We start from the raw sequence: 68,447 nt of genomic DNA, 5'->3' as shown, positions 1-68,447 counted from the left end.
CCAAACTGACTCCTGCCGACAAGGTAACTCAAAAATGCTCACATATTCTCTTACATTCTCCCGCTTACTCATCTCTTTTCTGTTACTATTTTATTTTGAAGCACAGTTAGGGTTTAAGAGACACAGATTTAAACTTGGGAGTAACAGAGAGGGAGGCACTTAGCAAAGCACAGCATAGGCCCTAGTGTGGGCGTCTTTAGAATCCATAGTCTTGCAAGTACTAATGAGAGGGGGAAGCTTGCAACAGTGCTTCTAGTTTTGATAGAATGCTCAATTTCAAAGCAAGACACAAAATGCCAAGATATAAACCCAGATATTATATTCAACGTTAAACGAAACCAGCTGTATCATAGCACAAAAATTTGAGATGAAATAAAATTCATTTTAAAAAATGTTTTTAATATGTACAAATGTTTTGCAGACCTGTGTGTCTGTGCAGAGAGGCCAGAAGAGGGCATCAGATCCCCTGGCACTGAGTTACAGGCATTTGTTAGCCACCTTGTGGGTGAAGCCAGGTCCTCTAGAAGAGCAACCTGTGCTCTCAGCTGCTAAGCCATCTCTCCGGACCCAGTAAGACATTTTTAAGTTGGGCAGTGGTGGTGCATGCCTTTAATCCCAGCAGAGGCAGGCGGATCTCTGTGAGTTCAAGGCCAGCCTGATCTACAAAGGGAGACCAGGACAGATAGTCAAGGCTACACAGAGAAACCCTGTCTCAAAACAAAAAAACATTTCTAGCAGCAGCAATTGGAGGAAATTTGGTGCTATGTTTGAGTTAGGCTTATTTCACTTCTATGCCCATGTTTAATGTGCTGTGAAAACTACAAAGACTGTACAGTGTATTTTTAAAATCATTATTTTATGTGCATTGTTGTAAGAGTATCAGGTCTTTTGGAACTAGAGTTACAGACAGTTGTGAGCTGCCATGTGCGTGCTGGGAACTGAACCCAGGTCCTTTGGAAGAGCAGACAGTGCTCTTAACCACCGAGTCATCTCTCCAGCCCTATACAGAGTATATTTTTAACATTTATTTATTTATGTATATGAGTGCTCTATTTGCACATATGTTTGCATGACAGAAGAGGATATCAGATTCCATTATAGATAGTTGTAAGCTACCATGTGGTTGCTGGGGGGAATTGAACTCAGGACCTCTGGAAGAGCAAGCAGCCAATGCTTTTAACCTCTGAGCCATCTCTCCAGCTTCAGTGAATTTTTTTTTTTTTTTTAGGTGAATTTTTTTAATACTTTGCTTTAACTTCAAATTTTGGTGTTTGCATGAAGCATAGTGTGTGTGTCAGGGAGGGTGACACATGTCTGGGACCTGGCGTTTTCTTCCCTCTGAGCTGTGCCCAGGATCCTCTTGGAGCTAAGTCCGATAGAGACTTGGGGTAAGTCCCACAGCTGCTCCTCAGGAGAAAATAAGATCATTAAATCTTCCTTCTCTCCTACAGGCTGCCATAAGAAAAGAACTGAATGAATTTAAAAGCTCAGAGATGGAGGTCCATGAAGACAGCAAACATTTCACACGGTGAGACCCAAAAGATACAGCTATTTGTAGCTAAGTAAAATTTCCCCAACAGCCAAACATCATTCCTGAGAGGTGTTCAGAAATCTGCTAATCTAGAAAGCTAGGCTTGGTGGCATACATCCATAATCCCAGCGTGTGGACTTCATAAGACTTTATATTAAGATACAAGTTAAATGGAGCCAGGTGATGGCTCTGCTGGGAAAGTATAGAGATGAGTTTGGTCCCCAGAGCACACATTGCACTGCAGCAGTGTCTGTCTGTCATCCCTGTGCACCACGCTGCGATGGAGGGAGAGATGGGCCAGCTAGCCTGCTGTACACAGCAGTGACTCAAACAGGATGGATGACAAAGACTGAAACTCTAGGCTGTCATCTGTCTTCCGCATGTCCATTGTTGTCTACGTGGGCCTGCACTCACACAGCGCACACACACACACCACAGCACACACACAGACACACACATACTCACACACACCACAGCACACACACAGCCACACATGCACACACACACACACAGACACACACACCACAGCACACACACATACCACAGCACACACACAGCACACACACATACCACAGCACACACATACTCACACAGCACACACACACACACCACAGCACACACACATACCACAGCACACACATACTCACACAGCACACACACACACACCACAGCACACACACATACCACAGCACACACATACTCACACAGCACACACACACACACCACAGCACACACACACACCACAGCACACACATACTCACACAGCACACACACACACCACAGCACACACACAGGCACACATGCGCACACACACACTCACACAGCACACACTTTAAAAATAGAATAGTAAATAAGTACCAAGGGCTGAGGATGTAGCTCAGTTGGTAGAGTGCTTGTCTAGCACGCCCGAAGCACTGGGTTCCATCCCCAGAGCTCCATAAAGTGGGTATGGTGTTGTATGTCAGTTATCCCAGCACTCAGGAGATAGAGGCAGGAGGATCAGGAGTTCAAGGTCATCCTCAGCTACACAGTAAGTTCCAGAGCATCCTAGGCTAAGTCAGACCCTGCCTCAAAGCAGCAGCAGCAACAGAAGAGAAAGAGAGGCAGTTGTAAATGCCGCTCTGAGTTTTGTCATAGCCGAGGCCTAGAATTTATGTATGACCAGTGCTGGCCTGAAACTCAGAGCTGTCGAACCTCCATCTTCTAAGTGCTGGGATGAATCACTGGAGTTACTAAGCCCCAGCTACTTTTTCTGTTGTTGCTTTTGAGGCAGGGTCTCACTGTGCAGTTGTGGCTGGCCTGGCATGTACTGACTGCCTCCCGAGTGCTGGGATTGCAGGCCTGTGCCATCATGCCCAGCTGCCTGGAGCTCCTGATATCGTCTCAGCCTCCAAAGAGCTGAGACTACAGATAGAAGCCAGCAGGCCTGAGTGCGCATACTTCCGCCTTGTTTACTGATCTCTGTGAGACAATTTGCTGTGTAACAGCTTAGTACATTTTACAAGTAGTCACCGAGCTCCTATACACAGTACATACAGTTCTGGATCAGAACCTTGGCTTTCTACAAACTCTGATGTGCCCATAGCGTACTGAGATGGAGCTGCCTGGCATCTAGAGAGCCTCCCTCCTCAGCCTAGAGTGTGAATGTGACACCCGTGTCAGCACCAAACCGTAGATCCTTAAGGGGAAACATCCTCCTGCCCCCAACTCCCAAGTGCTGGAAGCACCACACCGCTCCACCCGTGGCATCCAGTACTAATCCAGCCATACCCACGCTGCAGAGCTAACTTAGTGCTGGGCCAGGCCTCAGCACCACTTGAAGTGTGTGTTGTTGGTTGGTTGGTTGGTTTTGGCTTTTCAAGACAGGGTTTCTCTGTGTAGCCTTTGCTTTCCTAGACTCGCTTTGTAGACCAGGCTGACCTCAAATTCACAGCGATCCACCTCTCTATGCCTCCCGAGTGCTGGGATTAAAGGCGTGTGCCACCACGCCCAGCTTATGTGTATATTTTTGTAATCAACAAAAATCCTTTTACTTTTCCCAGACAAAATTAAAAACTAAGAAGGCAGTCTCCATTGTCTGATAGCTTCTCTCTTTTTGACCCCTTCCAGCTACCATCGCCCATGAGCCTGAAGTATGAGAAAGGAACTAAAGGACCATCGATCGGAAAAGCAGAGCTGTTTTGTTGCTTGTCTCCAGGGTCAGCATAGCACTTCCTGCCCGGCCAGAGCTGCTCTGGGATCTGGTTCAGGATGAACAGCACTTCTATGAATGTAGCTTTCACTGGAACAGATTCCTGTGCTCCCGTACAGAAGAATGAGGCGCCCGGGCTTCGAGCCTCTTCACAGCGCTGCAGCAGACTTGGGGGCTTTTGGCTCAGCAGCCACAGCAAGCAGCTCAGGGCCCCTTGCAGCTTCCGCGCTTCCCTGGCTACAGCACACCTGCCTGTGCTGAGGCAGTTTGCACCAGGAGCCTTTCCTGCCTGCCCTGGCTGCGAGACCTGCTCCTGGAGGCTTTAGTTCCACCCATCAAATCATCTTGACAGGAAAAAAAAAACAACCTTCTGGAGACACCAACCCTTCTAGCAAAGGGGCCTCCACTTCCAGGAGTGTTGGCCCTCTCTGTGCCATTTGAAAGACTGCACTATACCTCGTAGCTCACGGCAGTGAGGCTGACTGGAAAGCTCAGGGTCTGCCCTGCTGCTCGCTTTGGCACTTGTCCTCCCAGCTCCTTTCCTTTTGTTTTGAGACAAGATCTTGTACTGTGGCTAAGGCTGACCTGCAACTCCCTGTAGCTCAGGCTAGCCTCAAACTCGTGTCTCAGCCTCCCAAATGCTGGGATTACAAGTATAAGCCATCATGCTTGGCTTTCATACTGGTCCTTATTTTAAAGTGATCTTAAAGAAATGATGGAAATTTAGTCATTACACAGTCTATGCAGTAATCAGAATCCAAGTATTCAAATGACAAAGCCATGTGCATTTTCTTTATACAAACCAAGAAAAAGGCCTTAATATTAATGCCAGTTTGAGCCAGACTTCATAGGCTATTATGTGATCCTTGTACCAAATGATACTGTAAATCACCGCAGCCAGTGGAGCACTGTCTGCTGCTGGTGCCCACGCCTGTGGCCAGAGCCCCCTCCTCGGTGCCGTTGGCCCTCCGTACTGCAGAGCCCCTCTTTACCACAGCAGCCTTCCTGCGCACCCTCTGGCCTTTAGATTCCAGGCTGCAGCCAGTGCCTGGTGCCTATGTTTTTGCATCAGGTTCTCCCCGTTTGTGTTTGTGATACACATTTGCTTTTGTACCTCAGAGACTTTTTCTCTTGAAGCGCATACAGCCTCACTGTTCTCCTAATTGCTATCTACACTGTAAGAGGAAGAAAACTGCGTCTGCACCTCAGTGGGTGGGACAAGCTAGCCTTCGGCTGAGGTCTTCCTGCTCGCCCTTCCCAGCCTGGGATCATAGGTGTCAACCCAGCTTTTACTTACCTTAATGTTTAGTTTTTGCTTTATTCTGTTTCCTGTCTGTATTCTTTCAGCGATTTTCTCTTTGGTAACATCACACTTACTAAAGAGAATATAGGGCAAACAAAAAAGCTAAAGTGACCTTAAAAGCAGTACTTTTTTCTCTATGGGGGAAGAGGTGGTTTTGTTTGTCGTCGTTGGTACCACCCCCACCCCCACCCCCACCCCACCCCCTCACCCCGGTTACTGCAGATACTTTCTAGCTATGGAGAAAAGGCTGCATCCCCACCTCCTCAGAGCTTCTTAACACTGGCTTAAGGAGGGAGAAGCCTACCACGGCTCCACTAAGTCTGTTAGAAGTCTAGATACAAGGTTGCCAGCACTGCTCACCTGCTGGAACTGCTAACATCCACCACTGTCTTTGTGAGGAAAGCCGAGCTCTCACAAGGGAGGCCAGGGCTCTGCCCCTGCTCCATCCCAGCTGATTCCAAACCACCCTTTCATGGTGGTTTGGTGACCACTGTGCATATGCCTGTGCTGTCTATGACTCGGGCAACATTTTCTGTTTTGTTTTATTAGACAGGGTCTCATGTAGCTCAGGCTGGCCTTGAACTCACTGTGTAGCCAAGGATCCCCCTGTCTCCATGTCCCAAGTACAGGGCGCACAGCTGTGCCCACCATGCCTGACTGCTAAGCAACTTTTCAGTCTCCTCACTGTTGCTTTCCTCAGTGCCAAGCCTGAGCTTCCTGTCCGCTCCCATGTGCCGTCAAGGGCTCTGACTCTTTCATCTCACTTGTCTTCTGGACCGGGATATGTTAGTGTGGCATCTAGTCAGTGGTTTTGTTTCTATGTATATAAAAGCCGATTTTGTGTTTTCTTCCTGTAATTTGAAGCTCACCGTCATAATGTAAAGGAGTAAAAGCCTAGCATATTGTACGTTAAGAGGCTTCCCTAATGTACAGAATCCTGTAAAATAAGTAATTACGTTGTATATCAGCCTTCCCACCGATATTAATTATTAAAGTATTTTAGAATATCAAAAAGAACTGGATTTGTTCATTTTTTATTTTTCAGTACTGGCGATTGAGCCTCATGCACTCGTGTGCCTCAGTCACTGTACTGCTAAGCTGCATCCCTGACCTATGGTTTTGTTTTACTTTATTCTAGAAGATTCAAGCAACTTAATAATAATACCTGAAACACTGCTAACGACTCCCATGAAAAGATGTTACATGTAGCCAGAAGTGAGAATCTATCATGGTTGCCTATTTCTCTACACAAACCAAACTCAACGGGGCCAGAGTTGTAGCTCTGTAAAGTGCTTGCCTAGTTTGCACCAAGCCCTGCGTCACAGTCTCGCATCACACAAAACAAGGCAAAGTGTCTCCCAACACTTCTGACGCTGAGGCAGAAGGATAGAAATTCAAGGTCTGAGGGAGGGAGGGGACTTGAGAAATGGCTCAGCGGCTAAGAGTACTGACTGCTCTTCCAGAGAACCCAGGTTCAGTTCCCAGCACCCACATGGCAGCTGTCTTTAACTCCAAGATCAGACAGCCTCACACATACATGCAAGCAGAACACCAGCGCACATTAAAAAGACAAGTTCAAGGTCATCAAAGCCAACCTGGGATAAATTCTCATATTTGTCTATTTACAAAAGTGTTAAAGGTGCATGTCACCATGCCCATCTGGCACTGGATGTTTTATAAAAACCGAGAATGACCCTGGTGGCAGTGGCGGCACATTCCTTTCATCCCAGCACTCTGGGACCAGGGTTCAAGCCCGAGCACCCACATGGCAATTAACAACTGTTTGGGGTTTGTTTGTTTTTGTTTTTTATTTTGGTTTTAGTTCTGGTTTTTTTCGAGACAAGGTTTTTCTGCTCTGGAAGAGCAGCTAGTGCTCTTAATCACGGAGCCATCTCTCCAGCCCTTTTGTGTTCTTAATATCTGCACAGACAGTAAGGGTCAAGAGTGAATGGACCATCATCAGACTACTTATGGCTAAGATTCATTTCAATTCCATCCCTGGTCAGCATAAAGGAAAAGCAGCCTAGCTCAATTGGCAACCTGGATACTTTGTGCCACTTGTCACTGTCCCCCACCATCACACATTGGCACACAATGTTTAAACAAAGAGGCCGTTTCAGTTCAATCAATTGGCTTGAGTACATGAAGGAAATCCAGTTTTATATCTATCTATCTATCTATCTATCTATCTATCTATCTATCTATCTATCTATCTTCAGGACAACCAGGGCTATACACAGAGAAGCTCTGGGGAGGCGGGAGGGGGAGCCGGGCGGTGGTGGCGCACACCTTTAATCCCAGCATTTGGGAGGCAGAGGCAGGCGGATCGCTGTGAGTTCGAGGCCAGCCTGGTCTACAGAGCGATTCCAGGACCACCAAAGCTGTTACTCAAAGAAACTGTGGCTCAAAAACAAAACAACAAAACCCCAAAACCAACAAACAAAAACCCAAACAATTTTTATAATAATTATTATTGTTATCCTTTATTAGGCAGGCTGTGGTGGAGTTGTTATTTGCCAGGGTGTGGTGGTGCACACCTTTAATCTCAGGGAGGCCCTGGCAGGCAGATCCCTCGGTGAGTTCAAGGCCAGTCTGGTCTATGAAGAGAAACCTGGGATTAAAGGCATTTTTAGTTTTATGTGTTTGTGTGTAAAGTGACCATAACATTAAACAGCTCCTTCTAGGGCAGCCAAGGCTACACAGAGAAACCCTGTCTCGAAAAACTAAACCAAACCAAACCAAAAAAACAAAACCCCAAAAACATTAAACAGCTCGTTTTGTGTTTTAATATGCTTGCTTTTTATTTGCATGGAATACAAATTGTGTTATGTGGACCGTGTGTGTTGTATCTGCCGATGCACTGGAACTAGAGTGACAGCTCAGTTGTGAGCTGAGCGCTGCGAAATGCCATACAGGTGTTGGGAACTGAACCCAGGTACTGTGGGAGAGCAACCAGTGCTCTTAAACCACTAAGGCATCTCTCCAGCGCCTCCCTCTCCCGGAAAGTTTTTAATTGTAGCCAACGCTTCTAGATGCACCTGTGTTCTGTATCAACTGTTTCTTCCAAAAACGTTTCTCTAGACGGTTTTTTTTTTTTCTTCTTCTTCTTCTTCTTCTTCTTCTCATTTTACATCTGCAAGTGTATCCAGATAGGGAGGACAGACCACACAAAACGGGCAAAGAACCTATTAAGATAAGTAGCTCGAGAGATCTCCAATACCGATAGAGGGAAAGCTCAACGTTAAGTAGATCCCATCATCCTTAGCGAATTTCCGATGGTCCTAAGTGCGCAGGCGCACTGTACATCGCATGACTTCCGGTCCCTTCCTAAGGAAGGTATAAATACGGCTGTGTCGGCACGTCTCGGTCTCTTAAGACTCTGCATCTCTGGTGTGGTTCTTTGTTGGTGAGTTTTCTTACGTTGCCTCGTCTGCTGCTCTGGGTTTACTCGCGCGCTTCGGCACCGAGGCTTTGAGTGGAAGGGTTGTGGCTGGGCGGGATCCGCGTGTGAAGCCGGGATTCACTCCCTTAGTATGGTTTGTCCTAGTGGACACGTGCCTCCCAACCCAGTAAGGCGTTTGCTTTAGGGAGTCCCAAAACTAGTGGTATCTTGCCGGGAAAACTCAAGAGAATGCTTATATGCGCTTTTCTTTCTGCTTACGAGGAAACGCCCCTCTTCTGATAAAATCTGCCATGTGGTTGGGCTGTTACTGTACTTGGCGATGGACTTAAATCATTGATCCTAGTGCCCCAGCAGCAAGTTTTTGTCCCTAGTCTATTAAATTATTAAGTGACCTACTCTTGAAGGCGGCCTTGGTGGCTCAGGCCGGTAGCTCCAGCACGGAGACAAACCACAGTGCTGGAGGTTTGGCAAGGAAAGTGCAATACTTTTTTTTTTTTTTAACTCAAATGTAATTATTGTCACCATCCAACGTGGATACCCCGGGAGGTCACTCTCCCCGGGCTCTGTCCTAGTGGCGGACGGGAGCATAGGGCTTTGCCCCGTGATGTACAGTCCCCTTCCACAACGTTGAAGATAAAGCTGGGCTTCCAGTCCGCACCTGCATATTCCTACGACTTCTCAGAGTCCTGTGGACGGTGACTGAGGAGACAAACCATGCAGGAAACAGTCTGAAATCAAACCATCTCGGGGTGAGGCTGCTTCTAAGAATTTCCTTTACTGATAGGATGCCTTCTATTGCAGAGTTCACACCGGTGATCGCAAGTAGCTCGTGGAGGTGAGTGTACTTCGGCTCTGAAGGTGGCTTAATAGTGCCTGCCACGTGATCTTTGTTCCATTTGAAAACTCGGGTATTACACGTTTGTGTGTAAGTTATTAGTGGCTAGAGACTAGTGGGGTTTGGTCTTGAGTATTGGGTGAAGTTGACAGATTACGTTCCAACGTGGATACCCCGGGGGTCACTCTCCCCGGGCTCTGTCCTAGTGGCGGACGGGAGCATAGGGCTTTGCCCCGTGACGTACAGTCCCCTTCCACAACGTTGAAGATAAAGCTGGGCTTCCAGTCCGCGCCTGCATATTCCTACGACTTCTCAGAGTCCTGTGGACTGTGACTGAGGGGACAAACCATGCAGGAAACAACAGTCTTAAGTGCTGATGCTTTCAGTGTGTCATTTTTTCAGGAATCTAATCATTGTGTTATTTTTGTTCAGGAAAGAAGAGGACCTGTCACAGCCACCTGCCTAAGGTTAACTTGATGTGTAACATTAAGGCCTTTTATTTGTATGGAGTTTGATAAACTGCCTTTGGAGTTTTTTTTAAACCTAGAACCTCCTGGATGCTTTTTTTTCCCCCAAGTGCTTTTTAAAAATCTGTTTGAAGGACTTTGCCCCATAGTTGTGCCCCAATTGTCCATCTACTCCGTGTAGAAGTATTTGTAATATGTGAGGCCTTTTTTTTTTTTTTTTTGAGGCCCTCTTTAGTCTTTCCCAGAACCATATAAACTACATGTAAAACTTGCTTGTGTCCATATTTCCTATAAGGTCACACTATAGGTTACAGAATGTATTTGTATTGTGAATATTTGTGATATGCCTGATAATTCTGATGTTAACGTTCTGTGAATTAAAGTAGAGTTGAATTTGTTTTCTGCTGGTTTGTGTCTGGTGTGCGCGTGCAGGAGACTGCAGAAGGTCTCGTTCTAGCAACGGAAACCATGAGTGAAGGTTTGATGCAGCTAAAGACAGGTTGAGTTCTGTTCTCCATGATGGTGATGTGACTGGAGAGGGTCCCGGGTGTTGGGAGGTGCTGGTCCAGCGGGGTGTGGACTGCACGGGCCTGAAACTGGTGGTGGCCTTATGATGTGAGGGATGGGTCCCCAAGTCATAATGGGAAGTGTTGGCTGCCTTCAGCATGGTAGGAAAGGCAAAGCTCTGAAGGATGAATGGGAGGAGAGGCAGTCATCTTAAAGGTAAGCCTAAATACGCTGCTACATTCCCCTGTCCTTGGGAGTGGACACTTGGCGCTTCTTTCTCTTAACTGCAGTGGCTAGGATGTTGGCTTTTTAGTGGTATGTGACTGTGGTGTGGCCAGCCTTGTCAAAAAAAGTTCATGCCCAAGTGCTATAAATGCCAAGGAGTGGTTCTGACAATTTGAAGCCAGTTTGGGCAGGATTTTCAAGAGTTGAGACAGACCATCACTCAACCCCTTAGTTTTCCTGTAGTGGGGCCTAGATAGGGAGTAAGTACGTTGGCTTCCAGATGAAACAGGAATGGCTACAATGTCCCCTCTGCATGCTGCCAGTCTTAAAATGAATTGCCTGGCTTAAAACGCTGGTGGTACCGCTCACACTTAGCCTGCTACTTCCAAGAAGGCTAGTCTCCAGGCCAGCTTCTGTGCCGGAGCTTTAATGAACCCTTGCCTAAGGCAAGTACCCTTAATTCTGATCTCAATTGCCAGCCTCCCACAGAAAGAAGACGTCACTGGTTGTTTGGTAACCTCCAGACATTTCTTCTATGAGCTTGTATTAGCCAGCAGTCTACTATGTAGGCTGGGAATAAAGCTAGTGCTGAGTTCTTGCTCAGCATGTGTGAGCCCCTAAATTCAATTCCTAACGCAGGTGGCACACTTTATATAAATTGGCTTTGCCCGCATGTATGTGAGTGTCAGATCCCCTGGAACTGGAGTTAACAATTATGAGCTGCCATGTGTGGGTGGTGCAGGGAATTGAATCTGGGTCCTCACGAAGAACAGCCAGTACTGAGCCATCTCTTTAGTTACCCCCCACCTCCAGCTGGTATACTCTACTCTGAAGCCAGAGGTAGACATATTCAAGCCTATCCAGGGCTGCACAGTGAGACCCCATCTCAAACTACCTATCTTCTACAGGACTAGTAGTATGCCTGGAACAAGGTATATAGCAAGACTGTCCTGAACAAAGATGCTAGGTCTGAGGTGTAGGTGTCTTCTTTGAATTGGCTGCAGAATCAGCCTGTTCACGTGTATTCCAGGCCAGCCTGGTCCACATAAACATCTTTTTGTTGGTGTTGAAAGGTTTCCCTAGGCGTGGTAGCACAGGCCTTTAATCCCAACACTCAGGAGGAAGAGGCAAGTGGAGCCCTGCGAGTTCAAGGTTAGCCTGATCTACAGAGTTACTCCAAGGCTACACAGAAACTCAAAAAAAGAAGCTATTAAAAGTGCTAATGGTGCCAGGTGGGTGGTGCACGCCTTTAATCCCAGCATTCCCGAGTCAGAGTCCCTTCTGGTCTACAAAGTGAGTCCAGGGCAGCCAAGGCTACACAGAGAAACCCTGTCTTGAAATTCCAAAGGAAAAAGTGCTAGTGGCTGGAGAGGAGGGATGGTTTAAAAGCACTGTTGTTCCATAGGATCTGATGCCCTCTCTTTTCTGAGCTCCAGGCAGCAGGAGGCAGAGGCAGGTGGATCACTGAGTTCCAGGCCCGTCTGGTCTACAAAGCAAGTCCATACTAGCCAGGGCTACACAGAGAAATCCTGTCTCAAAAAACAGGGTTTCTCTGTGAAGTCCTGCTGTCCTTGAACTTTGTAGACAGGCCTCAAATTTCCCTGCCTCTGGGATAAAAGTAAACTGCCCAGCCATAGACTAGGGCTTTTAAATTATTTAATCCCAGCACTCCGAAGGCAGGCTTATCTCTGAGAACAAGGCTACATAGAAATGCCCTGTCTCTTGAAATGCCAGAAAAAGGAAAATGGTAGCCAGGGCCTAGGGATTCACTCAAAAGTAGAGTACTTGCCTGGCCTGTGAGAGGTCCTGGGTTCAAGTTTGAACATTGAAATAAATGATAGCTCCCAATTTCTACTGTGTTGTCTAATAATTTTTATAACCCTGATGCAGCCTCCCTAGTGTTGTGATTCAAGGTGTGTGCCACCAACACCAAGCTGAAGCCCTCCTTTTGGGGGGGCATGGTTTTCCAGACAGTGTTTCTCTGTGTAGCCTTGGCCGTCCTGGACTCGCTTTGTAGACCAGGCTGGTCTCAAACTCACAGTGATCCGCCTGTCTCTGCCTCCTGAGTGCTGGGATTAAAGGCGTGTGCCACCACCGCCCAGCCTAAAACCTTTTCTTTTAATTTATGTTTTAATGTGCAGTTGGTGTTTAGCCTGCATATATGTCTGTGAGTTTCAGGTCTTCTGGAACTAGAGTTAGAGACAGTTGTGAGCTGCCATGTGGGTGTGCTGGGAATTGAACCCAGGTCCTCTGGAAGAGCAGCCACAGCCCTCAAAGGCTAAGGCCTGTCTCCAGCACCTTATATCCATTTTATGTGTGAATGCTGCCTGCGTGTATTTTTAAGAGGGCATGGGTTCATCTGGAATTGGAGTTACAGAGTCACCATATGGGTACTGAGAATCCAACCAGCTTCTCTGCAAAAAAACATCAATTTCTTTCATTTTTGCCTGTTTACTTAACTGGTTTTGTTTTTTCTGAGACAGGGTTTCTCTGTGTAGCCTTGGCTGACCTGGAACTCACAGAGATCCACCTGCCTCTGCCTCTTTTTTGTTTTGTTTTGTTTTGTTTTGTTTTTCGAGACAGGGTTTCTCTGTGTAGCCTTGGCCATCCTGGACTCACTTTGTAGACCAGGCTGGCCTTGAACTCACAGCGATCCGCCTGCCTCTGCCTCCTGAGTGCTGGGATCAAAGGCGTGCGCCACCACGCCCGGCTTGCCTCTGCCTCTTGAATGCTAGGACTAAAGGCATGCACCACCATGCTCAGTTTAAGAGCAACAATTTAAATCTTTTCTAACCTCAAGTCTTCTGCAGGCTGCAGGCACTATACTTCATGAACAAACCTACACACAGACATATAGTTAAAAATAAGTGGGTTTGGGACTGGAGAGATGGCTCAGCCTTTAAGAGTGCTGTCATAAGTCAGACGTGGTGGCACACGCCTTTAATCTCAGCACTCGAGAGGCAGAGGCAGATGGATCGCTGTGAGATCGAGGCCAGCCTAGTCTATAAAGCCAGTCCAGGACAGCCAAGGCTACACAGAGAAACCTTGTCTTGAAAAAAGAGTACTGGGGGCTGGAGAGGTGGCTCAGTGGTTAAGAGCACTGCCTGCTCTTCCGAAGGACCCGGGTTCAATTCCCAGCACCCACATGGCAGCTCACAACTGTCTGTAACTCCAAGATCTGACACCCTCACACCAATGTGCATAGATTAAAGTCAAATAAAATATTTAAAAAAAAAAAAAAAGAAAAAAGAGTACTGGCTACTTTTCCAAAAGTCCCAAGTTCAATACCTAGCAACCACATGATAGCTCACAACCATCTAGAATGGGAAAAATGTTTTTATAAGGTAAGATAAGTGATGGATCATTTTTCTGTAATTACATTAAGCCATGTGAATGAGTAAGATCTTGGAGAAAGACAGCAGAGAGATCAGAGTTCCCAGGGTGAAGCTTGGAGAAACTTCACGGTTTACCATCCAAGAGAGGAGGTCACAATGGAGGCAGGAGTAAACCTAAAAAGGTAAGACAAAATTAGGGGGTTGCTTTGTGGCTGGCACAACATGACAGGGCACATACAACTGGGAAATAGTCATCCAAAGGAGAGATGGCTCAGTTGCTGCCAAGCCTGAGGACTTCCCACACAGTGGAAAGACAGAACAAAGCCCCGGACGTTGTCCTCTGACGTCCACAAGCATGTTAGCATGCACATGCACAGCCACAAGTAAAAATGTGACATGTGAGGCTGTGTATGCTGATGGTCCCCTCCCCCAGCTGTAGCCAAGGTGCCAGCCCTTTCCATGTGCTGATCTTGCCGGTCATGGTGGCACACACCTTTATTCCCAGCACTCGGGAGGCAGAGGCAGGTGGATCACTGTGAGTTCTGGGCCAGCCTGGTCTACAAAGCGAGTCCAGGACAGCCAAGGCTACACAGAGAAACCCTGTCTCCAAAAACCAAAATAAATAAATACATATTTAACAGGGAGGCATAGGCAGCCTTGTCTCATAGTGAGACCCTGTCTTGAAAAACACTAACAATGTCTCTTTAGGATGACGTTCAGAATTAATGTGAAACACTAAATACCTTTTGTAGAGATTACAGCCCTCAGATAGGAAGACCATACAGTCAGGTGTTCTGAACATTACTTGGGGACACTTTAAACCTACAGGGCTGGGCCTAAAGAGATGGCGCAGAGGTTAAGAACACTGGTTGTTCTTCCAAAGGTCCTGAGTTCGATTCCCAGAAACCACATGGTGACTCACAACCATCTAGAATGAGATCTGGTGCCCTCTTGTGGCCTGCAGGTGTACATGCTGGCAGAGCACTGTATACATAATAAATAAATAATTTCAAAAAACAAAACCTACAGGGCTGCTTGCATGTTAGTGGGAAAGGAACCTTTTTCACAGTGCTCCGTTTCCAGTGTGAGCTCCCAGCAGTTCCTAGCCCAGCCCTGAGTCATCTTTTTCTTTCTTTCATGGTCTTTTAGTTGAACCTTGAACTTTACACTCAGCCACTGAGCTACATCCATAATCCCTCTCTCCTCTCCGCATTTCTATTTCCTTTTCTTTTCTGAAGTACAATCTCTCATTGTGTATCCCACCTGGCCTTGAGCTTGTGTATCCTCCTGCCTCAGCCTCCGAAATCATGGGATTATAAGCAGTGCCTCCAACCATGCCCTCTTTCTCTCTCTTTCTTCCTGCTTGGTCAATGCTCTTCCATTCTTTCCTCCCCCCCACTCCCCCCCACAGGGTCTCTCTGTGTAGCCTTGGCTATACTGGACTGGCTTTGTAGACCAGGCTGGCCTCGAACTCACAGAGATCTGCCTGCCTCTGCCTCCTGAGTGCTGGGATTAAAGATGTGTGCCACCATGCCCAGCTGCTCTTCCATTCTTAAAGTTCTGATTTTATATCATGTGACCAGAGCCCTCCCATGGTAACTAAGTGCCTCTGTAGACACACTAGACCCTCACCCTCTACCCTCTGTCATTGCAAATGTTACCCCTCAGGGGCTAGAGAGATGCTTGGTGTTGGGAGAGCTTGTTGGCTCTTACAGGAGAAATTCCACTCCAGCACACATGGCAGGTCGCACACATGGCAGTTCTAGAGCAACCAACTCCTCATTTCTTGCTGTCGCGGGCATTGGACCCACAAGGTACACAGACATACCTGCTTGAAAAACAGCCATACATGTAGTAAATAAGCAAGTTTTCCCCATCCTGAATGCCTTTCCCACTTAGATTGGCCGTTCTTTTTTTTTTTTTTTTTTTAATTATTTGCATTGGTGTTTTGCTTGCATGTATGTCTGTGAGAACATATCGGGTCCTCTGGAACTGGAGTTACAGACAGTTGTGAACTGCCATGTGGTTGCTGGGAATTGAACTCAGGACCTCTGGAACAGTAGACAGTGCTCTTAGCCTCTGAGCCATCTCTCCAGCCCCAGATTAGCCGTTCTTGATCCCTACCGAGGCTGAGTCAGATGGCCCTATTGGGATGGCAATAGGTGGGTTTTTCAGCCCTGTTTTGCTCCGTACAGATCTCAGGCACCAGATTTTCCTAAACAAACTAGGATTCTAGTAGTTTCTCCCGCCTGGTTGTAGGCCTGCTGTAAGGTCTCTCAAATACAAGCACTGTTAGTGGGTACAAGCCAGGAGCAGCCGCTCGCACTTCCCACAGTGGCCGCCAGGGGCCGCTCGGCCCTGTGTTTTCCCTTTTGGTCAGGGTCGCGGCCGGAGGCCCGCAGAGCGCATGCTCAGGGCAGTTCGCCGCCGGCCGCGGAGCTTCAGAGTTGCTGGTGGCCGCCCTGCACCAGGTATGTCGCGCTCCGATTCGCGGGGAACCCCAGGGACGGAGATCTGGGTGGTATGCGGGGCCGTGTCGGTCCGAGACCGCTGCCCGCGTGGTGTAGCGCCGGGCGGGGGCTGCACGTGAAGCAAGTGACCCTGCGGGCGCGCGAGCTCCGGCCCGCGTGGGCCCCGCCTCGCCCGCGCACGGGCCGTGCAGCCCCTTCGTCGCCGCGCTCCGGGCGCGCGCCCCCGCCACGCGGCGGGAGATTCAAACGGCCGGTGCGCGGCGGCCGGGGGCGCGTGGCCGCGGTGAGCTCCGGTGGCCTCCGCTGGGAGGGGACGGCCACGTCCACACAGCCGCCTGCTCTTAACCCCCATCTACCCCGTGTCACCCGGTCGTTGGCTGCCTGACGGTTCCGTGCTACTCCTGAACCCGCTAGGGAACAATGGTGACAAAGGCGGGCCTCGGTGACCTCTGCGGAGCCCCGGGACCCCCTGGCGAGACTTCCATGGGCCCACAGTTAGGGTCTCCTGAGGCCAGCAAAGTATGCCCGTGGAGCTCACGCGTTGCTGCTGCTTTGGTCCATCAGAAATTAAGTCCTCCGACCACGTGTGCCTTGGCAGAAGCTGAGGGTATGAAACGGACTGCAGCTCCAAAACGGAAGCAGTAACCGGGCTGTGGAGGGTTGGGGATAGCTTTCTTGGTGAGGTTGTAAGATGTTTTGGATAAGAGGGTAAAATCCAGCCATGGGGCACAGGGCATGCAGCCGATAGAAGTGTTTGGGGGAATCACAGACATCGGTGGTGTGTGGGAATTGTGGGAAGTGTGGTTGCAGTGGGTGTGGAAGACTTCACCCAAGAAGACCACCGTAATGGCGCTTGGGAAAGATGAGTTAAAAGTGACTCACCACGTTCTGGTTGCAGGGACAATTAAAAACAGGAGTCTGGGTCCCCGTCCCACTAGATCCTATTGAACCTTAGTCGTTTTACCTATAAAATGAAGGTACCGGGTCCTATAATCTGCACAAAGTCAGTGGCTCTAATCTGCTAGAAGCAGACCCTGAGCGAGGGACTTCCTGGTGTGAGGTGTGCTAGCTCAGTTCCTGACAGCACACAGCAGCTACGTCCACAGGCCTTCCCTTCTCTCCTGGTAGCCTTCCTCACAAAGATATTCTTCAGCCCCTGTGCCTAGCGAGGGCGTTCCCTCTGAGTGTGGGGGAGTAAGGAGGCCGCTGCTGGGGTTGCCAGATGCTCCAGAAGGCAGCCTGTGGCGAGCCCCCAGGGTCACAGGCAAACACCTGGCTCCTGATTGTCTGATCCAGTATCCCTACCCTTTGACTTAGCAGGTGAGGAAACAGGCTGGGAGGAGCTCCAGCTGGGGTGGGGGCGGGGTGGGGTGCCCTCCGCGCTGTCACGTCATCCAGGAGTGGTCTGCACACCTGTCCCTGACATGGGGGACAGGCCTGAGCTCTTAGGGGGGGGGTCGCACACTGTAGGTGCTTATTGATGCAAGTTGGCTCCTTTCTGGGTTTTGTTTCTGAGTCTTGTTCGCTCTTCTCCCAGATTTTTTGTTGTTCATTTGTTTGGTTGGTTTTGGTTTTTTGGAGACAGGGTTTCTCTGTGTAGCCTTGGCCGTCCTAGACTCACTTTGTAGACCAGGCTGGCCTTGAACTCACAGCGATCCGCCTGCCTCTGCCTCCCGAGTGCTGGGATTAAAGGCGTGTGCCACCATGCCCAGCCTTTTCCCAGTTTTTAAAGTCCTTGAAGATGGATCCTGGAGAGTGGAAGGGGGAATGCAAATATGGTGACAGATGTTTTTACGTTTATGAGTATTTTTGCCTGTATGTGTGTCTGTGTACCACATGCATGCTGTGGCCCAGGAGGCCAGAAGAGGGCATTGGATTCCCTGGGACTCGAGTTACAGGTGATTGTGAGCAGCCCCTGGATGCTGGGAACCAAACGTGGGTCCCCGAGAAGAGTTGGTCCATCTCTTCAGCTCTGGCTTATATATTTGTTGAAACAGGGTAGGTCTCACTGTGTAGACCAGTCTGGCCTAGAATTGTGGCGATCACAAATCCTGTCTCTGCCCACCACACCCAACTAGGTCCACCTTTTAAAAAGTGCTGCCCTTCCCTTGCCTTGTGTCTGTGTTTGCCTACTGCCAAGTGCAGCACCAAGAGTTGCCCCAGTCAGAAGACCGTGTGGCTCAAAGACGACTAGGGTACCTCAGGATCTCTCCCCTCAGCAGGGGACCCATTGGATCTGGCAACTGAGCTTCATGAAATAGGAGTGACGATGTCTTTCTGAGTTGGGTTGTTTGTTGTGTGGTGTACACACGTGTTTGTGTGAATGTGGAGGGCAGAAGTTTGGCCACAGTGTCTTTATTGATGGCTCTCTACCTTCCTCATTGGGCCAGTGAATCTGGAGCTGACCTGTTAGGGTACCCTGCCAAGCCAGGGAGCTTCTGCGGGGGGGCTGTGTGTCTCCCCGCCTTCCCTGTACTAGGATTGTAGGTATGTTGTGCTTTGCACAACTGTCACTTTACTGACTTAAGGATCATCTCTAAAAACCCTTTGTTTTGGTTTTTAAGACAGGGTCTCGTGTAGCCTGGGCTATCCTCAGTGTGGCTATGTGGCTGGGAATGACCTTTTTCTCAAAAGCTAGGATTCCAGGCATTTGCCACCATGCCTAACTTCAGCTTGTTTTGAAAAGTAAATTTTGTGTTTTTTCCAGACAGGTTTTCTTTGTGTAGCCTTGGCTGTCCTGGACTCGCTCTGTAGACCAGGCTGGCCTCAAACTCAGAGATCCACCTGCCTCTGCCTCCTGAGTGCTGGGATTACAGGCGTGTAAAATTTGTTTTGTTGTTGTTGTTGTGCATTGAAAATTCATGAAAAACATTTTCCTAGTTTCTGTGGGCGGGAATGACGACTTTAGGAGGAGAGGAACAAGGGATGACTTTTAGAATAATCTTATTTTCTTCCTACAATGTAAGTTCCATGAGCACACGAAGCAGGTTGCCACCTCCTCTGTCTCTGCCACACATGGCATCTGAGCCTGAGTCTGTGAGATGGGCACGCACGTCACTGAGTGTCTGCTCTGTGCTAATGGCATGTGTGCAGCCCAGACTTCTGCCTGCCTTCAGAGGTCCTTGTCATCTTTTGTTTGCTTTGCTTTGTTTTGTTTTGAGACAGGGTTGTCTCTGTGTAACACAGCCCTGGCTGTCTTCAAACTCACAGAAATCTACTTGCCTCTGCCTTCCAAGTGCTGGGATTAAAGATTTGTGCCACCATGCCCAGCCTTGACATCTCCTTTTTAACATATGACAGTGGATTGAGTTCCCATTAATCCCAAAGAGCAACCATTTTCCTCGTAGGGAGAGGGGTCTCAGAGGCGGGTCCCATCACAGGGAGGATGGAAGCCACCTCATGGCAGAACTGGGCCAGCCACAACCCACACAGGCTCGGCAGGATCCTGGGCCTGTTTTAAATGCTTCAGTTTCCTCCCTCTGAGTCAGAACTCTCTAGCCTTGTGTCCAGAGCTTCAGAGTTGACAACTGGGAAGCCTGAGGCTATTGGACCTCACAGGAGGCATGGGGTAGTTCAGATCAGGTCCCAGCAGACACTGGGCGGGGCCTTTGCTGTTCTCTTTCTTGTCGCCTTGAGCAGAATGGTTTGTTGGTTGGTTTGGTTTTTTGAGACAGGGTTTCTCTGTGTAGCCTTGACTGTCCTGGACTCCCTTTGTAGACCAGGCTCACCTTGAACTCACAGTGACCTGCCTGCCTAGGCCTCCTAAGTGCTGGGATTAAAGGTGTGCACCACCACGCCCGGCCCTTGAGCAGGATTTTCATCCCTGTCTGTCAGGAGAAGGACTGGTGAGCTTGCTTAGATCCCAATAGCTATGTGTTTCAGTATTGCCTGGGAGAAGACCCTAAAGACCGCTCTACCACCAACATTATTATTGAGTGAGCACTTACTATAGGAACATTTTAAATTATTTATTGAGTTTGTCTTTGAGACAGGGTCTCTATATAGACCTGCCTGTCCTTAAACTCTCTATGTGGATAGGCTGGCTAGTCTGCTTGGATTAAGGCTTGTGCCACAACTCCCAGCTTTATTTTATTTCCTTTAAACAATTTTTTAAAATTTTTTGGTTTTTCAAGACAGGATTATTCTGTGTAGCATTAGCTGCTATGGAGTCGCTTTGTAGACCAAGCTGGCCTTGAACTCAGAGCTTCTGCTTCTGCCTCCTTGAGTGCTAGAATTAAAGGTGTGTACCACTATGCTTGGCTCTCAGTTTTATTTTATTTGTTTATTTATTTATTCTTGGTTTTTCAAGACAGGGTTTCTCTGTGTAGCCTTTGCTATTCTGGACTCACTTTGTAGACTAGGCTGGCTTTGAGCCCACAGTGATCTGCCTGCCTCTGCCTGGGATTAAAGGCATGCACCACCATGCCAGGCTTCCAGTTTTATTTTATATTTTTTAAAAGATTTATTTATTTATTTAGTGCACAGTGTGCATTAGGTCACATTATAGATGGTTGTGAGCCACCATGTGGTTGCTGGGAGTTGAACTCAGGACCTCTGGAAGAACAATCAGTGCTCTTACCTACTGAGCCATCTATCTCTCCACCCACCCCCCACCCCCCCAGTTTTATTTATTTAAAACTTTTTTCCTGTTATGGGATGGAATCTAGGGCCTCAAACACACTGCCAGTGAGCCACACCCCAACCTGGCGTGCTGCCACAGTATTAGCTCATTTAACCCAGTACACCAGCCACTTCTCAAATTCACCTCAGGAGGTACTGGAAGGAAGGTGAGGAGTTCAAGGCCATCCTAAGCTGCGTTGGACTCTGTTTCAAAATAATAGTTAGACTGCCTGGTTTGGGCTTGGGGTTTTGATTTTGTCCTGTGTGGTTTGTTGTTTTGCCTTGTTTTGAGACAGAGTCTCCCTGTGTGGCTGTGGCTGGCCTGGGATTTACTAAGTAGGCCAGAGATCCGCCTGTCTCTGTCTCTTGAGTAAATGCTGGGATTAAAGGCATGTACCACTTGTTTTTGTTAGATGTGTTTGAAACTGGCTGGCCTGGAACTCTGGGTGCAGCAGTGCTGGAGTCGTGAGTAGACACTACCCTCGGCTTCCGTCTGCTTTTCTTAGTCACAGAGAACCATCTTTCTGTTCAGTAGAGTTTGTCTCTAAAACTGTCATTTTTGATGGCTTCCTACTGTTGTACCGTGGATAGTCTCCAAGTGTGGCCAGTATGCTAGTGCTGAACTCCTCCCGACTCCACCCACTTAGAGCTGAGATAACATCGTGTGCCACCAGACCCAGTTCTGGGATTTGAACCAGGACTGGACTTGCGGCTTAGGCAGGTTCTCGCCAGGATGAGCAGCCCTCAGCCCAGTAGTATTAAGCATGTGATTTGCTCATTTTTCCCCATGTTAGCAACAGTAGAGAGTGTTTGTGAACTTCCCCTTACTCACGAATCACGGCTCTGGGATAGACGCTCAGAGGCGTGACTGCTGTGGGATCCCTCTTACTTCTCAGGCTTTTGATAAATATCGCACGGGAAGATGTTATTCTGACAAGTAGTATTTGGCCGGGTTTTTCAGGACCGGAAGATGCCACCCAAGCGCATAGCTAAGAGAAGGTCACCCCCAGAAGATGCCATCCCCAAAAGCAAGAAGGTGAAAGGTAAGCTGGCCGCCGTCCCTTCTTGGCTCTGAGACTCCGGGCCTGTGCTCCTTCCTCCCTGGCTTGAAGCGCTGAGGGGCTTAGATGTCCAGGGACTCTGCCCAGCTGGAGGTTCTCCTGCGTCTCACCCAGTTCAATCCTTTAGCAGTCAAAAAAGAGGCCTAAGCCAAGACTTACCAGAGCACTCAACGCAAATGCTGATAAAACCCTCTCCCCCCACCCCAAAAAACCAAAAACAACAACAAAACGAAAATCCTAGAATTTGGCCCCAGGCAAATGCATGACTTAGTCTATCTAAAGTACTTTGGGCTCCTCTCCCTGAAAAGTCCTTGGCCTTAGGTCCATTTGCTCTGAACTAACAGCTTTTTGAAAGCCCAAGGCTCTTGGACCTACTGGGTTTTCAGAGATGGGTTCAGGTCCGAGCTCCGCCTCTTTTTCCATGTGTGACCACAGCCACGTCACTTCATCTAGCTGAGGTTGAGCTTTCCTTGATAGAGTAGAGATGAAATCTCCCGTCAACCTGTCTGAGTCGTTGGGGATTAGACGAGACCTGTCCTGTAACTTTTCTCTCTCTCACAACCCCAGAGTGTGCGAGGACAAGAGAAATTGACGGCTAGCATGGGAGGGAGGAGCGTAGGCGCACACTCAGACAGTGTCTGTTTTTTGCAGGCCCTCATAACCGCGGTCCTGCCACCCGCTCCTGCCAAGGTGCCTGTGGGCCAAGCCCAACTGACCAGAAAACCCAACCAGCTGGCTTCCTGCCCAGTGCAGCCTCTGTGCAGCGGCAGTGGCCCAGGCAGCTGAGGCCACACCCTTGGGGAGGGCACTGGATGCCATTGACCGGAGGGCTGTGGCAGGCTTTCATTGGCCACCAAAAGACCTTGCACTCCCCACTGTATGGCCCACACTGCTCTGCAAATGCACCTGTGGGTTCTTACTGGGCCCTCTGTTCCTCTGAAGCAGCCAGTGTGCTGCCCATGCTGGCAGGAGGGGCTGTTTCTCTCCTGTGTACAGGGCTGGAGGGGCATTCAGATGGGAGCTAATAAGTGCTCTAACCCAGGTGGTTGCCCTGAGTTCCAGTGTAAACTCCGCTAATTAGCTTTATTACCTGGGAAGGTTAGCGACACTGGGAGGCTCTGTTCCATGTGCTGTAAAGCAGTGTCTTCTATTTTTGAGGTTGTTTTAGGTAGAATAGTCCTGGCTATCCTGGAACTCAGAATATAGACCAGGCTGGCCTTGAACTTACAAAGATTCACCTCCCTCTGTCTCCAAGGACTAGGATTAAAGGTGTATGCCACCAGGCCTGGCAACATGGACTTCTAAATATGGGAGATCTGCAGAACCAGCTAGTGTTGGTAGAATGAGCAGTTAGTAAAAGGTTGGCACTATGGGTCCATACCTTCTACCTGGGCTCACGTGGAAATTGCCTTTTGTCCTCACTGCCCTTGTGCTCTGCGCACCAAGATCCATTTTACTGTGTGGGTGTCTCCTTGTTCCTCAGTCCTCCTCGTGTCAATAACGTGCTTGTGTTTTAATCCTTACAAAAACCCTGCGAGACAGATATTCTTATCATCCTCCATTCACAGATGAGGAAACTTAGGTCCACAAAGGTCTTATTTATGGCCTGTTGGCAGAGCAAGGGCTTGAACCCAGGCCGTCAGAATCCCAGAGCCCGTGATGTGACCTCTGTCTCTGCCCTCATCCTGCACACTCAGGGGCTGTCTTCTCCGCCCTTCAGTCTCACACAGGTCCCACAACACAGAACCAGGCTTGGTGCTGACACTGGGCCAGGGCGACGTGGGCCAGCTGGGGCTGGGTGAGAGTGTGCTGGAGAGGAAGAAGCCGGCCTTGGTGCCCCTTCTGCAAGACGTTGTGCAGGCTGAGGCTGGGGGCATGCATACTGTGTGCCTGAGCCAAAGTGGCCAGGTAGGTCAGAGGGTTGCAGGGTTGGGCTGGATATGGCCTGGGGGCAAGGTTGTGGGTCAGGCTCTGTGCTAATGGGACACCCTGGGCACAGGTCTACTCCTTCGGCTGCAATGATGAGGGTGCCCTGGGAAGGGACACATCAGTCGAGGGCTCAGAGATGGTCCCTGGGGAAGTGGAGCTGCAAGAGAAGGTGGTGCAAGTGTCCGCAGGAGACAGTCACACAGCAGCCCTCACCGAAGATGGTCGTGTCTTCCTGTGGGGCTCTTTCCGGGTAAGACTGGGCCTACAAAATTATGTGCAGGCTGGCAGGCAGAGTGAACTCAGGATCCCCAAATGACCTGCTTTCCTGTGCCTGTTCTGCTTGCCTACTGGTGGGAAGGAGCAGTCACATGCAGAAGCAGGGCCCAGAGCCAACCCCTGCCATCTTCGTCTGGGCTGTCCACTTGACTGGCTGCTTGAGTGAGATATGTGTCTTTGGGAAGGGATGGGTCAAGGTTGCCTCTGGGCTGTGGCTGTCCCTGGAGGCTGCTGTGTCTGCTCATCCCCTGCCTCGTTCTCCGTTTCCCCTTCTCATTCATGACCCTCTTCTGGAGGCTTTGAAGGAAAGATTTGTGGGGGTGGTGAGTGTCACTTCTTGGTCTTTCTAAGTCTAGGGAGTATAGTGTCCATCCATCCGTCCCTGTCTCCCGCTCCCCCCAAGACAAGGTCTCATGTATTTCAGGTTAGCCCCATACTGGCTGTGTAGCTGAGAATGACTTTGAACTTCTGATCCTCCTGCCTCCGTCTTCTGGGTGCTGGAATTATGGGCTCCCATTCTTGTCCGATGGCAGAGATCAAACCCTGGGCTTTGTGAACGTCAGGCAAGAACAGCCTCAAGAGAGCTACCATCCCAGCGTAGTGAAATAATGGTTTCAGTCTTGTGGCTGGAGTGATGCCTCCATGGTTAAGAGCATGTATATCTTTTCAGAGGACTCAGGCTCAGTTTTCCACACCTACATAGCAGTCATGGCTGTTTATAACTCAGGTTCCAGGCCCACACATGGTGCATAGACACAGGTACATGCAAAACACGCACATGCCTTAAAAGTAAATTAAAAAACAAATTGGAATCTCATGAGTATGTCCTTATTAAGGCTATTGCAAAGGCAATTATCTATTCATTCATTCATTCACTTAGTTTTTGTACATAAACTACTACTTCATGTAGTTCTGTCTGTCCTAGGGCTTGCTTTGTAGAACAGGCTGGGCTCTGACCTCACAGAGGTTCTCCTGCCTCTAGGATTAAAAGTGTGTGTGTGTGTGTCACTGTGCTGTGCTAGGCCCTCATTTATTTTTTTGAGATGGGGTCTTGATGTGTATCCCCGTGTAGATGAGGCTGACCTCCAACTCAAAGAGATCATAACTCAGGCTGGTAAGTTCTAGGATTAACGGAGCTTGCCAGCATGCCTGTAGAGGCTGTTGTTAACGTTTCTATGGGGAAGTTTTTAACAGAAATGCTTGGAATAATGCATTGCACCTCCATCTTCTTGCCGTGCTGCTCCAATTATTAACTGACTCTTAGCCAGATTTGTTGACCTACAGCACATCTGCCCCTCGCTTGCTTTAACACAGTTCCCGTACTGTGGGTGTTTTCATTCCTCAGGCCCCTGCTGCTGTCTCACTGTCCATATTTGCTGTCACTTGCTGCCTTTCCCCAGGCAGCTGTCTTGCCCCTACAGAGCAACAGGACTGGCTGCTTAAGTCTCTGTCGCTTCCCTTAGGACAATAACGGTGTGATCGGGTTGTTGGAGCCCATGAAGAAGAGCATGGTGCCTGTTCAAGTGCAGCTAGATATGCCTGTGGTGAAGGTAGCCTCAGGTGAGTGTTGGGCACACTGCGGCCAGGAGCTGAGGCAACTCAGCCTCAGACCTCGCAGACAAGCCCTTCCTCTGCTGCTTTCCTCTTGTCCTCAGGGAATGACCACTTGGTGATGCTGACTACTGATGGAGACCTCTACACCTTGGGTTGTGGAGAGCAGGGTCAGCTGGGCCGTGTGCCTGAATTATTTGCCAATCGAGGTGGTCGCCAGGGCCTTGGTAAGTGGCTTTGATGCCTCCAGGGGGACAATTTGGTAAAAGGCAGTAGGGATTCTGTGTGAGGGGCTTACATTCAGTGCACTTGCAGGCTGTAATGTGGGCAGGTGGCAGAAGTGTAAGTTCTAGACCAGCCAATAAATAATCTCAAAAAAAAAAAAAAAGAAAAGAAAAATGGGACAGAGTCGAGATCCTCAGACTTTGGGGACTGACTCCTTACCTCTAAACCCCCTTCTCTCGCCCTACCCCTATGGGTTACTATAAAGAGAGAAATGACTTAATCAAAAAATGTCTGGTGGCCGGGTGTGGTGACGCTTACCTTTTTTTCTTTTTTCTTTTTGGTTTTTCGAGACAGGGTTTCTCTGTGTAGCCTTGGCTGTCCTGGACTCACTTTTTAGACCAGGCTGGCCTCAAACTCACAGTGATCCGCCTCCCTCTGCCTCCCGAGTGCTGGGATTAAAGGTAAGCACCACCAAGCTGGGCCAAGTTGGGCGTGGTGGCGCACGCCTTTAATCCCAGCACTCGGGAGGCAGAGGGAGGCGGATCACTGTGAGTTTGAGGCCAGCCTGGTCTACAAAGTGAGTCCAGGACAGCCAAGGCTACACAGAGAAACCCTGTCTCGAAAAACCAAAAAGAAAAAAGAAAAAAATGTTTGGCACAGAGTCAATTCCACTTCGTGACTTTTAAAATTCGGAGTAGGGCATTTGAACTCCATTGGCTTAAGTTACTCCCCTTCTAACAAGGATGACCCGGCTTATCCTCCTTCGGGGATTTTGTGGAAGAGAAAACACCCTGTATCTGTCACTGATCCTGGCTTCCTTTATACTACAGAGCGACTCCTGGTCCCCAAATGTGTGCTGCTGAAATCCAGGGGAAGCCGTGGCCGTGTCCGGTTCCAGGATGCCTTCTGTGGCGCCTATTTCACTTTTGCCATCTCTCGAGAGGGCCACGTGTATGGCTTTGGCCTCTCCAACTATCACCAGCTCGGTGAGTCCTGATCCCAGCATCAGGCACGACTCTAGACCCCTCAAAGCATTTCTGGAGGGGGTGGTGGGAGGGCTTGCAGTGAGAAGGGAAGCTTCTGGAACACCTTCACCCTTGACAACAGGAACTCCAGGCACTGGATCTTGCTTCATTCCTCAGAACTTGACATCCTTCAAGAATTCCACCAAGTCCTGGGTGGGCTTCTCTGGGGGCCAGCATCATACAATCTGCATGGATTCCGAAGGTAGGAGTCCCATGTCCTTCTATGTCCCTAGCTCCCGCTCCCTGCAGACCGTATCACCACCTGAGAATAGCAGCAAGCCCTCAGGAGCGTGGGGCCCCCGCTAATGCTCTGCTCTCTCCCTCACCCCACAGGAAAAGCATACAGCCTGGGCCGGGCTGAGTATGGGCGCCTGGGCCTTGGGGAGGGTGCTGAGGAGAAGAGCATCCCCACCCACATTTCCAGGCTGCCCATCATCTCCTCAGTGGCCTGTGGGGCTTCTGTGGGGTATGCCGTGTCCAAGGATGGTAAGTGGGGCTCCTCAGACCTGGTATGGTTGGAGCCTGGGGCTCATGATGACCAGCAAATTCTTGTCTCCTGTCAGGTGGAATTGAGATGCAGTGCTGGAGATAACAACACTGCTTTACCATTGACTCTCAGAAACTCTGAAGTGTTTTTACTGTTGTTTTTTGATAAAGGGTCTCACTATGTAGACCAGGCTGGCCTGGAACTCATAGAGATCTGTTTGCCTCTGCCTTTGCCTTCTGAGTTCTGGAATCAAAGGTGTGCACCATCATACTGGGTTCAAGAATGTTTTTTTTATTTTTTACTTATTTTTTATCTTTTAAAATATCTATGTTGTCTTGCCTGCATGTATATACTGATGCCTACAGAGACCAGAAGAGGGCATCATATCCCCGGGGACTGGAGTTACTGATTATTGTGAGCCGCGTATCTCACGAGTTTGAGGCCAGTCTTATCTACATAGTGAGTTCTAGACCAGCCAGAACCGCATAGTGACATCTTATCAAAACAATTAAAAACAAAACACCAGAGGATGGCATATCAAACCCAAGGGAGAGTCCTGAACAGTGTAAAGTTGGCTGGTTCCAGCAACGGGGATTCAGGACGGGGCCCCTCAGTGCTGTGGGGAGGATGCTGTGGCAGATATAACCTCCCAGGCTCTTCCAGACTCCCTTGAACTCTTGGCCTGGGACCTTGCCAGACTGCTATTGGTCATGACAAAAGTTCAGCCTCATGTCTCGGCCATTTCCTGGTGTAGAAAGGCCAGGCTGAGGACCCCAAGGATAGCTGCCTCTATTTCTGTCCTTTGCAGGTCGTGTTTTTGCCTGGGGCATGGGCACCAACTACCAGCTGGGCACTGGGGAGGAGGAAGATGCCTGGAGCCCTGTGGAAATGACTGGCAAACAGCTGGAGAACCGTGTGGTCTTAACTGTGTCCAGTGGGGGCCAGCACACCGTCTTACTAGTTAAGGACAAGGATCAGAGCTGATGAAGTCTTCCTGGGTCTGGCTTCTGGCCCTCCACCCAGCTTCACAGAACAGGAAAACAGCCAGCTACAGATTCCAGAAGGCTCCTCCCCAGCCCTGAGCAGTTGTCGTCACCACAGCAGAACCCCTTTCTTCTGTTTCATCCTCTTTTCTCCATTCATCCTGGTACTTGCAGGATGTGGGGGGTGGGAAGGGGGTCTCAGAGGATCTTTGCTTACCCCAGACTTATGTCATTAGACCTTGCCTCCCTTTGCTATCCCGCCTCCTGTGGTCCTCGCTGGTCCTGGCTCATCCTGCCCTGGGGTTTTGGGGTTCGTGCTCTGAACAGTTGGGACTCCGTCAAGCCCTACTTCCCATGTGCCAGTCTTTCTGCTCTGAACAGTAGTTGCCAAGGAGACAGACGGCATGTGTGGTCATTAGATGCAGTTGTCGTGGATGGACCCATGCCTGGGGAGATCTGGACAAAGGCTTTGCAAGGCTCTGGGTGACCTAAGCCAAATGTTTGGCTCTAAACAGGTGTCCATGGGCAAGAACAGTGGTCCGCTTGAAAAAAGCCAACTAGCTATTCTCTGAAAAGCACAAAGCACCCCTCTGTCTCTTGGGTGTCACCTGTGCATTCCCCAGCCAGCCTTTCTGCCACAGAGGACTGAAAAGCCATGCTGGGCTTGGCTGGGCAGTCACGGCAGGGCACTGGGAAAGGGAGGAGCTGGCTTTGTAACAGTGCTGTGGGAGAGTTGGAGGGCAGAGGCTGGTCCTGAGGAAAGGAAGTCACAGTGGCTAAGAAAATAGGTTTTTGGGGGTTTTTTTTTGTTTGTTTGTTTTTTTGTTTTGTTTTTGGTATACTATTTTAGAGGGAAGAGTGAAATCTTTTAACACTTTGAATAAATTTAGAGTTTTATAAAATACGCGCTTTTTTTATTCATGTTCCCTAGAGGTGTTTGTCTTTAAAGGGACACTTGTCCTGTGCCAGGCATTGTTAAGAGAATGGGATAAACATGTCTACGAGCCTGTTTATGTTGAGGGTATGGCTGGTACGATCTCTCCAAAGTCTGGAGGAGGCAAGAGGTGTTTGGGTAATTATGCAGTAAGAACCTCTGAGGTTTCTAAATGACCATAATGCATAAGAGAGGTGGAGTCGATTATTATTATTATTATTATTATTTTTTTAATTGGGCTCCCAGTGTAGGCCAAGCTGACCTGACCTGCTCAGCCTGAGTCTAATCTTACAGGTCTGGCTTTGGGGTGGGATTTTTCTTTCTTTCTTTCTTTCTTTTTTAAGATTTATTTGATTATACAATGCTCTGCCAGCATGTACACCTGCACACCAGAAGAGGGCATTAGATCACATTGTAGATGGCTGTGAGCCACCATGTGGTTGCTGGGAATTGAACTCAAGTCCTCTGAGCTCTCTCTCTCTAGCTTGGGATGTAATTTCTTTTCTTTTCTTTTTTTTTTAAAGATTTATTTATACATTATTCTGCCCACACATGTGCCTTCCCACCACAAGAAGACACCAGATCTCATTACAGGTGGTTGTAAGCCACCATGTGGTTGCTGGGAATTGAACTCGGGACCTTCGGAAGAGCAAACCCTGAGCCATCTCTCCAACCCAGGGTTTTGTTTTTGACAGGATTTTTTTTTTCTTTTCTTTTCTTTCTTTCTTTCTTTTTTGTTTGTTTGTTTTTGTTTTTGAAGACAGGGTTTCTATGTGTAACAGCCTTGGCTGTCCTGGGCTCGCTTTGTAGACCAGGCTGGCCTTGAACAGCAATCCGCCTGCCTCTACCTCCCAAGTGCTGGGATTAAAGGCGTGTGCCACCACATCGGGGCCTGAAAGACCTTTTTTCATTTTACTTTTTTACATATACATTTATATTATTATACATATATACAATAGATTACTCTGAAAGACCTCTTTCAAACGTGTGTGTGTGTGCGCGTCAGCTTGGTGGCGTGTACCTTTGCCCCTTAGCACTATTCATACAGTAACAGAGGAGAACACAAAATTTGTAGACCCAGTTGGCCTCTGGTTCAGAGGAGTTGCTCTTGGCTTGGAGCGACATACTAAATTTGGGCTTTAAGGAGTTTAGGGCTCCTTCAGGCACTCTGGCTGGGCTTCCGTTGGCAGGCCAATCTCAATTTAGGAGCTTCCCACTTTGAACTAGGTACCACACTGATGTTGAAACCTGGGAGACACCCGCCTTAGGAGCTTTCAAAAACCAAGTTTACTGAGGGTTTTTGTTTGTTTTAGATTTATTATGTATACAGTATTCTGCCTGCATGTATGGCTGCACGCCAGAAGAGGGCACCAGATCTCATTATAGATGGTTGTGAGCCGCCATGCGGTTGCCGGGAATTGAACCTCTGGAAGAACAGTGGGTGCTCTTAACCTCCGAGCCATCCTCTCTCCAGCCCTTACTGAGGGCTTTTCTAGGGCAAGTCTGTGCCCTGTGGTAAAGCCTTGGCGTTTTGTAGTAAAATACTATAAAAGTGGAAGGAGTGATGCCTAGTACTTGTAAACCTAGCATTTAACAGACTGAAGGAGGAGGATTGCCGAGAATTTGCAGCCAGCCTAAATTATATAGTGTGTACCTGGGCACAACATAATGACGCCTTTCCCCAAAACAAAAAAAGTAAAAAAGAGCCGGGCGCAGTGGCGCATGCCTTTAATCCCAGCACTCGGGAGGCAGAGGCGGGCGGATCGCTGTGAGTTAGAGGCCAGCCTGGTCTGCAAAGCGAGTCCAGGACAGCCAGGGCTACACAGAGAGACCCTGTCTCGAAAAACCAAAAAAAAAAAAAGTAAAAAGCGTGGAGCTGGAGAAATGGGTCCACCGTTAAGGACCCGCGGAACTATATAGAGATCATGCCACTGCCGGCCCTCTCCCCCAGAATTGATGAGTCATCAGTCTTTGATTGGATTATCAAGAACTATCCCTTAGTCCTCTCTGCCACAGGGCTTAGGAAAATGAAGTCCCATTACATCTTCAAAAAGGCGCTCTCGTTTTTTCGAGGTTGGTTAACAGAAAGAGGACCGGCTGTGCCGGCCGCGGCTCCTCCATAGTCCCAGGGAAGCGGGTCGTCCACGCTCCCAGAGGGGTTCCCTCACTAATTCTCCTTCCGTGCTTATGCTTGTTATTCCCCACAGAGAGCAATTCTTACATCTCTATTTAGAGAAGCATTTACGTGCTTTTATTAAAGAGCGGAGCAGTCCAACCCACAGTTTTTCCTCAGAGCGCATGCCAGCTAGCCTTCCTGCGCCGACTCGGAGCCACGCCCCTGCCCGTGCCGAAGCCACGCCCCGGGCCTGCCACGATGCCACGCCCCCTGCTAGCCGGAAGCTGCTGACGGATCGAAGGAAAACCCGGATCCGCGCCTCCAGCCGCCTACGCCGCGTGTGCGCGGGAGGTGCCTCAGGCGCAGACTCCGGGCGGGCTCGGCTGCGCAGACTGGCGCGAGCGCGCGCCACAGGCCCGCACAGTCCCCGCCCGGGTGCGGGATGGCGGCCAGCCTGTGGATGGGAGACGTGAGTGAGGGACACCTCCGCTCCGAGGAGGACAAGAGGGTCTCGAGTTTTTGGAGGAGGAAGGGCCCGAGGGGGAGGGGTCTTCGGATCCCAGAAGGGTGGAAGTGAACAGGAAAGGTATCGGAGACGTAAAGTAAACCAGGCCGGTTGTGGTGGCGCACACCTTAATCCCTGCACTTGCGAGGCAGAGGCAGGAGGATTGCCACAAGCTCGAGGCTTTAGGCCAGCTCTGGCTTCGTAGCGAGGCCCTGTCTTACCCCGGCCCTCATAGGACAGGGAGTCTAGAACATCAAAAGAAGGATTCATCCTATGCTGAGTCTATGGGTTAGAGGTTCTGGGGTCCATCTTTCCAGTGTGGGAAAGAACGAGATTTTGGGGGCGTGGAGTGAGTGGGAGGAACCCCAAGGGTTGAGGGGTCTTGTGTCTCTAGGGCGGAAGGCATGGGGAGTTCTATAAAGAGGGGAGCTGTTTTGTTTGTTTTGCTTTGAGATGGGGGTCTCCTCTAGTCCTGACTTCCCTGGTACCCACGATGTAGACCGATCTGCCTGCCATTGGCTACCGAGCAGTGGGCTTAGAGGCGTGCGCCCTTCTGGAAAACCTGGCTAGTCTAGCTTGACAGCGCAGTGGAATGTTCTGGACGCTGTGGGAAGGGCTGGACCCCCTCATGGGCCTCTGCCCTGGTGTTTACGCAGCTGGAGCCTTACATGGATGAGAACTTCATCTCGAGAGCCTTCGCCACCATGGGGGAAACCGTGATGAGCGTCAAAATCATCCGAAACCGCCTCACTGGGTACGGCTCCCTTTTCCTCTTTCTTTTCTCGCTGAATAGAAGTGGCTGCTGCTGTCTTAAACACTGCACAGGGTCAGAGCCTCTCACCATTCCTAGTAGGAGGGATCACAGTATTAAAAAAGGAATGTAGAGCCTGGCGGGCGGTGGCACACGCCTTTAATCCCAGCACTCGGGAGGCAGAGGCAGGTGCATCGCTGTGAGTTCGAGGCCAGCCTGGTCTACAAAGCGAGTCCAGGACAGCCAAGGCTAACACAGAGAAACGCTGTCTCGAAAAACCATTGGGGGAAAAAAAAAAAGAAAAAAAAAAAGGAATGTGGAAGGTGGCTTCCTGAGCAGAAGTCCCGAGTAGTTCAGGTTTCATTACCCCAGTGTTGCCAGTCAGGATGCTGGAACCTGTGTTAAAAAAAACAAGGTCTCGCTGTAGTACCATAGACTTACAGCAGTCCTGCTTCTGCCTCCCAAGTACTGGAATCATAGGTGTGTCCCCACTCCTGGCTCTTTTCTTTCTTTCTTTCTTTTCTTTTATTTATTTATTTATTTTTATTTTTTGGTTTTTCGAGACAGGGTTTCTCTGTGTAGCCTTGGCCATCCTGGACTCACTTTGTAGACCAGGCTGGCCTCGAACTCACAGCGATCCGCCTGCCTCTGCCTCCCGAGTGCTGGGATTAAAGGCGTGTACCACCACGCCCGGCATTCTTTATTTTTTTTTAAATATTTATTTTTACTTTAGATTACAGGTGTATGTATGTAATGGGCAAGAGTGCAGGTGCCTTTGGAGGCCGGCGGTGTCAAATCCGGTGTGGCCCTTCATGGTTGCTGAATATCAGACTGAGGTCCCTTGGTTCTGTACTACTGTACGGAACTCTTTACAGCTGAACCTTTTTATAGTTTTGAGCATGTGGCATGTCACCCACAACTCTCTCCTCTTTCTTCCTTCCTTTCTTTCTTTTTTCAAGAAATTAGGAGAGTTTAGAAGTACAAGTTTCCAGGGAAGGCCGTGAGGTGGCTCAGCAGTCAGGCTGAGGTACGAGCACTTACCTCATAAGCCTGTTGACCGGAGTTGGAAACCCTGGACCCATGATACGTTGTCCAGAATTCTCAAATAATCGATGAACAGTGGTGGTATATGCCTTTAATCCCAGCAGTTGGGAAGCCAGAACGAGCCAGAGCTATATGGTGGATACTCTGTCTCAAAAAAGCAAAGGATTTTCAAATAATTAATGTAAATATTAAAGAATTTTTAAAAGAGCTGAATATGCCTTTAATCCAAGAATTCTGGAAACAAGTTGAGGTGGGTGGGTCTCTGAGTTCAAGGCTTTCATAGTCTATATATTAAGTTCAAGGGCAGCCAAGGCTCCGTAGAGAACCCGTCTCAAACAAAAAGTATAAAAGACAGGGTCTCAGGGCTGGAGAGCTGGCTCAGAGGTTAAGAGCACTGTCTGCTCTTCCAGAGGTCCTGAGTTCAATTCCCAGCAACCACATGATGGCTCACAACCATCTAGAATGAGATCTGGTGCCCTCTTCTGGCGTGCGGGAACAGGCAGTGAAAACACTGTATACATAATAAACAAATAAATCTTTTTTTTTTTTTTTTTTTTTGTTTTTCGAGACAGGGTTTCTCTATGTAGCCTTGGCCATCCTGGACTCACTTTGTAGACCAGGCTGGCCTCAAACTCATAGCGATCTGCCTGCCTCTGCCTCCCGAGTGCTGGGATTAAAGGTGTGCGCCACCATGCCCGGCTACAAATAAATCTTTAAAAAGACAGGGTCTCATTTTATAGTGCAGACTGGCCTTGAACTCACTATGCATCCAGGACCGGCACTGAACTTGAGACAGCCTGCTAGCCTCAGCTTCTAAACTTTGCCATCTCAAGTGTTCTGATCACAGGTATATACCACCATCATGAGCAACTCCACAGCCTTCCTTTTCCTATGACACTTCCCTGCCTTCGAGCTGGGTACAGAATCCCGTGGGTGTTAGGCAGGTGCTTTAGTGTGGACTTTGTAGTTTTGTTTGGCTTTTCGAGACAGGATTTCTCTGTGTAGCCTTGGCTATCCTCGAACTGAGTCTGTGACAAGGCTGGCCTCACATTTTCAGTGCTCTGCCTGCCTCTGCCTCCTGAGAGACCTGGGATTAAGGTTGTGTGTTGCTACTGCCCAGTTTAATGTACACTTTTTGTTTTGTTTTGTTTTGTTTTTCGAGACAGGGTTTCTCTGTGTAGCCTTGGCTGTCCTGGACTCACTTTGTAGACCAGGCTGGCCTCGAACTCACAGCGATCCACCTGCCTCTGCCTCCCAAGTGCTGGGATTAAAGACGTGCACCACCACTACCCAGCTCTAACGTAGATAGAAATCGTGACCTTCTGGATTGGTTTCTTCTGTATTTTCTCTGGGGCTATTCTCAAGTTCTAGTAAGCCAGATAATGGATCTGAAGGCCTGAGTGGATCACATTAAGGGTTTTTGACAGCATTTCATAGGTACATAGTAAGTGGTTTATTAAATAAGTCAGGGACTGGCCAGATTCACAGTCCTTGTCTTTAAGTTTGTAGTTGTTTCTGATCTGGACTACAGAGTAGAATAAAAATAGTGTGGCTCTATCAGAAAACCGTTATTGGAAATTATTTATTTATTTATTATGTATACAACATTCTGCCTTCATGTGAGCCTGCCCACCAGAAGAAGGTCCCAGATCTCATCGTAGATGGTTGTGAGCCACCATGCTGTTGCTGGGAATTGAACTCAATACCTTAACCTCTGAGCCATCTCTCCAGCCCCCGAAAACCATTTTTTTTTTAAGCTGGGCACATGTCTGTCTTTTATCCCAGCACTTAGAAGACAGAGGCAGGTGGATCTTTGTGAGTTCAAGGCCAGACTGGTCTACAGAGTGAGTTCCAGGGCAGACAGAGCTATGTAGTAAAACCTGTCTTAACAGAAAAGGGGGGGAGAAAAAAAAGAAAGCTGGGGCTGGAGAGTTGGCTCAGTGGTTAAGAGCACCGTCTGCTCTTCCAAAGGTCCCAGGTTCAATTCTCAGCACCCACATGGCAGCTCACAACTGTCTGTAACTCCAAGATCTGACACCCTCACACCAATGCACATAAATTTAAAAATTAAATAAAAATATTAAAAAAAAGAAAGAAAGAAAGCCATTTTTTCTCTCTTCTGGCCAAGATGTAGCTGGACATCCTTATCACTTTTTCTCTGCTTGCTTCCAGAATCCCAGCTGGCTACTGCTTTGTGGAATTTGCCGATTTGGCCACAGCCGAGAAGTGTTTGCACAAAATTAATGGGAAGCCGCTTCCAGGAGCTACACCTGTAAGGACATTGGGATGATGAAGACCTTGCCGTTTTGTTGTCGTTAATTACCAGCACATAATGAATTGCTACCAGAAACTTACAGCATTTTATTTAATCCCCAAGCCACCTGCACAATAGGTTCTGTTATCTTTGATCAACCAGGAAACTGAAGCGGAGGGAGGTGCGATGACTCGCTGAGGTAGCAAGTGGCAGAGCCAAGATTCAGACGGAAGATTAACTGCCTTCAAGCCCAGGCCCTTCCGCTTTGCAGTACTCCCTTTATTACAGAAGATCCAAAAATTGTGCTGGGGGTGTAGCTTAGTGGTAGAGTACTTGTCTAGCATGCCCAGGTCGCTGGGTTCATTCTCCATCAAAAATAATAAATGAAGATTTGAAGCTCTAGGGGCTGGAGAGATGGCTCAGCAGTTAACAGCACTGTCCTGAGTTCAGTTTCCAGCAACCACATGGTGGCTCACAACCATCTATAAGGTGATCTAATGCCCTCTTCTGTACTGCAGGTGTACGTGCAGGCAGAGCACTGCATATATAATAATAAATAAATATTTTTTTAATCTTTTTTAAAAATTAAAAAAAAAAATGAAGCTCTAGGTCTTTTCCTAGTTGAGAATCTAGAACAGGCTGGCAGCAGCAAGAACACATTTCAAGAGAGTCACATTCTGCTCTTCCTACAGTTACTTAGCTTACAGCTGTACCAGCTGCCACACCTGGGCTCATAGAACCATGGAGCTGGCAGTGCCCTTAACGGTCAACCCTGCAACCCCTTCATTTTATACAGGAGAAAAGCTGAGGCTTAGAGAGGGGGAGATGTTTTGGCCAAGGTAATTTATTTCAGTTTTTTTCAAATATTGTTTGACTTTTGAAAGACCCTTCTCCATTTTAATTGTCCATGTGTTTTTAAATTTCCAGGCAAAACGTTTTAAACTGAATTATGCAACTTATGGAAAACAACCAGACAGTAGGTAAGGAGCCGCACCAGTGTAGGCCAAGCCCTAATATATGTCTGGACAGAAGCACAGGATGTTACGGTGCAATTACTGCCAACAGGAGGGTGGGGACGTGAATCTGGCTGCAATTTGCCCCCTTCTGAAAGGCAGCACTCTCCCCCTCCCTGGCCTCCGTGTGAGGCAAGGCCCTGTCCTTCCTTTTTTGGATGGCTCCTTTTAGTGGGGGAGACAGAGTCTCATGTTCCCAGACTGGCCTCAAGCTCTGGTCAAGGATGACCTTAAACTTGTAACCGTCTGCTCCATCTGCCTCCCACGTGCTGGGTTAGGACATGTGCTTCACCCCCAGGTTTGCTAGATGGTAAAGACACATAGTGCTGCTAATTGAACCCAGATCCTTGTGCATGGAAGGTGTCTTAGTCACTCAAGATTTCTGTGGAGAGACACAGAGACCAAGACAACTCTTATAAAGAAAGCATTTAATGGGGGGAGGGCTTACTTAGAGTTTCAGAGGCTAGCCCTTTATCATCATGGCAGGGAGCATGGCAACAGACACTGTAAGCATTGTAGGGGTGGTTGACAACAATGTCCTGACCAGTAGGCGCAGAGAGACATGGGGCTTGGAGTGGGCCTTCGAAACTTCAAAGCCTAGCCCAGTGACACACTTTCACTCACTGGACACCAAACACCAAATATATGCACCTGTGGGGGCCAGTCTCACTCAAACCTCCCCAGAAGGCAAAAACTATATTTTGTCTCAGCCCTGGCTGTTTATTTTTTGTTTTTTAATCAAAGTTTCTCTATGTAGCCCTGGCTGTCCTGGAACTCACTCACTATGTGGACCCAGCTAGCCTCAAATTCAGAGATCCGCCTGCCTCTGCCTCCCAAGTGCTAGGATTAAAGGCATGCGCTACCGCCAACTAGCATTATTATTATTATTATTTTTTTTTTTTTTTTATTGAGACGGGGTCTGTAGCCTACACTAACCTAGAATTCACTATGTTGCCCAGGCTGGCCTTAACTCACAGCAGTCATCTTTATGCCTCATAGGTGCTTAAGATTTTGGGTGTATGCCACCATGCTTGGCAGTATCATATCTTTGCTCTGTGTGGTCCTCCCTCAACCTTCCACCCTGTTAGGTTTTGAGGTCTTATTCAGTAAGAATCTACTTATTGGGGGCTGGAGAAATGGCTCAGAGGTCTGCTCTTCCAAAGGTCCTGAGTGCAATTCCTAGCAATCACATGGTGGCTCACAACCATCTATAGTGACATCTAGTGTCCTTTTCTGTTGTGCAAGCATATATGCAGGCAGCACTGTGAATGATAATAATAATAATAATAATAATAATAATAATAATAATAATAATAATAATCTACTTACTATAACAGTATGCGTTGGTTATCATGTACAGTGGCTCTCAGGAAGCAGCATTTCTACAGCCTTAGGGATTTAGCAGTCCAGGCTAGAAGAAGTGGTCCAGTTTTGCATTTCGACATTGGAAGCAATGCTGCCTGCTTCACTCTGCTTCTTATTGAACAATGGTTCTTCAGCCTCTAAAGACAGCACTGTGGTCAGGCATGGTGGCACCATGCCATCCCTGCTCTCAGCATTCAGGAGGTAGAGGCAAGAGGAACATGGCAAGTTAGAGGTACTCCTGGCGTACATGGTGAGTTCTCAGCTAGCCAGGGCTGCATGGCAAGGCCCCTACTCAAACCAAACAATTGAGTTGTTCTCCTTAGTCTTCAGTAGTTTTTGACAATTTAAGACAATGTCTCAGAAGCTTTACCAAGCTTGTTTTACACTGACCGTGCAATTCCGACTTTGAGAATTTATTCATGGTTCTGTGCAAGGAGTAACCTCACAAGTGCTTATTAAAACATGTGTGCGATTGGGAACGCTGAGAGAGTCCTAGACGGCCTGATGGTAGAGAAGGGGCTCAGTTATAATGTGTTCATTTATTGGAATGCTCCCCAGCCACATTGTAGAGTCCTCATGTCATGGTGTAGGCAATATGGCTGTGTTGCCTAGGTGACCTCAGACTCCTGCCGTGGCCTCCTGAATGCCTGAGGTTTACAGGTGAGGTTCCCTGCGCGCAGTCTGGGCAATATATGAGAACTAAAAGTAGCAGAAATGAGATCTAATGGATCATATTGAAGTTTTGTAAACTCAAAAGGAATGACAGGGCTGGAGGATGTAGCTCGTTAGGCAGTGTCTGTGCAGGGAGCCCTGGGTTCAGTCCCCACCACCACATAAAATGGCATAGAGACTCATGCCTGCAATCCCACCACTTGGGAGGTGGAGGCGGGTAAATCAGAAGATTAGGTCATTTTAAGCAAAATGTGGAGTTTGAGGCTAACTTGAGCTATATGAGACTCTGTTTCAAAAACCATATGATGGGCTAGAGAGATGGCTCAGCAGTTGAGAGGGCTCATTGCTCCTGCAGAGGACTAGAGTTCATTTCCAGCATGTGTGTAGACATCAAGGCAAAGTCTCACACACCCAAGGCCGACTGTGAACTTGCTACAGAGCTAAAGCTAGCCTTGAGCTGTGCATCCTCCGCTCTACCTGGGCTACCAGGTCTGGCCACTAATTTTATTTTTCTTATGAGGTTGGGTTGTTTGTTTTTGGCTTTTCAAGACAGGGTTTCTCTGTGTAGCTCTGACTGTCCTAGAACTCACTCTGTAGGCCTGGAACTCAGCTCTGCCTGACTCTGCCTCCCCAGGGCTGAGATCAAAGGTGTGAGCCACCACCACTGCCTAGCTTCTTTGTGAGTTTTTATATTCTAATTTTACACAAAGAATGGGTATCATGCCTGAAATGCTAAAATAGACCTGACATGGTGGCACAATACAAAAACTGATTCTCAAAACTAAATACATTTGTAAACATTTCAGAAAACCTTTGTTGATCCTTTTCCAACAGAGTTTGAGCGTTTCATCTTAAATAGCTTTAGGGCTTTAGAGTGTCTTGGTTTTTTTGTTTGTTTTGTTTTATTTTTAAAGATCTATTTATTTATACAGTATTCTGCCTGCATGTGTGTCTGCATGCCAGAAGAGGGCACCAGATGTCATTGTAGATGGTTGTGAGCCACCATGTGGTTGCTGGGAATTGAACTCAGGACCTTTAGAAGAGCAGTGCTCTTAACCTCTGAGCCACCTCTCCAGCCCGAGTGTCTTATTTTATTTTATCATTACATTCAACATGCGAAAACTCCATGAAGATGTCTCTGATCTATCCCTTCATCTGATCTCTGTCTCTCTGCCTCTCACCTCTCTCTCTCTCTCTCTCTCTCTCTCTCTCTCTCTCTCTCTCTCTCTCTCTCTCTTGTTCTTTTACTTTCTTTTATTGAGACAAGTTTTTACTATATCCTTGGCTGCCCTAAAACTTATAGCAGTTGGCCATACCTCAAACTCAGAGAACTCTTGATGCTAAAAGTCAGACAACTTTCCTATATTGTTTGGAAAATTCAGGACATGGTACTGTTTCCATAACTCCTTTGCCACATGTATAATGAACTAAAATGCTAGGCTGACTAAGCTTCACACACATGAGTCTAGGGTATCTGATTAAGTAGGCAAATCAGATTTGGTGTTCTTGAGAAGGCCCTAGAGATTTATCTGAACTATGCCAGATATCACTAGATATGGCAAAATGTACTGTAGTTCAATTCCAGCACTCAGGAGGCATAGGTGGGAGGATTGCTAGGAGTTTGGGATCAGCCTGGGCTCCATAGCAAAATCTTTTGTCTTAGAAAAGAGACTCAAGAGGCAGAGGCAGGCAGATGTCTGTGAGTTCAAAGCCAACCTGGTCTACCAATCGAGTCCAGAACAGCCAGGGCTCTTGTTACACAGAGAAACCTTGATTCAAAAAAACAAAAAGAAAAGAAAAGCGGAGAAAGGAAGATTTCGGAAACTGACATCAGAGTTTTGTGTTTTTTTTGTTGTTTTGTTTTGTTTTTTGTTTTTTTTTTTTTTTTTGTCTTGTTTTGTTTGTTTACTCTTCTCTCCTCTCAGCCCTGAGTACTCCCTCTTTGTGGGGGACCTGACCCCAGACGTGGATGATGGCATGCTGTATGAGTTCTTTGTCAAAGTCTACCCCTCCTGCCGGGGAGGCAAGGTGGTTTTGGACCAGACAGGCGTGTCTAAGTAAGGCCTTCCCTGCTATTTGTGTTTCCTCCTGGTTCTGCATTCATACCCCTGTGAAGGTGTTGAGGAGACACCAGGGAGGGTGGTGGCTCCGCGTGCAGGCTTCCAAGCCAGGCAGCCTGGTTTGAACCTCACCATCACTGACAAGGAACTATGCAGTAGACAAATGACTATGTTCCAATCTATACATTAAGACAATCTAGCTGTGGCATTCATATGATTGACAGTAGAGGAAATAATATAAATAGCTAGTTGTCACTGTTTACTTCTGTTACTAAGGCTTTCTACGTAGTTAAAAATGTTATAGTTTAGCCTAATGTGGTAGTGCACACCTGTATTTCCAGCACTCAGGAGCCAGAGGCAGGTGGATCTCTGGGTTCAAGGCCAGGTTGGTCTACAAAGAGAGGCCAGGACAGCCAGGACTGTTACTGCCAGACAGAGAAAAACAAACAAAAAAAAAGTTAAAGACATTCAAAGGGCTAGTGTATAGCTCAGCGTTAGGGAGCTGGCTTAGCGTGTACAAGGTCCCGAGTTCTATTTCCCAACTCTAGGCGGGAAGGAAGGCTTTTCTTATTTTCTTTCATCTTTACTGTGCATAGGATTGAACCCAGCCATATATATCCTCCAAATCGAAGAATGGCGCATTCTTTTTATATTTCAGTACTGGGGCTGCACCTAGCTACTTAGTGTGCTAAGCCAGTGAGTAGTGAGTGCCCTACCACAGAGGCACTTCTTCAGTCCTGTCTCTCCTCTTTGTTTCCATGTGGCCATAGCTGGCCTGGAACTCACTATTCTCCATGCTTGGTTTCCTTAGTGCTAGTATTACAGGCATGTGCCACTAGCAGCAAAAGATAGACTCTTGACCAATGCAGTCCTTATCCTCCGGCTTTCGGCATGTGGCCCAGAGTTTCTGGTGTGTGTGTGACTTTGAGCAAGTTATCAGACCTCTGAACTCTGGCTGCTCTTTAGTGCAGTGTGGCACTCCATGGGAAGGGCGCTCACCAACTGCAGGCATCAGGAACCAGGTCTGTCTGTACCTGCTTCACCACATACCTCGCATAACTCCTTGTAAGGTCTGAAAAGCGTGTGGGGCGACTTCACAGTGGAAACAGTGTTGCCTTCCACACTAGGAAGGAGCCTGGATGCAGGTGTGGAGGGGAGTGGGCAACTGAACAGAAAGAAGGGATTGGCAGTGTGGGGATCACAGTGTGTCTGCCCTGACCCTCTGCACCGTGTGTGCTGGGACTCGCCGCCCCCCCCCCCAGCCCTCCTCCCCTGTGCTCCTCCTGCTTCTTCCCCACCCTCCGTTCCGTGTAGGCTTCATCACAGCTGGGATCTAAGGAGTGTGTTGGGTTTTCTCTCCCTCCAGGGGCTATGGTTTTGTGAAATTTACAGATGAATTGGAACAGAAGCGAGCCTTGACGGAGTGCCAGGGAGCAGTGGGACTGGGGTCTAAACCTGTGCGGCTCAGTGTGGCCATTCCTAAAGCGTGAGTCCTGCAGAGAGCAGCGGCCCTGGACCAGCCTGGGGCTCTCGCTGGCTGTTTGTTAATCAGGACACCCATCCATTCATGGGACACAAAGCGACAGAGAGGCAGAAGTCACAAATACTGTGTGCTTCGGTCAGGCTGGGTGTGGGGATGAACTAGTATGCTCCCAGCTAGGTAGTCAGACGTTGAGGGCAAGAGCCGAGGCCCTACCTTTGTTTCTATGTCCTTACTTCTTGCACAACAGCTGCTGTTGGGAAATTATCTATAGAATTGATCAGAGTTAAACAGAGGGGAAACTTTTTTTTTTTTATATGGAGGCTCACAAAGTTCCAGATAGTGTCTGTTGCAGTGGGAATGACTGGCTCAGAATTCTAAATAGTTGGAGCTGGAGAGATGGCTCAGCGGTTAAGAACACTGGCTGTTCTCCCAGTGGTCCCAGGTTCAATTTCCAGCACCCACATGGCATCTCACAACCATCTATAACTCTAGTTCTAGAGGTCCAACACCTTCCCACAGGTATACACTGCAGGCAAACACCAGTGCATATAAAATAAAAATAGAGGCCTGGAGAGATGGCTCAGAGGTTAAGGGCACTGGCTGCTCTTCCAGAGGTCCTGAGTTCAATTCCCAGCAGCCACATGGTGGCTCACAACCATCTATAATGTGATCTGGTGTCCTCTTCTGGCCTGCAGGTGTACATGCAGATAAAGCACTGTAAACATAATAATAAATAAATCTTAAAAAAAAAAAAAAAATAGAGCCAGGTGCAGTAGTGCATTCCTGTAATCCCAGTACTCAGTGAGGCAGAGGCAGGTGGATCTCTGTAAGTTCAAGGCCAGCCTGGTCTACAAAACAAGTCCAGGACAGCCATGGCTACACAGAAAAACCCTGTCTCAAAAAAAAAAAGCAAAAATAATAATAAAATTAATAAATTCATTTAAAAACAATTCTGGATAGCTTCTGAAATATTGTATGTCTCACTGTTAACTAGCTAGGTAGAAATAGAAAACTCTTGTAAGTTCAAGTGTGTTGTCTTACACAAGCATAAAGTGATTTTTCCATTAGTAACATCTTTTTGGGTTTGATTTGGTTTGGTTTGGTTTAGTTTGGTTTGGTTTTTCAAGATAAGATTTCTCTGTGTAGCCTTGGCTGTCCTGGACTCACTTTATAGACCAGGCTGGCCTCGAACTCACAGAGATCTGCCTGCCTCTACGTCCCTGAGTGCTGGGATTACAGGCAACTACCACCACACCTGGCTCATCTTTTTGTTTTTGGTTTTTTTTTTTTTTTTTTTTTTTTTTCAGGGACAGGGCCTCTCTGATTACACCTGGCTTCTTTGTTTTGTTCTTTGAGACAGGTCTTACTATCTATTCTTGACTACCCAGGAACTCACAGAGACCCAACTGCCTCTGCCTCCAAGTGCTGGCATTAAATGTGTATGCTATCATGAGTGACACTTCTTATCCTTCAGCCAGTGCAGTCCTTCTCAGCAGGTGGCGATGTCACTCCCTAGGAGGCATTGACAGCATCTGGAAATTTCTTAGGGTATTAGGACAGAGGATGTGCTGGTAGCATCCAGGAGGTCATAGCGAGGGGTGCTGCAGTCAGTGCACAGGGCAACCCTTGTGCCCTTCCACTAGCAGAAGTAGTACAGAGGCTGCCAGACTTCAGGGTGGACCTTCCACATGGTCATGTTGACACAACAGAGACTTGCATGTTCCACAAGGTCTCACTATGCAGCCCTGGCTGGCCCAAAACTTGCTTTGTACATCAGGCAGGCCTCAAACTCAGATCTATCTGCCTCTGCCTCCAGAGTGATGGGATTAAAGGTGTGGTCCAGCAGGCTCAGCAGAGAAAGTTACAGGTCTGGAGAGATGCTCTTCCAGAGGACCGACTTAGGAGGTTGAGATGGGAGGATCAGAGTTGCAGGCCAGCCAGGGCTACACAGAGAAACCCTGTCTTAAAAAACAAACAAAAAAGGTAGCATGCCTGGCTAATTATCATTTCTCAATTCCCTTCCAAGTTCATATATATAAGTCAATTTACATGTGGTAAGATTTATTTCTTTTGTAATTCTGGAGTTCAAACCCAGAGTCTTTCACTTACTTTTGAATTTCATAAGTAATATTTATTCCTTTTTTCTCTGTTTATTCCATTTGCACACTTCCCCGTGCAGTTGCACAATTCTCTGCGTGTGCTTCTTGGTAGGAATGGGGCTGCTTGGTATCAGACCTCACCTTCTAAGCAAAGCTCAGTCTCCACCACTCAAATAGTCTCCTGTCGATGGTTTTAGGTTTAACTACTGCAGCGTATTTTATGTGTAGGTTCTGTCCAACAATTCCTCTGTTGATCGTTTTTGCTGTTTTAGGGTGATCGATAATTAGACTCTGTCCATATGGCTGTAAACAGAAACAAAGGCTCGTCTGCAGACGTCTAACTTGTTCTATCTATGCCACACTGAACGCCATTGTTAGTAATCAGTGCCCACCCCTGGGGAGGTGTCCTCAAGCCCTCAGGAAAAGGGGTCAGGCCCTGGAGACTGCCTGAAGGAGACACAAGGAGCCTAGTCAGGGAAGATGAACCTCAGTTGCTGTCAACAGAGTGGTGGAGATGCATAGCTTCATAAAGAGGTGGACAGTCTGCCTACAGCCTGCAGCAAAGCATCCTGGTCTAGAGCTGCATGCTTCAGCAGACAGCAGCTGAGTCCCCTTCACAAAGTGAGGAGTTTACAGGTGCTCGGTCAAGTGCCGCCTTCGCAGTGCCTGGTGTTCTCCGCTCCTGCTAACAGCTTCCTCTCTGGCTTCCTGAGCAGAGCAATGGGATGTGCCAGTGGAGAGGAGAGAAGTGATTCTCCCGAGCCAGCCAGCTGCATGCTGGAGTCAGCGTGTGGCTCCTGTGTGATGTTGATGTCAGGACACTCTTAGTGGAAACCATCATCCCACGCCTGAGCTTTGCCTGTGCTCCTGAGATTTTCTCAACTAGGTTACCACTTCGATCTGAGCCTGTTTCTCCATACATGTTTTTCCTGACTTTGAAAGTGGTGGATCCTTTGTGGATTTGGCACCCTGTTGGGAGTTAAGTCTAGTCCTAGGATTAGCCTCAGCCAAATCACGGGACTTTATTCTTTTTTTATAAAGAAGGTCATATATTTAGCAGTGCCTCTGCCTCCCAAGAGCTGTCATTAAAGGTGAGAGTCATCACACCTGGCTCTAGTTTTTTTGTTTGTTTTGTTTTGTTTTGATTTTTCGAGACAGGGTTTCTCTGTGTAGCTCTGGGTGGCCTGGACTCGTTCTGTAGACCAGGCTGGCCTCGAACTCACAGAGATCCATCTGCCTCTGCTTCCCAAATGCTAGGATTAAAGGCATGTGCTACCACGCCTGGCTTTAGTTTTTAAATTTAAGACATTTTATTTGTTTTTTTGTTGTTGTTGTTGTTGTTTTTGTTTCGCTTTGTTTTGTTTTTCGAGACAGGGTTTCTCTGTGTAGCTTTGGCTGTCCTGGACTCACTTTGTAGACCAGGCTGTCCTTGAACTCAGCAATCTGCCTTCTTTCATCTTTGTGTGTGTTGTCAGGGTTATGCATTTTACCTACTGAACCATCTTGTCAATTCCAGAGTGTTTAGAGACTTAGCTTTCTTGTTGGTATGATGGCAGTGATAAATAAGGCCTTTATTGTATGTGTCCCCAGCACTGCAAGAACAAATTACAAATCCTAGGTAACTCATCAGATGAGGCAGCCTAGCATGTGAAAGACTTGAGCTCAACTCCACAGGAAAGTAACGTTCCTGCAGAGATAGTAAAGGCAGCTGCAGTGTGGGCCAGGTGGTGAGTAGTCTGTAGTTTGAAATCCATCTTGAGTCGTCATTATCATTTTATTATTTTTATCAGTTATTATATTATTATTACAGATAGGGGTTTCTCTGTGTAGCCTTGACTGTCCTGGAACTCACTCTGTAGACCAGGCTGGCCTCAAACTCAGAGACCCCCTTGCTTTTGCCTCCTGAGTACTGGGATTAAAGGTGTACTCCAGCCGGGCATGGTGGTGCCCTTAATCCCCGCACTTGAGAGGCAGAGGCAGGTGGATCGCTGTGAGTTCAAGGCCAGCCTGGCCTACAAAGGGAGCCTTGAAAAACAGAACACAAACAAATAAATGTGTACTCCACCACTGCCCAGCTAGCCCAGATTTCTTTCGTTTGTTTGGTTTTGGTTTTTGGTCTTTTTGAGATAGGGTTTCTTTGTGTAGCCTTGGCTGTCCTGACCTCACTTTGTAGACCAGGCTAGCCTGGAACTCACAGACATCCTCCTGCTTCTGCTTCCCTAAGTGCTGGGATTACAGGGATGTGCCACTGTGCCCGGAGTTATCCCAGATTTTTTTTTTTTTTAATGTATATATAGTATTCTGCCTACATGTACATCTGCACACCAGAAGAGGGCACTAGCTCTCAGTATACATAGTTGGGAGCCACCTTGTGGTTGCTGGGAATTTAACTCAGGACCTCTGGAAGAGCACTCAGTAACCTCTGACCATCTTTCCAGCCCTAGCTCAGATATTTTTCCTGCCATGTTTTCCTGAGCTTTTGCAATGTTAGAGGAAAGAGCCTCCCAAGATCTTGACAAAGGGACTGAACAGATGGCTCAGCGGTTGAGAAGAGCAGTGTCTGCTCTTCCAGAGGTCCTGAGTTCAGCTGCCAGCACCCATATGCATAGAATACATAAACAAATCTTTGCAGGGGGAGGGGGCGAGGGGATTGAGACAGGGTTTCTCTGTATAGCCTTGGCTGTCCTGGAACTCAGATCCGCCTGCCTCTGCCTCCTGAGTGCTGGGATTAAAGGTGTGCGCCACCACGCCCAGCAACATATCTTTTTTTAAAGGGAATTTTGAAGAAAGAGTCAGGCATGACAAACAGTTGAGCCAGGAAAGCTTGTGTCCTCCAGCATGGGATCTGCAGGCAGACCACCTAGCTTTGTCTGTCCCTTAGTCATGTGGCCCTGGAGCAGTCACTTGAATGTTCTGTGCCCTCATCTGTACAGCAGGGCGGGCATAGGGAATGTGGAGGGCAGTGGGAGGGAAGTGTCCTCTTACAGCTGGTTTTGTTTCCTGTAAGGAGCCGCGTAAAGCCAGTTGAGTACAGCCAAATGTACAGTTACAGCTACAACCAGTATTACCAGCAGTACCAGAACTACTATGCCCAGTGGGGCTATGACCAGAACACAGGCAGCTACAGCTACAGCTACCCCCAGTATGGCTACACACAGAGCACCATGCAGGTAACCGTGCTTGGCAACTCTTGGGTCTCATTTTGCCTCCAGGGACCATCATTGTCCCCAGTGAACTGGTCATGGGCTAGGGCTTTGAAAAGGTGGGGAAGGCTTGTAAAAAGCCATCTTGGATTTTCTCAGGGTCCTCACCCGGTCTCTCCTCTCTTGACAGACGTATGAAGAGGTCGGGGATGATGCACTGGAAGGTAAGGACCCTTGTGCCTCTGCTACCTGTTCAGGTACCAGCCAGATGCCAAAGAACACTAAAGATGCGTGAGCTTGCTCTTGTTTTGTTTTTCCAGACAGTTTCTCTGTGTAGCCCTGCCTGGCTGCCCTGGAACTTATAGACCAGGCTGGCCTTGAAGTCAGAGCTCTACCTGCCTCTGCCTCCCAAGTGCTGGTATTAAAGGCGTGCAACACCATGCCAGGCTGCAGCTTAGTTTACTTAAAGTACAGCTGAGTTTAAACTGAGACAAAATAGTTACTTTGAGTTGAAGGCGGGGTTTGGTTACATGGTGAGACTTTGTATCAAAAAAGAAGAGCAGATGTGGTGGTAGCTTTAACCACCGCACTTGTCAGGCAAGGACATGTATTTCCCAGTCAGAGGCCAGCCTGGTCCACATGGTGCCAGGAAAGATGAAGGAGAAGCAGAAGTGGAAAACGAGGCAGCTTGGTGTGGTAGTGCAAGGCTTTAGACCTAGTGTTGGTTCTAGACCAGACAGGGACACAGAGCTGTGGGGGTAGTCTAATGTATTTTGGTGCTAAGTACTGTCCCTGTGGCTCACCTTTTGATTAATAAAAAGCCATCCCACCTGGGCAGGGCAGATGAGATAGGTGTGGCTAAGGGTCCTGAGAAAGAAGAGAAGGGGGTGGGGGGGAGACCGCCATGAGAAGGAGAGGAGGCCGCCATGGGTTAGATGAAAGAAAAACACATGGCCAGCATGGATGGAGAATCCAGCCCAGATAAAAACATTAACAAGTATTTGGGATTATAGTTGGGAGGTAGCTTAATAAAAGTTATTGAAAACAAATGACATAAAAACAGGTATCACATGCCTGCCCCACTATGGGAGTAGTTAGAGGATTAATATCTGCCCTGCCCCAGGTTAACTATGGCTATTTAATATAACAAGTGTCAGTGTCTTAACTGAGCTAACTCCTGCTGAGACTCGACACTGAGGCCCTCCATGCCTAACATGGTAGAGCACCTCTGTAATCTCCAGGCTGAGGCAAGGTTGAGTTTGAGATGCACCTGGACCCAGCCCCAATAACCTATATGTCTGATATGGTTTGGTTTTTTGAGACAGGGTCTCTCTTGGCTGTCCTGGACTCCCTTTGTAGACCAGGCTGGCCTCAAACTCACAAAGATCCACCTGCCTCTGCTGGGATTAAAGGCGAGCACCACCATGCCCGGCAGGTTTTATTTTTTAGACATTTCAATATATCTGCTAAGGTTGAGTTGAAACTCATGATGCACCTGCCTCCACCTCCCAAGGAATGGAGTTACCCTTGAAAATGATTTCTGACAGACAGGATTAGGTCCCCCAGTTCATGTGACTGTGTCTTATATTAGATATTGGTTCAGTTCTTAAGGTGGCACTTTGGATTCATTAATTTTTAATTTTAAGTTTTAAATTTGAGAACAGGAAATCTAAGACTACAATTATTCAGGTGTGGCTTTGTAAGCTGAAGGAGAAACAGCAACTGTCACATGTTCCAAATCACTTCCTAAGACACCACCCTAAGCCTGGAGACAGGACCCGAACTCCTCCAAGTAAGTGGCTCTTTGGCCTGGTTGACCTTTGCTTTTCCCTCCAGACCCAGCACCACAGCTGGATGTGACTGAGGCCAACAGGGAGTTCATGGCGCAGAGCGAGGAGCTGTATGACGCACTGATGGACTGTCACTGGCAGCCCCTGGACACTGTGTGCTCAGAGATCCCTGCCATGCTATAGCCACATGGACTGTTATCAAGGCAAGAATTTTTTTCAATTGTGAAGCTTTTATCTTTTATAAGACTTTAATAAAACTGTCGTTTCCAGCATTGTTAGCAACTTCTCTTTTGCCTTTATGTGGTATTAAACTATGGTAAAAACCAACCAGCTCCCGTTTAAAATGCCCAGGCAGGAGTATGAGATACTCAGATTCATCTGACAAGTGCTCCCAGCAAGGGCCATACCTACCTGCCTCCCACAGGCATCACCTCCGCCCGCAGTTGGTCCTCAGGCAGGAACTCACAAGAGCCAGTGTTATCCATGGCCCCATGTGTCCTAGCTTTATTGGCACAGGCTGTGAAACTTGTAAGTCTTCAATAAACTAAATTTGCCTTGATTATCCTGTCTTCCACCAGTAGAAAAACTCCAGTTCCTACAAGCCCAAAGAACACAACTGACTGACCCCAGAACAAAGTTGAGCAGTGACAGGACCTGCTAATTACAGAGCCACTTTAATCCCAGCACTCGGGAGGCAGAGGCAGGTGGATCTCTATGAGTTAGAGGCCAGCCTGGTCCAGGGCAGCCAAGATTAACACAGAAAAACCCTGTCTCAAAAAACAAAATAATTAGAGCCACTAAGCCTTGCTTCTTCCTAGGTCAGGGCCCTGTGGAGGGTCAAGCAGCTTTATGGTCAGATACTCAAGAGGCAAGACACTGGTGTCCAACACTGAGAGCCTTCTCTATGTGGTCTCAGAATGCAGTTTATGACTCATGGGCATCACACCACAAAATAATCAAGGGGATGAAGAGATGGCTTAGTAGCAGTCAGAACATTTTTAAAAATCCACTTACAGAGAGACACTTTCCAAAGTCTTTATTGACAATTACATATTAAGTAATTTTACTCTGTAGACCAGGCTGGCCTGAGATGCACCTGTTTCTATCTTCAAGTGCTGTCTGCTTGCTTCCAAGGAGTCATTCCTCTTGCTGGATTTTTCTAGAAAGGAAGTGAGTGGACCAGTGTTAGTTCTGCCCTCAGGCTCAAATCCCCAATCAGGCTTTCTCTAAGAACTGGTCTCAGTCCCATATCCGCATTTCTCATCCATAGATGTCCACTAAGATTAGGTTTCATCATGGACCAGTGTCTGGGCTGCCGGCCTCCCCCCTCCTCAGGATGCATCTTCCCTGGCTGCAGGGATAATGGACAGTGCAAGATCAGGACTGTTTATGGCCTTCAATGGGTAGAGGACCAGCCAAGCCACCCCACACGGCAAGCATCCTGGTCCCTGGATGTGAGCAGCTAATACAGCACACACAGGCAAGACCATGAATTACTGAGATGCTAACCTTAGTTTTTCCAGCCAGGGTTCCTAACAGCCCTTAACTTACCCTTAACCACCAACTGTGGACCTAAGTGTAAATGATGGCCCCTTCACTGGTTACACGGCCCTAAAAAAAAAAAAAAAGCATGAAAGAAATCCAAGTCAGCAATGCAATGGTATCTTTACCCAGAGGCATCTTTAATTCTCAAATAATCCCATGTTAGAGCCTGGGCATGTCTGAATCTGGCCAATGCTCTATACCGAGTACAGTGCTGTGAGGCCAGCTTCAGGGTACTCTTCCTCCTTTACGACCACCAAGACCAGTGTCGCGATCCGATGGGAAAGGGAACCAGAGGGTCAGGCTGTCTCAGAGAGCAACTTTACCTGGTTTAATGAGGGGCAGACAGGCTAGCTTCGCAGACTTTCCAAGAGCCTTGAGTGTAACCTGCAGAAGGAAGCTTTGGCGTGAGCACTGAGGAACAGCACAGACAGCACTCTAGCCAAGCCCAGGCCTCATGTGTATAGGAAAGCTGAGTGGCAGCTACAGGCACTGTGCTGGCCTGGGCTGTCAAAGTCTCTCCAGTTACTCTGGCATGCAGTTGGAGATCCCATGGCTACAACCAGCCACAGCCCTTGGAAACATGCTGCATTTCTCAACCCCAAAACAGCCACTTACCAGGCCCCACTGCTGCCACCTCACCACCCTCATGTCTTGTGGGCTCCTTTTGTACTACTGACTTCATGGCGTCTTCACCTGGAACAGCTAAGATGAATGGCAACACAATTATCCACAGCAATTTTTTACTTCCCTTTCTTTTTAATAAAGAAAATTTATTCACTTCACATCCCAATTGTAGCCCCCCTCCCTTCTTATCTACAGTAATCTTATAGCCCTTGCACCTGGTCCTCAACTGGCCTCTTACAGATAAAAGTGACCAAGGCACTGTTACATACCAAGAGACATTTAAAGGCTCACCAAACTACCTCCAACTATCTTAGTCTGTTAACTCCACATTCAAGACATAAAGTTTTTTTGTACTGGCTTTGTGGAATACAAGCACTGATGTGTGGTTTTCTTTGTAGCCTGAAACTCACTCTAGACCAGGCTGGCCTACTGCCTGAGTGCTGAAATTAAGGTCGTGGGCCACACCCGCTTAGCACGTATCCTGATATTCATAGATTGACCCCCTAGATGCCCTGAGAAATCTGAAGGTGGAGTTGTCTTTTCCCAAAATGTTGCAGAACAGTTACTGCAAACAGAACCGCGACCGTCAAGGAAAACTGTTTCTCTGGGCCTCCGTTTTGACCACAGCAGCTACAGAGAAGCTGCTGCAGCTTCGATAAGGGCCACAGGCAGGTGGTGGTTACAAGTCTTCAAGCCCACACACGTGCTACCTGCCTCACCCTTACAGCTTTGTCTACCAGAGATGGACCCCTTCCCCCCCCGCAAAAGACAACCCTGTAAGCTTCAAAGACCCTTAGTTTAATGCATGCAACTTAAAACACTGGCACAGGTTTCTGAAAATAACCCACAGCAGTCTCGAACTCGTGACGCTCCGGGGGCTCCACACACAAATTCTGACCAACTAACTTGGTTAAGCCACTACGGTTAAGTTTTAAAAATTGCCGCTTACGCAATCAGAAAAGGACAAGTTGAGATTCTAAATGTCTTGCCGTACTCGGTAAGGGTTAAGGATGGGCTGGGGGAAGAAACTTTTGGGTGCTATAGTTGACACACGTTATCACGTAGCACGTGCCAGGACCCGAGTTCAAACCAGCACAGGACCGAGTTTGGTCGACAAAGGTCAGATAACTGTGACGGGCCTGTTCAGAGTCGTCCCTTAAGGTCACTGCATCCAAGCACGTAACCCCTTCATGAAATGCCGTTACCAGATCCCATCACACCACCACCACCAAGTCGATCGCCTGCATCACTCACCCGTGCAAGGACGCGGTGCGTAGGCCGCCGACCACCACTGCGCATGCGGCGATGGTGACTTACCGGTCAAACGCCGAGATGGAAAAGCCAGGTTTCTCCGCCGTAGGCTCTGCATCCCACAGCCGTTGGGAAAGCATCTGGAGAGTGCGGACAGGGGGCGGCAGCCTGGGGGTCGGGGGCGCGGGTAACAGTGGAGTACATGGCGCCAAGAGCCAAAACGACCAGCACGGAAACGAAGAGAGAAAGGACCAAACCGGCCCTGCAGCCTGCTTATATACACTCGTGCCCTCAGCAGCGCCTGCGCCTTCCACCTGCCGCAAGGCGCCACTGGGAAATGTAGTTCACGCGCTGCGCTTGGTCCTGCTGCTGAGCCGGCCCTGAATATTTCCACTGGGGCCACAGCACAGCGAGCTGGACTTAGACTGAGCCCTGAGACAGCTGGTGGGGCCAGACTAGGATGGAGTCCCTGCCACCCAAAGCCGCTAATGGATCGAGAATCTTCCAAAGCTTAGTGCCGCTGTTACAGTCTTGTCCCGCCTGCCTTTGCCCTTTCGCCTTCATGTTCAGTGTGTGGGCTGTGCTTTGCTTGTTGGTGCTCACCAACAATACTGTGTCGTCTTGTATTGCTGATCTCAGCCTATGGGACAATTTGTCAGCTTGACAGTGATACACAGCCCTGCGCTTCCCTCCATCTCACACCCTTTGCCAATCCTGCCCTGAAGGGATGCCTGCAAGTGGCTCTTTCTTTGGAAAGTTCAGTGCTTCTGTCAGCAATCCGAAAGCAATAGGGATCATCTCCCAGGCAAAAAGCCAGAGCCGGGGGAGGGAGAAAGGAAAAGGGAGGGGCTTGCCTCTGAGAACAATTGCCATACCTGTGGATTAATTCACCCGGGCGACTTTGAATTAACACCAAGTTTAGAAAGGGTTTTCTGAAAAGCCAGGCACCTCAGCTACATACCTTTAATCCCAGCACTCGGGAGGCAGAGGCAGGAGGATTACTGTGAGTTCGAGGCTAGCCTGGTCTACAAAGCGAGTCCAGGACAGCCAAAGCTACACAGAGAGACCCTGTCTTGAAAAACAAAACAAACAAACAAACAAAAAGGATTTTTCACCTCAACCGTTCTGGGATGACAGGGGGTTTAGGCAGCTGCTGCAAGAGCTCCTTGAAGGAGGTTATTGAATCCCAGGCAGATGCATTATTTCTTCAAAGCTTATTTCCTCTGCTAACACGTACTTTCTGAGCATGTGCTGTTTATGCTGGGCCCTGCTATTCCATCTCATTTCATAAACACCTTGTGCACTGTCTTCATGATTGTGCCCTTATCACAGGAAACTGAAGAATGGATCACAGCCAGCCAGCAAGGTGTAGATTAGACTTTGGACACAGCTCCGATGCACAAAGTGACCACCACGTGTTGTCTTTTGCTCAGGAGATGAATGACTGAGTCTCAACTAAGACCATAAATGGTAAATGGACTGGGGACATAGCTCAGTGGGTGGAGTGCATGAAGCCCCGCGTTTAATATCCACTCTCCCACAGCCCCCCACCCCCCAAGCTCTGATGGTGATCCAGGTCTGTAATCACAGCACTGGGGATGTGGAAGGATTAAAAGATTTTTGGGGGAGCCAGGTGGTGGCGCACGCCTTTAATCCCAGCACTCGGGAGGCAGAGGCAGGTGGATCTCTGAGTTCGAGGCCAGCCTGGTCTACAAAGTGAGTCCAGGACAGTCAAGGCTACACAGAGAAACCCTGTCGGAGGGGGCAAAAGAGGTTTTGGGGGTGTTTTGTTTTGTTTTGTTTTGTTTTGTTTTGTTTTGAGACAGGGTCTCTTTATTCTGTAGCTCTGCCTGTCCTGGAATTTACTACGTTGACCAGGCTGTCCTCGAACTCACAAAGATACACCTGCCTCTGCCTCTGCTTCCCAGTGCTGGAATTGGTTAAGCTACGTTTTGAGGCCAGCCAGGGCTACTTGTCTCAAAAGGGGTGGGGCGGGGAATGTAAATAGTGGTGCCCAAGGAGTAACTGCCTATTCTGTGGTATGGTTAATTTGTAAATTGAATTCCTTTATTGGCCTCCCCCACCCCCCATCCCCTACCCCACCCCCGCCCCCGCCTTTGAGGGAAAAAAATTTTTTGAGCTTATAATTCTAGGTTACAATCCATCACTGCAGGCAAGTCATAGCATCAGGGGGCAAGGCAGCTGGTCATATCACACTATGGTATATAGCAAAGAGGTGACATTTTCTTGGTTTTTACATAGCAACTCACTAGTTTACCCAGGCAGGCTTCAGCCTCCCAAGGAGCTGGGGTTACAAGTCTGCACTGTTGGTCCATCACCACCAGGCCTACCTTGCTTTTTTTCCCTCCTCAATAGTAGAGGTTATTACTAGCAGCCTTACCATAAACTGCTCCAAAGCTATACTCTTCAGCTCCTAAATACACCTGAAAAAATAGGTTTTAGCTTGGAGAGACACCTCAGAGGTTCAGAGATTTTCTGTGCAAGCATGAAGAGCACAGTTCGGATCCTAGCACCCACACAGCGAGCTGGGAGAGGTAGTTTTGGGAGATATTTTGTTGTTGACACAGGGTCTCACTCTGTAGACCAGGGTGACCTTGAATTTACAGAGATCCACCTGCTTCTACCTCCTGAGTGTTGGGATTAAAGACACCTGCAGTAACAAAAACTCTACCTTATTTTTGTTTTGTTTATTTTTATATTTTGGGGGGTTTGGTTTTGATTTTTTTGAGACACGATTTCTCTGTGTAGCCTTGGAAATCCTGTCTTAAAAAAACAAAAAACAAAGCCGGGGGGTGGTGGAGCACGCCTTTAATCCCAGCACTCGGGAGGCAGAGGCAGGCGGATCGCTGTGAGTTCGAGGCCAGCCTGGTCTACAAAGTGAGTCCAGGACAGCCAAGGCTACACAGAGAAACCCTGTCTCGAAAAACCAAAAAAAAAAAAAAAAAAAAAAAAAAAAGAAAAACCAAAAAAAAAACCCCAAAAAACAAAAAACAAAGCCGGGGGGGGGGGGTGGAGCACGTCCTTAATCCCAACACTCGGGAGGCAGAGGCAGGCGGATCGCTGTGAGTTCGAGGCCAGCCTGGTCTACAAAGGGAGTCCAGGATAGCCAAGGCTACACAGAGAAACCCTGTCTCAAAAAACAAAAAAACAAAAAACAAACAAACAAAACAAAACAAAAGGATGGGCCAGTGAGAGGGCTTAGCTGGTAAAGCAACTACAGTACAAATCTAAAACTTGAGTTCAAGGCCCAGAAGCCACTGGACCTGACTCCACAAAGTTGTCCGCTGGCCCACACGTAACAACTGCAAGATGAATGAAACTTGGCCGAGATTGCAAAACCAGTAAGTGGCCCTTGAACCACAGCCCAAAGCGCCCCTAGCCACTGTGGCTTACAGTTCTGAGCCACCTCGTGTGGATTTGTCTTGGCAGATGAGGAAGCAGGGGATAAGGACAGGAAATGGCTAGCCCCTTGGGTTCCACACTCTTTATCTGTGCGGTGGGTCAGCTGACACGTGGATTCTCATGCCAGGTGCAATCAGAGGCAGACACATGACCCCAGCCTCAGCAGGAGCCTCCGAGAGGGGAAGTTCAAAGAAGCCAATGCTGACACTGCACAGCTGACCCAAGCTCATCTTTGGGGAGGGCACCTCTCCAGCTGTGCCTCTCTGCATTTGCCCAGCTTCCCTGGCTAGGATTATTTAAGTGCTTTTCTTAACTTTTATTTATTTTTATTTTTATGTCCATTGCCTGCACGTATGTCTGTGTGAGGGTGTCATATCTTGGAGTTACAGACAGTTGTGAGCCGCCATGTGAGTGCGGGAGTTGAACCTGGGTCCTTTGGAAGAGCAGTCAGTGCTCTTAACCACTGAGCCATCTCTCCAGCGCCCTTAAGCGGTTTTTTGATTCTTTGTTTAGGATCAGTGAGAAGAGGGCCATCAAGATGGCTTATTGGGTAAAATACTTGCTGCTAAGCTTAAAGACCTGAGTTCAGTCTCCTTCAAGTTGTCCTCTGGCCTGCGCACATGTGCCCTGGTGCATGTCTACCCATCCACACATACCAATAAGTAAATATAAAAAGAGAAGTAAATTAATCATAAGTCGAACCTGGGCTGTTCAAGATCACAGACAACGCCGGCCTCAAACTCAGAGATACACCTGCCTCTGACTCCCAAGGGCTTCTGTTTCCTTTATCCTGTGAAGTAGAGGTTATCACGGCCCCACTTTACTACAGAGCTAAGGATTTCCACCCAGCCCGACCAACACCAGGGATTGGCCTCCCGGGGGCCAGGTTTCTCAGCCCTGCTGACTGTGACCCTTTTTCTGAAGCTGTCCCAAGACCAGGAGGGACGCATAGGAAGAGTAGGCCCCCGCCCCCCCGCCCCGCAACGGGGGCGGAGCCACACAGAAACTGTCAGAGCCCAGAGCCCATGGAGGCGGCGAGCTGCAGCTACCAGTTTCGGATCGCGCTGCTCGGGGATGGGGCGGTGGGCAAGACGTCACTGCTGCGGCGCTATGTGGCCGGTGCGTCGCCGCGGGTGGCGGAGCCGGAGCCGGAGCCAGAGCCGGAGCCCACTGTGGGCGTGGAGTTCTACAGCCGCGCGCTGCAGCTGTCCCCGGGGCGGCAGGTCAAGCTGCAGCTCTGGGACACAGCAGGACAGGAGCGCTTCAGGTGCGGCGGGAGGAAAAGTGTGTGTGTGTGTGTGTGTGTGTGTGTGTGTGTGTGTGTGTGTGTGTGTGTGTGTGTGTGTGTGTGTGTGTGTGTGTTGTGTGTGTGTTGAGGAAAAGTGTGTGTGTGTGTGTGTGTGTGTGTGTGTGTGTGTGGTGTGTGTGTGTTTGTCTTAATGCCAGTCACCTGAGAAGTGTGTGTGTTTGTCTGTCTTAATGTCAGTCACCTGATGGGGACCCTCGCCCCGCAGGTGCCAACTGCAGAGCTCAAGCAGAGATCCGTGGTCCCTACCCTGTCAACCCCTCGGTACTCAGTCATTCATCTTACAAACCAACTGTAAAAGTAACTTTTATTCTCCTGGCTCAGTTGTTATCTGGCAGGCTTACTCCCTCCCTCTGCTAACCTAGGCCTAGTCCTGGAAGCTTCTAGCCTCCGTACAATCTAATCGAGGCCTAGAATGTTTTCAGCCTCTGAGACTTACTGCTGAATAAGCTCACCCTTACTTGTTCTTTCTGAGCTTTGGGCTGGCTGATTCAGCTCAGCTGTTCTGGCTCACACTCTTCTCCCAACTAACTTCTTCAATCTGGCTTCTCTCTCAGCCCAGAATTGCTCTGCTTGGCCTCACATTAATTTATCTCAAACTAATTTATCAATCTGCTCTAATCTGGCTTCTATTTTCACCTGAGGTTCTCTCTCCCCCTCTCTCACTCTCCCCCTTCCTCCCTCGCCTCCTCTCCCCCCCCCCTCTCCAACCCATCTCTCTATTACTGTCCTGGTAAAAGTGCCTCTTAAATAGCTTCCCTTAGGATCTGTCTGCCTCTGCCTCCCGACTTAAAGGCGTGTTTGTATTCCAGCCAGACCACACCGACCTAGAAGGTCTTTGGATGTGATCTCTGGCCAGAACAGCCACATTCTGAGTTAACATTCTTCTACAAGGCCCAACACAGTGCTGTCACTGAGCCACATCCCCTCACCCAAAGCCCTCACGCAGCCCTGGAGGAAATGTCAGTGATGCAGAGAGCGGGGACTCATTGAGACCTTGACTGGAATGTGCTGGGCTGGACTAGGAAGCTCCTGTGATCTCTGGAGCCCCTGAGGCTGTCATAAAGACATTCAGACTCTAATTTATATCCCCCTCCCCCCAGGTGCATTACCAGATCTTTCTACCGGAACATGGTGGGTGCTCTGTTGGTCTTCGATGTGACCAACAGAGAGTCCTTTGAACACATCCAAGCCTGGCACCAGGAGGTCCTGTCCACTCAGGGCCCCGACAAAGTCATCTTCTTACTGGTTGGTCACAAGTGTGACCTGAGCAGCCGGTGCGTCTCCACGCAGGAGGCGGAGGAGCTGGCTGCCTCGCTGGGCATGGCCTTCCTGGAGACCTCAGCCAAAAGTAACTGCAATGTGGACCTGGCCTTTGACACTATCACCTGTGCCATCGAACAGGCCCTGCAGCAAGGGGACATCAAACTGGAAGAGGACTGGGCTGGTGTCAGGCTCCTCCATAGAGCCTCAAATCCTAGATCCCCCAGCAGGAGGAAGCAGGACTCAGGGCCATGCCAGTGTTGACTCCAGGAGAGAAAGGGTTAAAGTGGTGCCAGCCTCAGACCCCCCCCCCCCCCCCCCCCCCCCCCCCGTGAGACAGGAGGGCAAATGACAGAAAGACTGACATGTGCCTGCCCTCTAATTCTTGGGACTTTTTTCTTTGTTTGAGATTAAACACAGGGCTTGGCTAGCTACAGACAGCCTCCGCCCTTTTATCTTTTATATTCTGAATGGATCTTGCTAAACTGCCCAGTATCCCCTCTGGAGTGATTGAGACTACAGATATGTCCCCCTAGGCCAGGCCCTCTCCTGGGATTTTAGTTCTCAGCACAATTCCTTTCTAGAGGAAAAATCTAAGATCAGGTATGCAACTTATTGTCATTTAATGGTACACAAATGCCTGTTGTTGAGCCAGGTGGTGGTGGCGGTGGTGGTGCACGCCTTTGATCCCAGCACTCGGGAGGCAGAGGCAGGTGGATCTCTGTGAGTTCAATGCCAGGCTGGTCTACAAAGAGAGTCTAGAACAGCCAGGACTACAAGAGAAACCCTGTCTTGAAAAATCAAAACAAACAAACAAACCAATGCCTGTAGTCCTCCTGCAATCTGGAAGGCAGAGGCAGGAAGAGGAGTTAGATTCTCAAAAAAGCCAGACGTGGTGGCGCACGCCTTTAATCCCAGCACTCCAGAGGCAGAGGCAGGCGATTGCTGTGAGTTTGAGGCCAGCCTGGTCTACAAAGTGAATCCAAGACAGCCAAAGCTACACACAGAGACTCTGTCTTGAAAAACCAAAATATAAAATTAAATTAAATTAAAAAAAGAGAGAGAGAGATTCTCAGCTCAGTAAAGAGTTCAAGGTCAGCCTGGGCTACCTTAGACTATTGCAAAAACCCATAGTAAAACATTATTTTTTTGTTTTATTTTTTGAGGTAGGGTTTCTCTGCGTACCTGCCCTGGCTGTCCTGGACTCACTTTGCAGACCAGGCTGGCCTCCTGAGTGCTGGGATTAAAGGCCTATGCTACCATGCCAGAGGGGGAAAAAAAAATCTTTTTTAATTCCCCTGCACAGGGAGGTTAAGACATGACATCAGAGGCAGGCTCGCTCACTCTGGGCCTGCCTCACTGACAGCTGAGGGGCAATGTCATGCTTCCAGGTTTCTTTCTTGGCTTCCACATGGCCATTTCCTGCAGCATCCCTGCATTGGAGGACAGCTCCCCGGCGTCTGTCCACTGCTTTGCTGGCAAGGAGGTGAGGGGGATTCTAGCGCAAGCTTGGCTTCCAGTTTCCCAGCCCTTACAGTAACTTGAGTCTGGCCCTAACACAGGCACATAGCTTCTCACGGTTTTCAAGCCAAGCTGAGTGACTAGAATTCCCTTTTGGGGCTGACCGTGAATGAGCAGCTGACTTGTTGGACACATGGGAAACAAGGTGGAGAAGCCAGCAGGGTCTGTTTGCTGGGGGAACCATTGGATGATGGGCCTTGGTTAGAGAGGAATTTAAATTCAGAACATGGCTGCTCTGTCAAGAGATCACATCCAAAGACCTTCTGTGAAGGTCTGGAATACAGATAGATACACCTTGAATCCCAGAAGACAGAGGCAAGCAGATCTCTAAATTCAAGGCCAGCCTGGTACAAAGCAAGGTCCAGGTAAAAAAAAACTTAGGTCCAGGCGTGGTGGTACACATCTTTAATCCCAGCACCCAGGAGGCAGAGACACACAGATCTCTGAGTTCTAGTCAGTTCCATTAAGTCAGGGAGTTGAGAGGCCGTGCAGTGGAGTTGAGTTCCTGGCAGTTCAGTTTGTGGAATGCAGAGGTAGTTTTACCAGGAGACTTTCTTTCTTTCTTTGTTTCTTTCTTTCTTTCCTTTTTTCTGAGACAGGGTTTCTCTGTGTAGCCTTGGCTGTCCTGGACTCACTCTGTAGACCAGGCTGGCCTCGAACTCACATAGATCTGTTTGCCTCTGCCTCCTAAGTGCTGGGATTAAAGGCATGCGCACCACCGCCTGGGTGAGAGTTTTACATAGACAGGTTGAAGAGAGAACAGGCTAGACACAGGTGAAGACAGAATGAGCCAGAGACTGAGAAGGAGCCAGAAGATTAGAACAGATTGCCAGAGTTAGTTTGAGCAATTCAGTGAGAAACTGAGAGAAGCCAGATGGAACCAGTCAGCTTGGAGAGGAGTCTGAGCCAGAACCGCTGCGCTGAACCAGCCACCCAGAGTTCAGAAAGAGCTAGAAAGGGTGAGCTTATTAAGGAGTAAGTCTCAGAGGCTGAAAACATTCTAGGCCTAGATTAGATTGTATGGAGGCTAGAAGCTTCCAGGACTAGGCCTAGATGGGCAGGTGAGGCAGTAAGCCTCCAAGACAATTACCTCAGACAAATAAGTTACTTTAATACTTTCTGTACTACCTGGAACCTGGCCATCCTTAGTGCAACCCACATCCAACCTCTGCCTATGAGGATGGGGTTAAAGAACTTGCCTTCTTCGCTGGGCATGGTGGTGCACACCTTTAATCCCAACACTCAGGAGGCAGAGGCAGGTGGGTTGCTGTGGGTTCAAGGCCAGCCTGGTCTACAAAGTGAGTCTAGGACAGCCAAGGCTACACAGAGAAACCCTGTCTCAAAAAACAAACAAACAAAGAACTCACCTTCCTCAAGGCATAGAAGCCTGAGGCACTAATCTCAGCACTGAGGACAGGAGGCAGGTGGATCAGCCTGGTCTCTGTAGTAAGTTCCAGGACAGCCAGAGCTGAGCTATTTAGTGAGAGGCTATCAAAACAAACAAGAGCATGGAGCATAATGGAGCATGCCTGTAATGCCTTTAATCCCAGCACTCGGGAGGCAGAGGCAGGTGGATCACTGTGAGTTTGAGGCCAGCCTCGTCTACAAGGCAAGTCCAGGAAAGCCAAGGCTACACAGAGAGACCCTGTCTCAAGAAACCAAAAACACAAAAAACTAAACAAACAACATCAACAAAATCCACAAGCAAAAAAGGAGGCAGGGGAGCAGGGGGCGAGGGCAGTTCAGAGAATTTGCTAGTACTGTAGAGTAATAATAGTTCAATTCTTAGCACCACAATGGTGGGTCACAAACATTCCTAACTCTGGCTCCAAGGGATTTGGTATTCTTGTCTGGCCTCCAAGAACACCAGGCATTTATGTGGGTACATAGACACACATGCTGGCCAACCATTCCTATGATGGGTGGGGGAGGAGATGGCTCAGGGTTGAGAGCACATGATGCTCTTTCAGTGGGCCAGGTTCAATTCTCAGAAGCCTCATAGCAGCTCACAATCGTCCAACTCCAGTCCCAGGGGGTTCAAGAAACTCTTGCCTCTGAAGGTATCAAGCAGGGAGCGGTACATAGATATGCATGCAGGTAAAACACCTATAAACATACAAGTAAATTACTTAAAAAAAAAAAAAAAAAAGTAGAGCCAGGCATGGTGGCACACGCCTTTAATCCCAGCACTTGGGAGGCAGAGGCAAGTGGATCTCTGTGAGTTCGAGGCCGGCCTGGTCTAAAAAGCGCCTCAAGCCTGTCCAGGACAGCCAAGGCTAACACAGAGAAACCCTGGCTTGAAAAACAAAAGTGGTGGTACACGCCTTCCTTTAGTCCCAGCACTCACGGATCTCTGTGAGTTCAAGGTCAGTCTGTTCTACAAAGCGAGTCCAGGACACCCAGGACTACAAGAGAAACCCTGTCTCGGGCGGGGATGGGGTGGGGCGGGGTGGCAGGGGAACAGTCTAATTAGGGTTGGGAGAATTAGTCTGGAAATCCCCTGCCTTGAAGGCCAGGCCCACTCACAGGAAAAGATGATGTCACTGTGCCCAGTGCCTCCCTGCAGTGTCCAGTGGGCTAGAATCACACACCTGTCTCTCAGCTGTAGGATAGCAGCAGTTTTGGTCCCACAGGGCTGTTGTGCTGTGTGAACGCTTCTCACAGTGTGGTCTCATGCCCATGGGCTTTCTATACCATAACAACACAGCAACCGTCCAGGTCCGGAAGTCATGACTGTTTTATAGACAAACACTCTTGTCATGACCAGACAGGGAGACTCACATGGCTGAATTACCCAGACCAGCTCCACATTCCAGTAGCCAGCTCCAAGCTGTGGTGTTTTGTTTTGTTTTTGTCAAGACGAGGTTTTTCTTTGGGTAGGCCAGGCTGTCCTTCTTAAAACTCCAAGAGCTGAGATTAAAGGTGTGTGCCACCAACCGACGGCCCATGGTGTGTTCTACCTTTTCTCAAGGCTCTTGCACCACCCTGGCAAACCGCCTTGGTGTGAGGAAGTCTTAGAGTCGCCAGTGGCTGCAGTGTTGTGCCTGCCTTATGAAAACTGCAGCCTCCCCTTTCCCTGCCTCTGGAGAGTTTCAGGCCTGCAAAGCCTACCCTGTGACGCAGCACTAGCATCCTGAATGGAGTCTTTTCCTCGCCAGGGCTCTTCCCCAGACGTAGAGGGGTGGTCTTATCCTGCTCCGCTCCTTCCCATCGGCTTCCTATTTCTTTCCCTTCTTGTCCTTATCATCTTCCTCCTCCTCCTGCCCCTTCTAGGACAGGATTTGCTGTAATGGAGGCTGGTTTGGAACTGCTGGGATCACAGGCTCGCACCATCTGTCTTGTTCATGTGGCATAAGGGGGATGGATCAAACCCGAGGCCTGGTGTATGCCAGGTAAGCACTTTACACCAACTGAGCTACATTCCCAGTTTTGTTTATTTTTTGAGGTAAATGCTCACTAAGAAATCCTGGAATGGAACTCAAGGCAATCCTCCTGCCTCTGCCTCCTGTGTGCTGGGATTCCAGGCATGCGCCACTACGTCCAGCCACAGGTAGCTTCTTCATGATGGCTTCCTAATCCTAGGTGGGCCCTTCTGTCTTCAGCATTTATCCTGCTGTTACTCCAGCCTCTCCGCAACCCCCTTGCTTGTTAGTGAATTCTTCCTCAGAGAGCTCCCTCAGGGATTTCTTCCTTATCTTTGGTCCAAACAACTACAGCCGCATCCCAGCTAGCCCTTTTCTGTTTTCAACTCTAGTCTACACCCAGGTACCCTAGGCAATGTTTTCCATCATTACAGCCATACTAGGCTTCACCTAAAACTTCCTGGCCTTAGCCGGAAGTGCTATAATCCCAGCACTTGGGAGGCAGAGGCAGGCAGATCTCTGTGAGTTCAAGGCCAGCCTGGTCTACAAATCAAGTCTAGGACAGCCAAGGCTACACAGAGAGACCCTGTCTCTGGGGACTGGGGAGATGGTTCAGTGGTTAAGAGCACTGCCTGCTCTTCTAGAGGTTCTGAGTTCAAGTCCCACCAACCAAATGGTGGTTCACAGCCATCTATAATGTGATCTGATGCCCTCTTCTGACATGCAGGTGTACATACAGATAAAGCACTCATATATATGTTAAAAAAAAAAAAAAAAAAAAAAAAAAACCTGTCTCGAAAAACACAAACAAACAAAAAACCAAACCCAAACTAAAACAAAACAAAAAAACTTCTGGCTGTCTGGGCAATGGTTGGTCGGTGGGTTGCTTGCTTTTAGACACGGGGTCTCTCTACATAGCCCTGGATATCCTGGTACTTACTATGTAGATTGGCCTTCAACTCAGACCTGACAGCCTCAAGTGCTGGAATTAAAGGCATGTACCGGGGCTGGAGAGAGGGCTCAGCGGTTAAGAGCACTGACTGCTCTTTCAGAGGACCCAAGTTCAATTCCCAGCACCTGCATGGCAGCTCACAACTGTCTGTAACTCCTGTTTCAGGGGATCTGACATCCTCACATAGATGTACATGCAGTCAAAACATTAATGTACATAAAATAAAAATAAATATTAGCCAGGTGTGGTGGCGCATGCCTTTAATCCCAGCACTCAGGAGGCAGAGGCAGTTGGATTGCTGTGAGTTCGAGGCCAGCCTGGTCTACAAAGTGAGTCCAGGATGGCCAAGGCTACACAGAGAAACCCTGTCTCGAAAAACAAAAAAAAAAAAAAAAAAAGAAAGAAAGAATAACAATAAATATTAAAAAAAGGCATGTGCCACCACTCCTAGACAACATGCCAATCTTTAAAAAGTATTTTTTTCCCTTTGAGATAGGGTTTCTCTACTTAACAGTTATGACTGACCTAGAATTCACTTTGTAGACCAGGCTAACCTCGAACTCACGGAGTGAGCCCCCAGTACTGGGACTAAAGGCACGTACCACCCCGCCCATCATTTTACTCTATCTATCTATCTATCTACGTATCTACCTACCTACCCACCTACCCACCTATTTTTGAGATGGGTGGGTATATGTATGTGTGTTTCATTCTGTAGCTTTGTTTGGCCTTGAGCTTGCTATGTATACCAGGCTGGTCTTGAATTCACAGAGATACTCCTGTCTCTGCCTCCTGAACCGTGGGATTAAGCACATGCACGGCATGCCTTTATTTATTTATGTATGTGTATGTGTGAATACCTACATGTATGTCTGGGTATCATGTGTATGCGGTGCCAAGGAGGCCAGGAAAGGGCATCAGATCCCCTATGACAGGAGTTACAGAGAGTTGTGAGCTGCCAAGAGGAAGCTGAGAATCAAGCCAGGTCCTCTGACCATCTTCCCATCGCCTATATGCCATATCTCCCCAGCGCCTATATGCCACATCTCCCCAGTGCCTATATGCCACATCTCCCCAGCCCTATATGCCACACCTTCCCAGCACCTATATGCCAATCTCAAATATATGAATTTTCTCTTGGGCTCAGGGGTGGGGGGGGAATCCAACTCTCTCTCTCTCTGACAGGGCTTCTCTCTGTAACCCTGGCTCTCCTGGAACTTGCTCTGTAGACCAGGATGACCTCAAACTCACAGAGACTGCCTGCCTCTGCCTCCCAAGTGCTGAGATTGAAGACGTGCGCCACCACTGCCCAGCTGAGACTTTCTTAGTGGCACGGAACTCACCTAACATGAATAAAGACCCTGAATTTAATCCTTACCACTGCAAACAAACAAACAAATTATAAAATAAAGCAACAAAACTCTAACAAGAAACTCCAAATAAAATATTCTAGCTCATCTTGCTCGTCTTGGCTCATGGGCATGAGCAGCTATGAATAAGCAGACAGTCCACACTTGAGTCTTCAATAATATAGGTGATTCTTCATCAAACATTTCTGGCGAGGAATTTCAAATACCTTTTATACTTTATATTTCTTGGCACACACCTGTAATGCCAGTACTGAGGAGACAGAGGCTGGTGAGATCTTTGTGAGTTTGAGGCCAGCCTAGTCAACAGAGCAAGTTCCAGGACAGCCAGGGATAGACAGAGAAACTCTGTCTCAACAAACAAAAACAAAATTATTTTTGGGGGGCTGGAGAGATGACTTGCTCTTCCAGAGGACCCAAATTAAACCCCAGCACCCACATGGCAGCTCACAGCCATCTCTAACTCTAGTTCTAGGGGATCTGGTGCCCTCTCTGTCTCCATGGATGCTGTGTGCACATGGTGCAGACATACATTCGGGCAAAAGACCTATACATGTACAGTTTAAAAAGTTTGTATTAGCCGGGCGGTAGTGGCGCACACCTTTAATCCCAGCACTCGGGAGGCAGAGGCAGGTGGATCACTGTGAGTTTGAGGCCAGCCTGGTCTACAAAGTTAGTCCAGGACAGCCAAGGCTACACAGAGAAACCCTGTCTCAAAAAACCAATAAATAAATAAATAAATAAATAAAAATATGTACTTATATTCTTGTCTGCCTGCTTCTCCCCCTCTCCCTTTATGTGAGTCGTAGGGATTGAATTTAGGAGACAGGCTTCTGTGGCAAACACTTTTACCCGCTGAGCATTAGGCCAGCCTCAAATGTCTTTCAAAAAGCACCTTGTTCCTTTGGACGGCTCCAGCGGCTCTACTGACACACACAGACACAGACAGACAGACAGACAGACAGACACAGACACACACACACACACACACACACACGAGTGCTTGTGCGCTTCTTGCTCACTTTTGTTCTTTTGGAGAAATGCTTGACACTGACATTCACAATCCCGTCTTCTGCAGAGCCAAGGGTTAATGCAGGATCTGCTCCTCCCCCACCCCTCTCTTCTCCTCAGTTGCATTATTATTACTATTTTTTCTATTCACTCCAGGCAGGGCACCAAGGACACAAACATTTCCACCCACATCTATCTTGGTGAACCAATGATTTTTATTGGGCTTACTTACAGGAACATGGGTGAACCCCCCACCCCCCAACAGCTGCATCACTAAAAAGTTTCATCCCAATATGGTGACAACTTGCCCAAAACAGCAGAGATGGGGTGCCCCCTTCAGTTGGCCTTCCATACCTCCAGCACTCCGTAGGACCACATGTAGCCGGGGCAGAATTACATGCAGCTTTCGAGGAAGCAAGTTAGAATCCTAGATGAGTGTCCACTGACCTCCTCACCCCTCCCTCCTATGAGGGACACTCTGAAAGCTGCTCTTGGGGGGGGACACTTGCACGTAGCCACAGCTGCTCTGAGTGCGATGGTGACAGCCTACAAGGCTGCTAGTGCACACCTGCAATCCCAGCACCTGGACATGGAGGCAGCTGGATCCTTAGCCACATAACAAATGCAGTATCAACCTGGGCTACAGGAGACCCTGTCTCACAAAAACAGAACAAGGCTGGTGGTACGCTAGTTATGGCCGGCCTGGTGCTCCTTGCAATAAGCCTGTGTTCTTAAGACGGTGACAACTACTACTAAACAAACACGAGAGTAACCAGGGCTGGGGAGACAGCCAGGTGCTTCTCTTCAAAGCATGGGGACCTGAGTTACCTGAGTTTGACGGCAGAACCTAGATAAAAATGCTGGCCGTGGTGGCACACACTTGTAATCCCAGTGCCACGGAGGTGGAGACAGGAGAAATCTCTGGGGCTCATGGGCCAGCCAGTCTAGCCTAATTGGTAGGTCTGAATCCGAGGAGAGACCCAGGCTCAAAGTAGGGAGGTGACACACCTGAGGATGACAACCTGAGGTGTTTCTCTGGCCTCCGCAGACACATATGAACATGCGTATGTGAGCGCACACACACACATGAACATGCATGTGTACACGGTTGGTGTAGAACATGTTATACCTAGAAGACTATGCCCCACAACCACGATGCTCTCCAACA

General features: G+C 48.5%; 4 protein-coding genes and 6 non-coding genes across 13 annotated transcripts in view; 6 read left to right on the top strand and 4 right to left on the bottom strand.

The window, feature by feature from the left end:
- Window positions 1–4,018, top strand: part of Phactr4 (phosphatase and actin regulator 4) — a 65,064-nt gene extending 61,046 nt beyond the window's left edge. For all 3 annotated transcript variants that reach the window (XM_051171000.1, XM_051170999.1, XM_051171001.1), the window contains 3 exons: window positions 1–23; window positions 1,452–1,528; window positions 3,641–4,018. The exon at window positions 1–23 is cut by the window's left edge and continues 115 nt beyond it. In XM_051171000.1, the coding sequence (XP_051026957.1) occupies window positions 1–23; window positions 1,452–1,528; window positions 3,641–3,656 (116 nt within the window). In that variant the 3' untranslated portion in view covers window positions 3,657–4,018. The remainder of the gene's footprint in view (window positions 24–1,451; window positions 1,529–3,640) is intronic.
- A 4,935-nt stretch (window positions 4,019–8,953) lies between these two features.
- On the top strand, window positions 8,954–9,157 carry LOC127212153 (small nucleolar RNA SNORA73 family). Its single transcript, XR_007833525.1, has one exon. It is a non-coding gene; the product is annotated as a small nucleolar RNA SNORA73 family (small nucleolar RNA).
- A 266-nt stretch (window positions 9,158–9,423) lies between these two features.
- Window positions 9,424–9,626, top strand: LOC127212154 (small nucleolar RNA SNORA73 family). Its single transcript, XR_007833526.1, has one exon. It is a non-coding gene; the product is annotated as a small nucleolar RNA SNORA73 family (small nucleolar RNA).
- Window positions 9,627–21,849: 12,223 nt separating this feature from the next.
- Rcc1 (regulator of chromosome condensation 1) lies at window positions 21,850–28,608 on the top strand. Of its 2 annotated transcripts, XM_051171005.1 has the most exons (10): window positions 21,850–21,931; window positions 22,601–22,639; window positions 23,670–23,857; window positions 23,949–24,128; window positions 25,618–25,714; window positions 25,810–25,932; window positions 26,761–26,916; window positions 27,038–27,157; window positions 27,289–27,441; window positions 28,251–28,608. In XM_051171005.1, the coding sequence occupies exons 1-10, from the start codon at window positions 21,859–21,861 to the stop codon at window positions 28,424–28,426; spliced, it is 1,305 nt and encodes a 434-aa protein (XP_051026962.1). In that variant the 5' UTR covers window positions 21,850–21,858; the 3' UTR covers window positions 28,427–28,608. The 2 variants fall into 2 exon arrangements, with proteins under 2 accessions (XP_051026962.1, XP_051026963.1); XM_051171006.1 differs by lacking the exon at window positions 22,601–22,639.
- A 3,232-nt stretch (window positions 28,609–31,840) lies between these two features.
- Trnau1ap (tRNA selenocysteine 1 associated protein 1) lies at window positions 31,841–49,837 on the top strand. Its single transcript, XM_051171014.1, has 9 exons — window positions 31,841–31,944; window positions 32,637–32,734; window positions 35,948–36,047; window positions 36,957–37,009; window positions 41,005–41,136; window positions 42,506–42,625; window positions 47,729–47,891; window positions 48,055–48,088; window positions 49,701–49,837. The coding sequence occupies exons 1-9, from the start codon at window positions 31,918–31,920 to the stop codon at window positions 49,835–49,837; spliced, it is 864 nt and encodes a 287-aa protein (XP_051026971.1). The 5' UTR covers window positions 31,841–31,917.
- Window positions 49,838–50,885: 1,048 nt separating this feature from the next.
- LOC127212108 (small nucleolar RNA SNORD99) lies at window positions 50,886–50,959 on the bottom strand. Its single transcript, XR_007833491.1, has one exon. It is a non-coding gene; the product is annotated as a small nucleolar RNA SNORD99 (small nucleolar RNA).
- Window positions 50,960–51,369: 410 nt separating this feature from the next.
- Window positions 51,370–51,496, bottom strand: LOC127212088 (small nucleolar RNA SNORA61). Its single transcript, XR_007833473.1, has one exon. It is a non-coding gene; the product is annotated as a small nucleolar RNA SNORA61 (small nucleolar RNA).
- A 159-nt stretch (window positions 51,497–51,655) lies between these two features.
- LOC127212087 (small nucleolar RNA SNORA44) lies at window positions 51,656–51,785 on the bottom strand. The gene has a single exon (XR_007833472.1). It is a non-coding gene; the product is annotated as a small nucleolar RNA SNORA44 (small nucleolar RNA).
- A 569-nt stretch (window positions 51,786–52,354) lies between these two features.
- LOC127212082 (small nucleolar RNA SNORA16B/SNORA16A family) lies at window positions 52,355–52,490 on the bottom strand. Its single transcript, XR_007833467.1, has one exon. It is a non-coding gene; the product is annotated as a small nucleolar RNA SNORA16B/SNORA16A family (small nucleolar RNA).
- A 5,027-nt stretch (window positions 52,491–57,517) lies between these two features.
- Rab42 (RAB42, member RAS oncogene family) lies at window positions 57,518–59,369 on the top strand. The gene is made up of 2 exons (XM_051171009.1): window positions 57,518–57,764; window positions 58,907–59,369. The coding sequence occupies exons 1-2, from the start codon at window positions 57,523–57,525 to the stop codon at window positions 59,328–59,330; spliced, it is 666 nt and encodes a 221-aa protein (XP_051026966.1). The 5' UTR covers window positions 57,518–57,522; the 3' UTR covers window positions 59,331–59,369.
- The last annotated feature ends 9,078 nt before the right edge of the window (window positions 59,370–68,447 follow it).

This window comes from Acomys russatus, chromosome 29, assembly GCF_903995435.1.
Source record: "Acomys russatus chromosome 29, mAcoRus1.1, whole genome shotgun sequence".
Taxonomy (NCBI): Eukaryota; Metazoa; Chordata; class Mammalia; order Rodentia; family Muridae; genus Acomys; species Acomys russatus.
Note: the sequence above shows the minus strand (reverse complement) of the source record. Positions and strands in the feature narration are given on the sequence as shown.

What these genes read in the sequence shown, in the direction of transcription:
- Rab42 (XM_051171009.1), top strand. Translation starts at nt 57,523, where the DNA reads ATGGAGGCGGCGAGCTGCAGCTACCAGTTTCGGATCGCGCTGCTCGGG. An exon ending in GCAGGACAGGAGCGCTTCAG is followed by an intron (nt 57,765 to 58,906) that starts GTGCGGCGGGAG and finishes CCCTCCCCCCAG; the next exon opens with GTGCATTACCAGATCTTTCT.
- Trnau1ap (XM_051171014.1), top strand. Translation starts at nt 31,918, where the DNA reads ATGGCGGCCAGCCTGTGGATGGGAGAC. An exon ending in AGTGTGGCCATTCCTAAAGC is followed by an intron (nt 42,626 to 47,728) that starts GTGAGTCCTGCA and finishes GTTTCCTGTAAG; the next exon opens with GAGCCGCGTAAAGCCAGTTG. An exon ending in ACACACAGAGCACCATGCAG is followed by an intron (nt 47,892 to 48,054) that starts GTAACCGTGCTT and finishes CTCTCTTGACAG; the next exon opens with ACGTATGAAGAGGTCGGGGA.
- Rcc1 (XM_051171005.1), top strand. Translation starts at nt 21,859, where the DNA reads ATGCCACCCAAGCGCATAGCTAAGAGAAGGTCACCCCCAGAAGATGCC. An exon ending in TCCTGTGGGGCTCTTTCCGG is followed by an intron (nt 24,129 to 25,617) that starts GTAAGACTGGGC and finishes CGCTTCCCTTAG; the next exon opens with GACAATAACGGTGTGATCGG. An exon ending in TGTGGTGAAGGTAGCCTCAG is followed by an intron (nt 25,715 to 25,809) that starts GTGAGTGTTGGG and finishes TCTTGTCCTCAG; the next exon opens with GGAATGACCACTTGGTGATG.